This window comes from Furipterus horrens, unplaced genomic scaffold (genome assembly GCF_987537825.1).
Source record: "Furipterus horrens unplaced genomic scaffold, mFurHor1.1.pri manual_scaffold_10, whole genome shotgun sequence".
In the NCBI taxonomy this organism is placed as follows: Eukaryota; Metazoa; Chordata; class Mammalia; order Chiroptera; family Furipteridae; genus Furipterus; species Furipterus horrens.
The window spans coordinates 14137424-14202201 of NW_028327180.1; the positions used below are offsets into that span (position 1 = coordinate 14137424).

The 64778-nt window shown below is 41.9% G+C and overlaps 1 protein-coding gene across 5 annotated transcripts; it reads left to right on the forward strand.

Moving 5' to 3' along the window:
• The first annotated feature begins 3610 nt into the window (after positions 1-3610).
• Positions 3611-58597, forward strand: SMAD1 (SMAD family member 1). 5 transcript variants are annotated; one of them, XM_090287881.1, is made up of 8 exons: positions 3611-3936; positions 18433-18514; positions 30217-30800; positions 42453-42710; positions 45246-45362; positions 48904-49125; positions 54888-55144; positions 58288-58597. In XM_090287881.1, the coding sequence occupies exons 3-8, from the start codon at positions 30401-30403 to the stop codon at positions 58429-58431; spliced, it is 1398 nt and encodes a 465-aa protein (XP_090144007.1). In that variant the 5' UTR covers positions 3611-3936; positions 18433-18514; positions 30217-30400; the 3' UTR covers positions 58432-58597. The 5 variants fall into 5 exon arrangements, with proteins under 5 accessions (XP_090144007.1, XP_090144006.1, XP_090144009.1 ...); XM_090287880.1 differs by lacking the exon at positions 18433-18514; XM_090287883.1 differs by lacking the exons at positions 3611-3936; positions 18433-18514 and adding an exon at positions 4747-4764.
• Positions 58598-64778: the final 6181 nt, after the last annotated feature.

Below are 64778 nucleotides of genomic sequence, written 5' to 3' on the forward strand. Positions count from 1 at the left end.
TGCAAAACCCCAGCCCCGCTTAAACCCCGCTCTGCCCCCGATGGTTAAGGAGGCTGGAGAAAAACCCACAGCCATGCTGACTGGTCTTGCTCTAAATTCATGACCACTAACCTCAAACAGGCATGTGAAAGCGCTGCCAGGCAATCTGACCACATTCCAAAGTTCATTTGCTCTCCGCCTTTCTCAGAAGATGACCTCCTCCACCCTCACCACCCTCAGGCAGTATGGTCTGCGGCTATACCATCAAGAGAAGAGAAGCAGAGAAAAGGGAATGTCCCTGTGTTCCCAGCCCCGCAGCCTCCAGCCCATGTGCACCTGGGCCCACACACTCTGCCTTCCCTCCTGGGGCTGGCTCCCCGAGGCTCTTCTGTAAGTGGGTGAAGGAGAGTCAGCTCCAGGGTCCCTAGGCTTGCTCTTCCCTCTGCTTGGGAGTCTGGCCAACCTCCTCCCAGGTGAGAGAGCACTCTCCCTCTTCCTTCAGGACCTCTTGTCAGTGCTGTTTCCCCTGTCCTACAGACATTTCAACCTCCCCCATTCCCAGTCCCTCTAATCCTGCAGCGTCCATCCCGTGTACCACCACCATCTAGAGTACTTACGTACAGTCATGCACGGCTTAACGATGGGGATCCTTTCTGAGAAATGCATGCTCAGGCGATTTCATCATTGTGCAAATATCACAGAGCACAGGTACACAGATCTAGGTGCTGGAGCCTACTACACACCTAGGCTATGTGGTCTGGCCTACTGCTCCTAGGCTACAAGCCTGGATGGCACATTACTGCACAAAACCACATGACATTAAATCGAGCACAGGAGAAAAGGATGCAAGCAGGAGACTCAATAAACGTGAGATATACGAGGCTACTGCTGCAGCAAACTTTTTATTTCTTTATAAGTAGAAAGAGTACCCTCTAAGCAAATGATAGAAAGTATATCATAGTAAGTGCATAAAGCAGTAACATAGCTGTTTATTATCATTGTCAAGTATTATGGGCCGTACATGATTGTACGTGCTGCACTTGATATGACCAGCAGCGCAGCAGGTTTGTTTAAGCAGCGTCCCCCAAACCTGTGAGTAATACATTGCGCTATGACATCACAAGGCAATGGGAATTATTCGGCACCATTATAATCTTATGAGACCACCTGTTGTACTATATGCTGTCCTGTGGTGACTGAAATGGTCTTCTGGGGTACAGGTGGTACATGGTTTATTTATTCACTTTTTGTCTTCCTTGATGAAAGCAGGGATTTTTATCTGTTTGGTTTGCTTCCATATCCCCTGTGCCTTAGTGCTTGATTCATTCATTCAGCAGGTGTATGATGAGCTTCCATTATGTGCCAGACTGCTCTAGGCACTGAGAATAAGTATAGCAACGAAGAGAACAGACCCCAAATCCTGCTCTTTTTGGCTAAGGAGTTAGTGATAATTGAAACATCCATGCCCAGCACAGATATGAAATGTGTGTGTTCGGGAGGGGTATGCAGTGTGTGTGTGTGTGTGTGATAAATTTTAGACAGAGTGGCCAGGGGGGACCTCACGGAGAGACAAACATGGGAGTGAAGACCTGAGAGGGTAAGGCAGAGGGCCATGTGGACATCTGTGATAAGGGAAGAAACAGCTGGTGCAAAGGTCCTGAGGTAGCAGTGTGCCCAGGTTGTTCTGGGACTTGTGAGGAGGCCAGGGCGAGTGGAGGAAATGAGCAAGGGAGAGAGTTGGAGACCAGGGGAGAGGCATAACTAAAGGAGGGTGGGGAGAAAAGATCATGCAGGGTCTTGTACGCATTTTGAGAACTTATATTTTGAGTGAAATGGGGAGGCAAGGGAAGATTTTGTTGTTCTGATACAATGATGTTATTATACAACCCGCTTTCAAGTGTTCACAATTGTTCTAGTAACGTCCTTAAAAAAAATCTAATTTTTATTACTATTTAAAGAAATAACTAGCACAATGGAAAAAATCAAATTTCATAGCTGTGTAGTATTAATAATTATCATTTGGGGCTACAAGGATTGCACTAAGAAAGGCCATCTATTGGTTTAAAAAATTAATGGTTTTATAATGCCATTTTATAGCCTCCCCAATCCATGATCCAATAAAAGATCATATACTGCATTGAGATGTCATGCTTAAAAAAAAAGAAAAAGCTTTATTGAACTAAAATTCTCATACCACATAACTCACCCATTTAAAGCGTACAATTCAACGGCTTTTTAGTATACCCACTGAATTTTGCAACTACCATCACAAACTAATTTTACGATGTTTTCTTTACCCTCAGAAAGAAACCCCATAAACTTTAGCTATCACCACCTAACTTCCCCCATTTCCCCAAACATAGGCCACCACCATTCCTTCTGTCTCTATAGATTTGTCTAGTCTGGATATCGCATGTACAGTAAGTGGAAGCATACAATTTCTGGCGTCGTTCACTTAGTATAATGTTTTTAAGGTTTGTATAGGTAGCATGTGTCAGTATTTAATTCTTTTTTATGACTGAATAATGTTCCCTTGTATGGAGATACCACCTTCTATTTATCAAGGGAGGGTTTTGAGCAGAGCTGTGACCTGATCTGAGTGGCATTTAACAAGGCTCACTCCAGCTGTTGTTCCAAGGAGCAGAGAAGGCTGAACTATGTCAAAATGCTGCTTTTAGGAAAAATAAGACGAGGCCCAAGAATTGACCAGTAAGTGCTTGAATAGTTTTAACTAAGGAATTAGCAGAAATATTCTGATCTATAATTTATAAACGGTATTTTGTGTTACGGGATTTGTTGCATTTTCTTTGGATAATTAAACACAGAATGCAGAAATAATGAAGTAGTTAATAAGAATTTCAAATGAAATGTGAACAACGGGAGAGTACCATTAATTTACAGAGGTCTTTGATATTTTCTTTATTTGGGTGGGAGCGATTCTTGTGTTTCATATAAAATTTATTCCTCAGAATAATTCTTTGTCTCTAAACATATCTCATCATTATGGTAATTATCCAAGATTTCATGCCATCTTCCAGAGAGCTGGCCACGAGAAAAATTAATTCTTAACAAAAAGGTAATTTTCAGTGTCTATGCAGACCAGGTATTTGTTTTTTGGGGGGAGGGGTGTCATCTAGTAAGATTGTGGAAATTGGATCAAAAATTTAGAATGCTATTGTGGCATCTGTCATTGGTGCAACGAGGTTACCTGCTGGAATCATTAGATCCCGAATTGGCCCAGAACACATGTATTGATTCAGGATTTAGTATAAGCACATGCAATAGTTACTAGGCTAACCGATTCTGGGTCCGTGAAACTTCTGGGGCTTGCAAATCATTGCGGGGTAGGTGAGAGACAATGAAAACTAGACATAAATAGGCGACTCTGGAAAGGTAATTGTCATCATGCACTGCGTTTATAGTACGTTCTGGTGGGCGCGGTGGACGTGCGGATGAGCATTTCAAAAATAAACCCTGACAGAGAACTTCACTTGCAGATACTGCGCCAAGTCCGCTCACCAGGACTGGAGAAGGCAGGGGGAGGGAGGTCCCAGGGCGCGGAGCATTTTTTTCCCTTTGGAATCAGTAGGGCGGGCCTCGCCTGGGGCGGAGGGGACAGGATTTAAGATCGCTGGCCGCGCAGCAGCGGCGGAGACGGCGTGCGGGTGCGCGTGTGAGCAGCGAGCAGGCGGGCGGGTACGCCGGGTATTGGCAGCGGACGAGTGGAGGCTGGGCGGCTCCGACTCCCTGACGCCAGCGCGACCAGATCAATCCAGGCTCCGGGAGCGAGCAGGCAGGCGGGAGGAGGAAGGAGAGGCCGAGCGGCTCAGTCCGGGCCGAAGCGCGGGGAAGGAGCCTGCGAGCGCAGCGCAGCGCCCAGCCGCCCGGACCGCGGACCAGGCGCCCCACTTTCCCGGCCACTCGTGCGCCCGCGCGGACAGGCTTGCCGCCAACCGGGTAAAACGAAACAGACCCGAACCCAACTTTCTCCTCTGCCGGGTCCCCGCTGTCTCCCCTCAGCGCCCTGGATTTTCTAGCGCCGCCGCCGCTTGAGCCGGGGCGGGCGCGGGCCCGCAAGGCTGCCGCGGTCCCCGGGGTCGGGGTCGGGCTCGAGTCGCGGTGGGGAAGGGGGGCTCTTTCCCGCGTGGGGCGGATCGGGGACCCCCCCTCCTCCCCATGATGGCGCCTCCCGGCCGCTCGGAGGAACGAACCTGCCACCTTCTCCGCTCGCCCCAACCAGCTGGGCAGGGCTCGACCGGGATTCCCCTCGCGTCTTTGTTGGGTCTGCGGTGGGGAAGCCGCGTTCCTCCGCCTGCGGCTCGCCCCCAGCGCTACCCCAGCGGGACCTCCCCGGCCCTCTCCCTTTCTGCCTGCGCCCCGTTTCTCTTTCCCTTTCTGCAGCCTGGCCGAGGCCCGTCCGTGCGGCCCGCGGGCCCATTGTGTCCCGCGCTGGCCCGGGCCACCCTTGCGGGAGCCGGAGTGCCACCGGCCGTCGGCGCTGCCCTTTACGCGCTGGGAGCCGATCTCGCACTTGGGGGGACACCCGTTGCCCCGGGCCCCTCTGCCTCCCGGGCAGGTTTCCTTCTTTGCCCCAACGAGCCTCTTGGGTGGAGGTCAAGGAAAGTTCGTACCGAAATTCCCTCTTAATTTATTCAAAGATTTGGCGGCGGCGGCTGCGCGTATTTTTTTTTTTTTTTCTCTTCCGCCTACACCCCTCTGCGCCTCCAAGTGTCGTCTCATTCCTTTCCCTTGACCGGATTCGATTGCCTCACTGCAAGTGTATTTGTGAGTTCCCTGTTGAACAACTGCTCCTTTACTCCGCTCCCTGGCTTCGGTAGGGTTTCTCGGGGTTGTTTCTGTAGAAGTTGGGGGTGGTGGGTGTGAGACAGAGAAAGAGATGTGGGCTTGTTTTTCTAGTTGCTTAATAAATATGAAGGCTTAAAGGGAGTGCGCTTCCTTGATGTCCTTAGGAAGGGAGGAGGGACGGATGCCTGCCGGATCTCACAACGGCAGTAGCTGCGGCTTCTGTTTATTTGGAGGCGCGTACGATTTTTAAATACGCTACGCGGTGCGAGATAACCGGGAGGGCGCTTCCCTTCCGAAAACGAGGTGGGTCGGGGAACCATCTCCCGGGAAAGCATCGTTTTCTAGAGCGTTGTGACACCCGGCCTTTTTCGTCCTCCGGGGGGGTCTCTGCTTCCCACTGTATCGGAAGTTTCCAAGTAGGTGGAATGGTTCAGAAGTTGCACGGTTTCTGGATGTTTCCTGTTCTGACAAATGCCTTTATTTCGGAACGTTTCTTGCTCTTCCAGCCGGCCCGTCGTGGGTAACATGCCTGCATTCGAGAACACAATGAGAAAACTGTTTTCTGCCTATGTTGATTTTTCACCTTGTTGATGATAACCATTTTTACGTTTTATTGAAGGTAGAGGAGCTGTATTCGAACCACTATTGAAAAAGAACAGAGGCGGAAGCAGTGTTTACTGCCCCAGCATTTTCAATTAGTGTAAATATTGTGCATCAATGTTACTGTTATGTAGGTGCCGGGCTTCAATATGCTGTACTGATTTAAGTGTTTGCCCCCCCCCCCTTTCCCATTTGCAGTTATTTGATATTTCTGTGCAGGTGGTGTGCATTTGTGTGATGCTGCAATTCTTAGGAAACTGTAACCAGGGTCGCGAGAGATGATTTTCTAGAGGTGGGTGATGCCAGAGCCTCCGGGGATCCAGGCTGGATCGGGTTTCTTCTGAGGGTCGGGATATGTCCTTGCTTTAGTTTTGACCCCTCCAACCATAGGTATGTAACCAAATCCATTTTTCCTTTTTGCATTATCCTTTGGTTTTATACCCTTGAAGAGCTGATGACCTTTGCATTAGAGAAATGACCGTTTTAGGCAATTAAAAATGTGTTAACCTTTTACACCTATTGAAATTTAATGTTTTTTTTTTCTAAGTTCATTAAAGCAGCAAGCAGAAGTAAGTCTCATTTTCCCAAATACATGTATTCAGAACTAAATTTCAGATTGTAATTTTGATTTCTAGCAATTCTGGGTTAAAGATAAAACTTAGTAACTTGGTTTGATTGGAAAAAGAATGAACTTGAGTGTAATTAGACGGGTATATTTAAGCTGCAGTCGCCTACATAATCAGGGCCAAGTTGTGTGTGTATAAAAGATCTCATTTGTGTAGTCTTACAAGACTAATGGAGGCATCATTGAAGCTTTATAAATAATGTAAGTTGTGTATAATGTAGAGTCTCCAGAGGCAGCAGAGAAAGCATTATTACCAGCCTTTTCAACCTGCTTGAGATCTTAAATTGATTTACAGCACTGAACTGGCGCAAAATGATACATCAGGATGACATGGGGTCAGCCTGTAAAAGTCTATGATGTCAGCCTATTAGTTCAGTCATCATAATTAAACCATATTACAGGGGCAGCTAAGCAAGAGTCTGGCATTATTCCTCAGATATGGGTGGTACAGAGATTTTGTTTATAGTGGAAAGGCTGAACTGGCCAGGAATACTGCTGGTGTTTTTGAAGGCTTACAGAACTCTGAATTTTTGAAAAAAATTGAAGATAAATGCACGGGTGTTCAGTCTGCGTGTTAAAGTAGCTTTCCATTTGGTGGTGAAGAAACAGATGCTTTGGAAGTGCCGATTAGGACCTTTGCAGCTCTGAGCCCTGTACCGAATCATGCTTCGTGTGCACTTCAATTTAACTTGGCCTTTGGGACCTTCTAAAATATCAGAGGACCACATACTTCTTATCTCTGATCCTTTTATTAGCACTGAATTGCCCTGTATTGATATATCAGCTGACATGTTAGTGTTTTAACTAGTCATAGTAACCAGGTCTCCACTGAAAACAAAGATAATTGAATTGAACACAAGAGCAATTCAGGAAAAGACCCGAGTGTTTTACTGAGATTTCTGGCAACCCCTGTTCACTTCATGGGTTGTCTTGTCCAATAAGGGAGCCTTAGCCACAAGTGGGTATTTAAGTTAAAATTAATAAAAATTAAATGAAAATAAAAACCCCATCTTCTCACTAACACTGGTCACACCTCAAGTGCTCGGTGGCCACGTGTGGCCTGTGGCTGCCATGTTGGATAGCACTGTATAGCGTATCCCGGTAGCAGGCTCCATTAGACATGCTGTTCTGGGATTTTCTTTCTCTTCTTCCTCCTTTTCTGCTCATCTTGCAGCAACTTCTCTGCTTGATCCCTCTACTGATGGGTTTGTGAGGTCAAAAAGAGAGATTTCAGTTGTTGCTGCTTGTTGAGATGTGCTGGCTGAAGCTATGGGGTAAAATGAGGTTCTCATTTGATGTAGAGAAATAATTAGAGCTCATTTTTTCTGTTTCATTGTTTTGAATTTTTATTTATTTTTATCCTCACCTTTTTATTTTTTACTGATTTACAGAGGGGAAGGAGGGAGAGGGAGAGAAACATCGCTGTGGGAGACAGTGCTCCCCAACCTCACACTGGAGCTCCAAACTACTGAGCCACACAGGCCAGGGCTGTTGCCCTGTTTTTAATACTGTGGTCTTCATTTAAGCCTCAGAACTTTTCTAAGTGCTGCTGTTAAGTCACATTTTACAAGTAAAGAAACTGAGGTCAGAATGCTTCACTGTCTTGCCTTTGGCTACGTAGCTAGTGGTTAGGGTAAGAGTCTTACTTATAACTATATATGTATTTATATTTATGCATATACAAATATATATACTTGCATAGGATACTCAGTCGTTGTTCTGCTGGACTTTATTATTCCAGTATAGACATGACTTTGCTTTTATTTTGTAGGCCTTTAGACAAATTTTGTGCTGATGTGCTTTTCTTGGTGCTCTCCATTTAAGTGTTTGCAAGAAAGGACACAGAATATTAATTTGTATGGAAGCAGCACGTAATTGGAAGAATAAACTTGATGTAAAACTCATGCATTTCAAAGCCAAACTAGTTTTATCTCTGCCTTTCTGGATAATTCCTGCTATTTACCCCATGGCGTTTTTCTTATATAGCCACAAGCTGATGGTACTGAAGAAGAAAGTTCTAGGAGTTCAGTTTATCTCATCAAATTTTTCTTCTCTGAGCTGGTAAACACTGCACCTTGAGATAAGAACAGTTCATTGCAAATTCCTTCAATTTTTTTTTTCCCCCCTGCGGGTGGGGCTCAGTGGACTGAATGCTGGCCTGGGAACCAGAGGGTTGCTGTTCGATTCCCAACCAAGGCACATGCCTGGGGTGCGGGCTGCGTCCCCAGTTGGGGGCGCGCAAGAGGCAACCGATCTGTTTCTCTAGCATGTCGATGTTTCTCTCCCTCGTTTTCTCACTTCCTTTCCCTCTCCTTAAAAATAAATAATGAAAAATATGTATATATATATTTTTACATTTAATGTCTACTTTCGTATGGCCTTACAGTTCAGTTGTTCATAATTATTTTTTTTTAATACGGGCTGTTTAAGAATCTTAACGAAATCAGGGGTCCTATACCTTCTTACTCCCGCCCTCCAATCCAAAAATGCTTCTGTGCCCTGGTAAGGTTGTGTGTACACTGAAGTACACACTTTGCGTGATATTTCAGGTGAAGGACCTCATCGGTCTGCCTTGCCAAGTCCGTTCATAAGCATTCAGGTTTGTAATTTCCTTTACAGAGATTAGAGCTATTTAGTGTTAAAAACGGCTTTGAGGATTTTCTAATCCAGTCGGTTTCTATCAAGTGGAGCAATCTGAGGCCCAGAGAAGATAGCTGGATCTCCTGAAAGTCCCCCATGTTGCGATCACCATAGGGAAAGCCAGAAACTGGTCGCTCTTCTGGTACTTAAGTTCTCATTTGTTTGTTTGTTCTTTCTTGCCACGCTGCTGAAGCTTGGTTCTGAGCACATCCAGTGTACTGTAATTTGGGGAGGGGAGAAATGAAGAACTTTTGGGGGTATGATACTGACTTTTTGTGCCTAACATTGTTTATACTGGGTAGGAATCAAATCTGACAACCTCAACGTTATGTTTGATTTTTTTTTTCATTTTAGATATGGAAAAGTTCTATGTCCACTTTAGTCAGTGGGACCTTACCAGAAGATAAATGGGTGATTCAAGATTGTACGAAGTTCAAATAAAGTCAGACAGTTCTATATGACTCTCCTGTCCTGACTTTCAGAAACAAATCATATCTTTAACCAAAAGCTTAAGTTTCGGGGTATTTAGGGAAAGGGCTGTGGAGTACTAGGGAGAGAATTGGAAAGGTCTGAGGAAAAAAAGGATAATTTAAATATAAAAAGGTAGAAAGTTTGATACTAAAGTATAAAACGCATTGAGGCTGCTTAAGTGTTCTCTGTAATATAGAAGTATATGTGGTTTTTCTTTTTCTGTTTGTTTTTAATTATTACTGGCTTACTGTAAAGGATGCAACTTGGGAACAGTCAGATGGAAGAGAGGCGCAGGGCAAGGTCTGGAGCAGGGCTGCAAGCTTCCCCGCCCTCTCCCAGCACGTCTGTTACCACACCTGCGTGTCTTCAATGACCTGGGCGCCCTGCTTTTACTTTCTGCTACCCACGTCCACAGGGTGTGCTTTGATAACAGATGGAGGCATCTCCTTTATTGCCCACCCTGAAAGCGCATACAGTCCTACGTCATGTTTGGGAAGAGGAAGAGAGAGTAGTTTAGCTTTTGATTCAAAAGTATATTTATATACATTATTTTAATGTTTTAGTTGTAGTATCCCCTTAATTTTAGGGCAGCGGTACTATATATTTTTTTTCCTATAATCTCAGATAGTGTATAGTTACTCAAACTATTCATTCATTTACCTCCCTTGTCTGTCTTGCGGTTTCTTATGCAAAGTGGAAGTATTTCAGAATTCGGTTGCTTTTTTCTTTCAAGAAAAAAGGAAACTAATTATTTTAAGTATTATATTTAGGCACAAAGTTAAATTATTTAGTTAGCTAAATGCATGATCTTTTGTTTAGATTGGAAGGAAATGTGTCATTTTAATGGAAAAGAAATTTTAAAAGTGCTCTTCATAATTTTGATGCAGTATTCCATAAGGATATGCTTCATTACTCATTGATTATTTGTTAGTTCGGAGCAACTCAGTCCTTGGTGAGAAGACACAAAAATGAAAAATTAAACGCACCATGGCCGGGTAGCTCAGTTGGTTGGACCATCGTCCTCTACACCAGCAGGCTGCTGTTTGATCCTGTCCGGGCACATTCCGGAGGCAGCCATCCCTGTTTTCCTCTCACATCAATGTTTCTCTCTGTCTCTTTCTCTCTCCCTCCCTCCCTCCGTTCCTCCCTCCCTTCCTTTTCCTCTTTCTCTCTCTCTCTCCCTCTCCCTTCCTTTCTAAAATCAGTTTAAAAAACATATTCTCAGGTGAGGATTTTAAAAAGTAGATAAATTAAAAATAAATGTAGCAACATTGCCAGAGCCGTTGCAAGGTGACCTAGGAGTAAGTTGCACAGACAGCTCACGTGAGGACCGCTGTGGCGCGGGAGGACACGCTAGGGCATGGCAGACGCTGGAGGTAACGTCAGAGTTGGGGCTCGGAGCCGCTCTGTCCGGCGGAACTGTCTGCAGTGGTGGCACTGTTCTGTGTTTGCGCTGTCCAACACTACGGCCATGGCCACACGTGGGTGGGTACTGAGCGCTGAAAATGTGGCTAGTGCCACCGAGAACTACGTGTTACATTTCGGTTCGTTTATGTTTCAATAGCCACGTGTGGCTAGCATAGATGACAATAGAGGCTGCTGAGCAGCCCTACCTTACCACAGGAGGCATTCCTGATGGGGCCCAGGGTGGTGAGGTGGGAGAGAGATTCAGAAACATTAAATCGGGGTGACCGTTTTGGGGGTCTTAAGAGTGCCAGAATAAGGATGCGGTGAAAGTCCCTGAAGGTGTTGGAACATGCAGTTTGGATTGGATGGGGTAGAGTCCATATGTCGGGAAATGATAAGAAAGCTATTTGATTTATCTGTCTTACGAGGTGGGTTTTGTGAGTAAAAATACACTTGCTGGTTGTTTGGCTATAGAGTAATGGGAGAGAGAGGAGGCAGAGGCTATTCTTAAGTTTCCAACCTGAGTGGCTGGAAAAGTAATCAAGCTTTTACTTAAGAATAGGGAAGAACACCTTGTAGAAGGAAGAAAGTCTATGTGAATGATGAATTAGAATTGATGGGTTAAATTTTAGGTGGGGTATCTAGGCGGTCTTCTACAGGCAGGTTGGAGATGCAAACCTAACAGGAGCTTAGAGAAGGGCTCAGAGCTTTAAGTAGATTCCCAGCCATGATTGACTTTGGAAATGATGGTTGAACTTCTAAGAATGGTGGGTATTTTGAGAGAATCCTGAACAGAGGAACAAAGAACTGGCAGGCTGATTCTTCCATTGAAATCCACGATGAGGAATTAGGAGAAGGGAGTGGTATGTTTGAAGTGGACAAAAGAAGGAACTGGAAGAAAGGTGTGCGGTCACAGGAGCGGCTACCCCAGGAAGCCAAGAGAACAGAGGTGCCAGGACTAGTGCAGAAGGGCCGTCCCTGTATGGTTCATGGTGAGGGAGCACAGGCGGGGTCGTCAAGTGACTGCTATTGAGGCAGAGAGACTTGGTGTACTAAGGAGTAAGAACTAGATTCTTCAGATTCCCTCATAACTTAGCTTAAAATAGATGAGACCTCTTGCTAAAATATGAAGGTCAAAGGAAAGAAGTTAATGGACAGAAAACAGATTGGTGGAGTTGGTGATCCTGAGCACCGATGATGAACTATTAGCCATGCAGAGCGGGAGAGTTGGTCCTGACCACTGATGATGAACTATTAGCCACGCAGAGTGGGAGAGTTGCCTGAAAAAGAAGCAGGATACGGGGCTCAGAGAGGAAAGCAGGTGGCAGAGCCCATGCCAGCGTGTGCTGGTTTTCCCGGTAGGGTAGGGGCAGGTCCCTTCATTGGGATGGGGAGGTGGGGGAGTCAGCACATGGTATTGGGAGATTAGAATAATGGAGAAGTTTTGGAAGGAGCATTGGAGAATTCAAAGTCTAAACAGTAGGGGGAAACCTGGGATGAAGTTTGATGTGGGTGCAGAGAAGACTAGGGCGTTGTTGCTTCCAGTATAACTTGGTGACTTGATAATAAGATTGGAGGGAAATGTTGGTAGAGATTATTCTGGCCTAGGGATAGCTAATCGGTTAAGAAATGAGGCTCTAGAATCTGGATGTTTGGGTTTGAGTCCAAGCCCCCAACATTTAACTTGCTTTTTATAACTCTGGGAAAGCTACCGACCATTAATATTTGTATTTCAGTTTTCCTTATCTGAAAAAAAGAAAGGTAACAGTACTAGCCTCACGATTGATGGCAAATGAAATGAGTTATACTTTAATATTTCACCTAATCTAAGAGGCTGCCAATCGTGAGACATTATTTCATGCACTACTGGCAATTAGACATGCCATGCCATTGATTATAAGTTTCCTGGTTTCGGAGGTGAAAATGGGAGGTGCACCTTCCAGTCACTGAAATACCAGTGACCCAGAGGACGTAGCCTGGGAGCTGGCCTGCAAGAAGCACTCAGAAAACGTTAGCTATTTATAAAAATCAATGGGATTGTAGAGTCTAGAATGTTAATGAGAGAGTATCGAAGCCAGTCTAGATAAGGGGTCACAGGTTACAAGAAGTCTAATGGACTAAATGAATTGGGAAGAGTTAAGCAATGGGGATGCCGGTAATGACATTGTGAAATACCAACTTTGGGAATTTGTAGATGGAGCATTTCCCTGACATTGTGGATGAAGGTTTTTAAGAAAAGCATGGAAATGGAACTAAGAGAAGAATGCCTGTTAATGCTTAAAACTTATCGAAACTGCCCAGAGAAGTGATTTGCAACCTTTTTCATTTCGTGGCATGCACAAGCTAATTACTAAAATTTTGATCTGACAGAAAATAGGTATAATTTTGATAGACACTGGTTGGGTATTGTTGCATTGGCTGTTGTAATTTTTTATTTGGCAATAGAGGGAAAGGAAGTCGGTGCCCCTGACTAATTTAGTCAGATATTGCATGTTTTAAAAATGATTGTGGCACACTGGTTGAAAATCACTGGCCTAGAGCTTTCAAAATAAGTATTCTGAATTTATCAATGACTTCTTATAGCATTCATTAGTGTTAAACTTGTTTTTTTTTTTCATTAGAGTAATATATATTCACAGAGATTCTGGCATGGAATTTTGTCATAGTATCAGAAGGAAAGGGGGGTTGATTTGTGCCATTCCAGGGGGTGGGGAGGTATTCACAGCCAGCCCCTTCTAAACAGGGCTCCCGACGCAGAACCCAGAAAGGAAAAACTTGTAGATTTGACAGCATTTATGTGGCCGCAAATGACCAAGTACCACTCACACCATCTTTCAGGTAACAAATTTGCAGCAAGTTACTATTCTTGGTAAGAAGTTTTTAAAGTGAATAGGGAACACTGTTGCTCTAGAAAAATTGGTCAAGGACAGGCATGCGCAGTTTCACAAACAGACCAGATGCAAACTACGAATGACCCTAAAAATGTCCTGCCATGTCCTGGATCAGACTCTTCAGTGGAATGGGGATGAGTTCTTCTCCTTTCCTTTCTTGTGTTCCTTTTTGTGGACTCGAATCAGTCTGAGAAAACTGGGCCTTTCTCATGGGAGGAAAGGAAACCAAAATTTCCCTGCCTCCTAAGAGAAGCTGGCGTTCCTGGGAGGTTCACTTCAGGGGCCATCAGTTCTATGCAGCTTCTTGGTTAACTGGCACAAATGAGGAGTCTCGAAGGCTCCAGTGGTCAGGGGAGCAGATGGAAACGGGCCTTGTCTTCTCCTTCCTGAGTCGCAGTGTTGGAGTTTCTTTATCGTGACATTTTCTTATTCACATGAGACACAGTGATGGTCTTGGAATATGAATTTGATGATTCAGTTGGACTACTTTATAAGGTGTTAAAGCGAGAAAAGTTCTCCCATGTAGTAAAACCTCTTATAAAGTGAGAAAAATTTAAAGAGGCACCAACCTTTAATTTGCTAGGTTTTCTCTTATGAATAATGGTTAGGGTTCTGTGTGTATAAAAGGCTTTATAGCCCTGGCTGGTGTGGCTCAGTTGGTTGGAGCATCGTCCTTGTAAACCTGAAGGTCGTAGGTTCAATTTCTGGTCAGGGCATGTGCCTAGGTTGTGGGTTCGTCCTGCCCAGTTGGGGCACATCCAAGAGGCAACCAACTGATGTCTCTCTCTCCCGCCCCCCGTCCCCCTCTACCCCCCCCCGTCCCCCCCCCCCCCCCGTCTCTCTCTCTCCCCTCCCTCCCTTCCTTGTCCTCTTAAAATCAATAAGCATGTCCTCAGGTGAGGATAAAAAAATAAAAAGGCTTTACATGTGCTGCCATTAAACAATCTGCTGGTTATTGGTGGCATCCTTACCTACGTACACTCAGTGTTTCCTCAGCAGTAAGTGAAGTCTTGCCTAGCCACTAGACAGAATCAAGTTTGTCAGCATCGTCTGCCTCACCATCTTACTTCTTTTAAATGATCTGTAAATATTTCAGAGTTGAGGGGGGAGGGCTTTTCCGTCTCCCCTACAGGCTCAGCACCTGGCCTGTGACTACCACCCCCCATTCTTAAGTTCTTTCTCAGTGACTCACTGGAGTAGGGACCCTGTACCGGGATGCCTTGGTCAGCCCTGCCCCGCAGGCTCTTTAAGTTGAGCTGGAGAGAGAAGGTGAACATTGGAACATTGTATCAGAGAGAGTAGCTTTTCCTGAAAGGTATAGGATGATGCAGGGAGTGTTGCTTTAGAAGTTACACATTTTAGCCTATGAAAGCCCAGGACAGGGGCTCCTGGGGGCTTGCCTCCCCCAGCACAGCTTCCTGTTTTGCTTGTTGCCTGTCCGCTGGCTTTGCTGTCTGGCATAATTAATAACAACCTCTTTATTTTCCCTGTGCTCATGTTTGTGTGCTCAGGACTTCTTTTTGGTTTGTTCAAGCTTGAGGGAATGTTTGAGTGGTTTAAAATGTTCTTCTGTTAACTGGGAACGAAATTAACTTATTTAAATGATTGGCACCCAAGCTCCATTTGCAACATGGGTTTGCTTTTTATTTATTTATTTATCCCGATTTTTTAACCCTCACCCAAGGATATGTTTATTGATTTTTAGAGAGAGAAGATGGAGGTAGGGAAGGGTGAGGGGAGAGAAACATCATCCCCAGGGTGGCCCTGACAAGCTCCTTAACCTTTCTGCACTTCAGTTCCATCATCTCTGAACCAGCCTTTACCATATAGGGTTGTTGGAAGGATGAAGAGAGCTCCTAGGTGTAAATGGCCCAGAAGGGAGCCTGGTGCTTCGTGGTGGTGGTGCTGGTGGTGATATTTGATGCTTAGCCCTTGAGTTGCATTGAAAACTGATGGAGACACCAAGAGTTGTGTGATGTCTTCCGTAGAAACACCTGCATGGCTACTCTGCCTTTGAAGTTGGGGGTGATGGTGATGTGGGAGTTTATTGAGTTCTTAAACCCGAGTGTTTCAGGCGTTCTGTAAAGGCTTTTTGCTTGTGAACTTTGAGAGGAAGATGGGGTGATTTATATGATAAGATGTGTTTGCAAGTTTTATACTATAATAAAACCACTGTAGTTAACTGTCATCCACGTATAGATTTTCTACAGAAATATTTGAGTCTTGAACAAGTATTTTTTTAGAATTTACTGTGTCCTTGGAGTATATCATAGTTTTATGATCAGTGTAAGCAAAACTGTGGTAAGGAATCCAGAAAAAGCTTTCTCTGATAAAGCAAAATATATACCGAAAGCAATGGCTAATTTTATGAAGGCTGCTTTGGGTTATCCATCCCATCATTCACGCCCATGGGTTCCACTGGCTGGTAGTGGAACTCATTTGGATTTCCACTGCACAGTGGGTATCACAACACAAAGCCCGGGACAGTGGGAGGTGTAGTTGTGGCAAGAAAGTGGCACGGGGTGTTGGCCGCTCTCCCTTGCACGTATGTTTCTTCTGAAGTGGCCTGAACACGGCATGTGGCTCTTAATCACTGTCAGCCTCATACTGGGGTTCTTCTGTCCCTCCCCACACCCTTTTTATACCTGTGATCTGGGCAGTGCTGGGGGGTGGATCTTACTCACTCTCTTTCCACTGCACCTTTATGTTGGTGGTAGGCACTTAAAGAATTGTTGAATTAAATAGCGAATTAGTGGAGACTAAAGCTGTCTTAGGAGCTGAACTGTGTGTAAGGAGGACCTGGGCTCTGAAGCCTGCTAAGAGCGCCCTGTTAGGGTTTTCCATTCTGATTGATCTCCTAAGTTGCTGTGGGGCGGGTGAACGGAAAGGCGGATGGAACTGCCCTGCACGCGTGATCAGAAGCAGCGAAGGCAGGATTTATGGGGCAGGTCTCACCTGATGATGGAGGTGATGCTCGCTTGTACCCAACATTATTTTTCTCACCCGGTGAAAGATGTGGCCTTTGCTGCTTCTCGCTCTTGCTGGAGAGGGTGCTCAGAGTTCTGGAAGAGGGCTTCTGCGCTTCGGCCAAGTGAACGTGTGGAGTCCAGCCCCATGTTTGGCAGATTGAAAACAGGATGTCATTGATTGTCATGTGGAGGAGAGTGAAATCTGGCTGATCTCCATGTTTGTTTCAGTGATTGTGTAAACTTTGGGTTTTAGAAGTTATTTTATATTTCTAAGTAACGGATTTATGTACTGGGAAAGGGACAGGACCAAACTGCTCTCGAGTTACTTGAATAGAACAAGACACCTTTTGGGTACGATTCACGCACTGAAAAATTGGAAGGAAATTTAAATTGTTAATGGAAAGGGGCCTAGAGGACTAGAATGGGAAGGAAACTTACCTTTTGTTACATTATGGCATTTTGTAAAATTGAATTTTATTCATTGTTTAATAAAAAAGTATATTCCCACCCATATCATATTCACCCAGAATTAGGTCATGTATTCCAACCCTGTATACGGAAATAAATTTTTCTGAAAGTTCAGGTTCAGTGATATTCCATTCTGTACAGAAACACTTTCAATTATTATATTTTTTATAAAAAGATAAGTCTTGCTATCTCTTAGTCATAATACTGTCTTCCAAGGCCATGTAGACGAAATCTCTTTATTTTTGTTATTGGGGTTTAAAATCGAAAACAGTAATTGATTATTTTTAAAAAATGGGTCTGCTGTCTTGCACTCCCCTCCGGCTGGCTCACTCTTAACAGTAACCACTACCTCCGTTTTATTTCCTTCCAGGCCTTTAAAAGATGCACATGTATTTATTGTACACGTACAGGTTTTGTTTCTGTTTGTGTTTTAGAAATGCGATTGCAGTCTATATATTCTGCAATTTAAAGAAACTGAACAATTATGGCATGGTTTTCTTTCTGTGTTAGACATGAAAGTCTATTTTTTCTTTTGTAACAGTTACATCACTGTCGGATGTACCGTAATTTATTTAATCATTCCCTTATTGTTAGACATCTGGGTTATCTGGCACGTGAATAATCGTGAGCATAGATGAAGCTGATCTGAGGGCGCTGCTTCCCTGGAGCTCTCTGAGGTCCTGGCTGCTTTCTCTTCTAACCCACCCTAGGGCTGGAGGTGTGGGCATCCTCTTCATTGTCATGTCAACCCTGGTAACCTCCATGAAGACACCCAGCTTTGAATATTGGTCAGCTGTACCAGTCACTTCCCTTCACTTCCTGCCTCGCTCTCCCTCATTCCCACAAGATTTTAGCTTCTGGTCTCTGTTCTCTCCATGCTGCTCCTGTGATTGTTCTTGACCTTTGATCCCCCTGCTAACATACTCCGTCTCCTAGTTCCCATAATATGGGGTTTTTCATTTTTGAAAATTGAACAGATTTCTCCAGGATTATGGTTAGGTATCTTCTTTATTGACATAGGCAGGGAAGTATTTGTTCATGGCTCTGCCTTCAGAATGTATCATCCAGAATCTGACCCCTTCTGCCACACTGATCCAAACCTTTATCTTCTCCAACGGGAACAATTGCTGTAGCTTCCTGACTGGTCTTCCTAGTGCTTCTTCCTTCCATCCTTTCCATCTGTTCTCAACCCAGCAAGCCCTTGTAGTCCTGCTCACTCCCAGCTCCTGGTGGTTCCTATTTCAATAGAGCGAGAGCGAACAAGTCCCTTCGGGCTCCTCTGTCCGCTCCCCTCCCCTCCTGGACCTGGTCTCCTGCTACTCAGTCCTCACTCCATTCCGGCCCCATTGGACTCCTTGCTGTGTGAGCATGTCAGCCACCCTGCTGCCCCAGGACGGTGCCTTGCCCTCTGCAATGCGCTTCCCCAGGCGGCTGCTTGGCTCAGTCCCTCACCTGTTCAGGCCTGGATTCGGATACACTATATCACCTTCTCAGCGAGGCCTTCCATAAGCACTGGAATGGAGGTGTCAGGAAAGCATAGACTTTGTAAAAATTACTTTTTTTCTTTCTTTTTTAGAGGGCAAGGGAGGGAGAAAGAGAGAGAAACATCGCTGGTTGCTTCTCACTGCATCCTGACCGGGACAGAACCTGCAACCCAGGCATGTGCCCTGATCGAGAATCAAACCAGTGACCTTTCACTTTGCGGGATGACATCCAACCCACTGAGCTACACTGGTCAGAGCTAAAAATTACTGTTTTTGCCTCTTGTTCAGTGCTGTGTCCCGTGCTTAGAAGAGGGTCTGGCGCAATACACGTGTTGGTCAGATGAATTGAATGTGGTGCTTATGGGCTTTTCTTTTTATCATTAAAAAAATAATAATAAAGTTAGAAATTTACTGAACAGATAAAAACTAGGACAAAATTTGTGGCAATTTTTTTGTATAAAATACTAGTTAGCTTTCTTAGTTGTGAAATTACTCTTTCAGTAAAATGTTTTTTAGTATGTTAGAATCTTCAGATCAGTTTTACATATTTATATTTAATCTTCATAACAGCCCAGTAGGATAGGTATTAGAATCAGAATTTTGCAGAGAAGCAAACTGAGGTTCAGAGAAGTGTTTGTTCACGGTACAGCTACTAAGTGGAAAGTTGCCAATCAAACCTACCTCTTCTTCCAAGAGAAGGGCTCTTGTTTTCTCATTTAGAAACATCTTCACGGGGCCGAAACCTTGTAGGGATTTTATTTTGAAAGTCTTCAGAATGTGCCCTGATTTCTTATTCCAGATTTAGTCTGCCTTTTGTTCCCATTTTGAAAGTACATAAAATAAATGGTTAACTTTAAAATTCCTGACAATGACAGAGCAACAAGTTTTATTTCTCTCACCTGTGGAGGAAGTGGCCTCCACCCAGTTTTACTGAATTAGGAGGGAAGTGATTTTTTCAAGTGATAAAAAGAAATAAAATTCCATGCTCTTCCCAGAGGAGGAGTTCAACAATTGGGGGAATGGTGTGAGACCATATGTTGGTTTGTAAAAGGATATAACTTGTAAAGATGTTTCCTTTGATGCCTGTGATGAATATGGATGTGTTTCCCTTCTAGAGGGTCCAGATTAAATTATTCAATTAGGCTCTGAGCTGAAGGATCTAAATATAGGGAGAGGGTTCAGGCTGTCCTGCTTTGTGCCTGTCAGCTCAGCCCTACAGATGTGCATTTTTGTTGTCATAAACAGCACCTGTGAGATCAATGGAGCAAGAGAAAAATGTTCCAAAAATGAAATAGAGCAGGATTTTTTTTTTTTTTTTAAATAAAAGGGGCAGGTTTTTCCTCCTCTAGCTTCTTCCATTTTCATGTGTGAAATTGACATTTGGATTTTTTTTTTTTAAACCTGACTAAATAGACTTTACTATCTGTTCTGGTTTAAAATGTAGACCTACCACTTGCTAGACTATGGTCTCGAGAAAGTTAGTTAACCTCTGGTCCTCAGATTTATTAATAAAATTGAGATAATGATACATACCTTGAACTCTCCTGTAAGGAGTCAGTAAGATGTTTGTGAAAATAAACATTAGAATCCTTGCATAGTAATAGCTCAAATTAATTTCATTCATTTGTTAATGATGAATCATTCATAACTGGCCACTTAGGAAATTTACCACACTTTGCAATCTGTCAAATTACTATTCCACGTAAAGGTGAAGCAAAGAAAGTTGTTTTTTCTAAGACAACTACTGTAGACTTTCCCCCTCTTATAATCAATAAAATTAACATTTTAAATGCCTCTAGTCTTCGGTATCCTGTGTTTGAGGAATGCACTTACAGGTCAATGGCTCAGTATGATTTTTGAGTTGAAGTGACTCAAAACTTTTATCAGGGTAGGTAATGAGGACCAGGCTGTCTCACAAGGCTCCCATGTGCTGAAGGACAGTTTTTCATGCCAAGCATGAATTTTAAGAACTGGGGAATCGAGGGATTAGGGAATGTTGTACAACTTTGAGAAGAAGTGGCAAGGAGATGTAGAAAGAAGCCAAGTTTGTTTGTTGAAGTTGTTGAGGACAGGAAGAAAACCTTTAAGTGCCTTCAGTCTGCCTAACTGAACAAATAGTTTTCTAATGAAGCGAAACAGAACTGACACTTGCTGTTCTATATGCAATCTCTGTGATTAAGAAAAATTTACCAGGTGCCCTCCAAGCAGCCCAGGTGTGTCAGGATGGAGGGATGGACTTGTGTACGCAGAGCTGGACCTGAAGGAACGTTTGTCTTAAACAATTTTCTGACACAATGAAGCTATATTCAACAGCACGTTCGGCACAACTGAATCTGTGAACTGCATACAGTTCTGTCCTTGGGGACACATGTATTTGTGGCATCTGTCCATTTCTCGCTTCACTTTCATCCATCGGATGCTGTTTTTGAAATCATTGGACTGAAATATTAAAGCTTGTGGTGATTTTACAAGTGTTAAGCTTGAATGCAAAGTCTATGTGGTAGTCCTTTTTTTTTCAATCCCAAGATTCCCATTCACTTAACACTGTTGAGAGACCACATGGCAACTCTTGCTAGCATGTCACTTAAATCACACCTGAGACACTGCCAGGAAGATGTGTTTCAAAGGCAGTAGTACCTGCCTAATTACCTTACTAAACAAGATTTCAAGAGCTTGTCCTCTCTTCCACCTTCAACCCCTGATTTCTCCAGATTTGGGAAATTAATCTCTGAAAATAATTTTAATGAGAAAATGGCAAACTACTCTGTTATCAATCACATATTTAGAAAGTTGGTAAGAGGCTCAGGAAAGTGAAATCTGACTTCTAGGTGCTGGTGATAGCAGGACTTGGCTGGTACTTTGGTTTGAGAATTCTTCTCTGACTTCCAGTAGCTCTTCATTCCTGTTGCTTTCTTGCCTAGGAATTTTGTTTATGTACATTTTCTTTTTCTGAGGACTCTGGTGAAGTAGAGCTCCTTTTAGCCCACCTCCCAAGCAGTGAAGTAGGTTATTTCAAAAGTGCCTTCGAGTCTGTAAAAGAATTGGAGAGGGGTTTTATCTGTTATCACTGTCCTCTTGTTCTAAGCGCCCCCCCCCAACCTCTCCTTCTGGTTGGTGGTGGGGTACATCTGGTTATTCTGGACCCATTCGAAATTGAGAAAGGTTGAGAGTCAAGGGCTTAATTGCTCTTTTAAAAGAGGAAAAAGAAGTGCAGAGACCCTTTACCTGTTACCTCTGACAATACAAATATTTCAAAACCAAGTTCCTTGAATTACTAGGGAATTACTGGGGAAAAGAAACATTTGAATAGATTATTTGTTGAAACCAAATCACAGAGCATTGTTAACTTTTGGGGTGTTTCCTGAGACTCAAATACCTTGTAGCTAGAGAAAGCCCATCTCTTTATATCCATTGTAATGCCATTGATACTTGTGTAGCAAGTTTTAACTTTTTCCTGTTTTCCTTAAGAGTAGATAAATATGCATCATTTTCCTGAAGGATCTGTACAGTGTATAATCTTTTATGCTGTATTAGGAACTGTTTAGACTTGGCAGCACTTAGAGTTGTATTCTACTTGTTCCAGAGTATTGTCTCCATCTGCCTTCATTGTATAGTAGTTTTGTTCCCCCTTATATAAGGGGGATACATTCTAAGACCCGCCCCCACGGTGGATGTCTGAAACCTTAGGACCAAGCCCTACACATAGATGTTTTTGCCTGTACATACATGCCTGAGATAAAGTTTAATGTATAAATTAGGCACAGTAAGAGATTAACAATAATAAAACGATTATAGCAGTATGCTGTAATAGAAGTTAGTGAATGTGGTCTGTGTCTCCGAATATCCCAACTGTACTCACCTTTTCACTTAAAAGAAGTGGGTGGGGCAGGCTACTGTACAGTTTTTCACGGGAACTGCTCATAGGGTGGTTTCTCCGTCTGGAAATGTGTATGTATATGCACAGCTTCTGCTTTAGCCATCCTGCTGTAAGCCAGTGTGTGGATTGCCTGCTGCTCACTTTTAAGTAATAGGTATTTTAGATTTATTAGTTTACCAAAAGTTTGGAAGTTCCCAGTTCTTCAGGCCTTTGGATTAATTCTGTAGTCTAATTTTATTTAGGCCTAACAGATATGGTTATGATACCCACCCTCCCATTTTACTCTTAAGAATAAAGTTCATTGCCATTTTTGGTTTAAGGATGGATTGTTCTTTACGTTTTCAAATGTTTACTGGCATTGGCTATCTGGAATGTTTCTCTTTGAGGCCTTCACCTTTTGAAGCATTTTTTAAACCTTAATCTATAGTGTCTAGTCTTCTGTGATTTTATGTATTTTTATGTGTCAGGAATTTTTAGGGTGCCTTTGTTTAATACAGGAAGGGAGGAAGTTCGGAGGGGCAGTTTTGAGCAGAAGTTTATTGGGAGAGAACGAGAGTTTGGGCTTCTGGCGGCTTCTCATTGGCTGAGTTGTTGCCGGGCAAGGAGAAACTCTTCTTGCTGGAATGTTTAAAGTAAGCTTTTTCTTGCTGGGATATGTAAGTAAGTGAGAATGAGTGGTATGTGCACAAGAGCCCCACTCTTGCGCGGCTTCGCTTCCCAGCTCCATTTTCACTGAGCATTTATTTGCTTTGTTCATTTTTCACAGTAAAAGTACATACAGTTTGCTCATGATTTCTCTGAAACACCTCTGTAGCTCTCTCTGGAAGCTCAAGTCTAACTTTTTCTTTACCAAGATCATTTGTTTAAGAAGAAAGCTAGTGGGCTAGTGGCGTAAGTCAGGAAATATGCACACAGTTTATTTACTGACTGAGAATCGAACCTGTGACCTTTCAGTTTATAGGAGGACACTTCAACCAACTGAGTCACACCAGCCAGGGCAGACTCAAACATTTTTAAAGAGCGATAATCTTTATAAAGTTGTCTTTTTTTTTTTTTTTTTCTTAAATAACTCAACCAACTGTTAACCAGTTCCAAAGTGAAACCTGTGATTTTAGTTCCTTAATTCTTTTGATCTTTACGCTTTGATGTTTTAGCATTCGAGTTAAGATAGAGTAATGAACCAAAGAACAAGAAGTGAATTTTAAAAAGTGAGTTGCTTGCTTCATTGAAAATAGATCATTTATCTTCTGTCAGTTACTTTTTTTAAGGTAGTAGGAGTCTAATTTTTTTCCCCAGGCACTTTTTAGAGCCTATACTTTATGTTTATTTTTATTGAATAACTTAATTAATCTCAATATTTAATGGGATCATTTATTTTGTCTAGCTCACTGAATTCCATGCCAGTGCAAGAATCGTAAATGGCGCTATTCTGAAGCTACAGAGGGCATTTGGTCATTATCTGTCTCCTCTCCTCATCCCTTTATTAAAGGGCCTTGGATTGTAACACTTGGTGGCTACCCTCCCCTGCCTTCTTAAAAAATGTATCTTCAGATACAAATTAGAATAATTTCCTTTTAAAACTTTCTGTGAAAAATTGGAATCTGAAGGACAGTGAAGGGCAGAGTATATTTTGTTGATATTCTCACAGTTGGATAATTACATGCTGCTTTATAGGTGATGCCAAGAAGAAGAAAAGGCCCATCGTTGTGCAGTTGGCTAAATAGGCTTCCTTTAAATAGAAAGCGAGTTACACAGCAGTTCAAGGTAGTTTTAATTTTTTTTTTTTTTTTTTTTTTTTTTTTGCTTTCTTTTAACCTGAAGGAATACCACATGAGTTAAAAAATTAAATCTCCAAGTGCCAAAGCATATTTTTCTCACTTGGCTTCTGGTGGTGCTTGTAGAAATCCTCCCCAGCCAGGGACAAATCCAACCTGATGTCTGCGTAGAGTTTGTGTGTGGCTTCAGCTCATGGAATTGAGTTGTATTGTTTTGTAATTAGAAAATTACATATAGAGGCTTTTGTTAAAAAAAAAGAAAATTAAAGATTTTTATTAAAGAGGGTTTGGAAAGTTTAGAAAAGTAGGAGAGATATTACTAACCTTCCAAACACACACACACGCGCGCGTGCACACACAAACACACACACCGCTTAAGGTGTTTTCCAAGTTATTATGTAGTTTTTATAAACATAATTTTTAACATTTATGTAACAGTCTGTTGAGTGAATTGTACTATAACTTACATAACTATTTTCCAATTATTAGATATTTTTTCCCTGTAATAAATAATGCTCCGATAAAAACCTTTGTACAAAAACTTTTTACCAGCCCTGGCTGGTGTGGCTCAGTGGATTGAGCATTGGCCTGCAAACCAAAAACCAACGGGTCGCTGGTTCGATTCCCAGTCACATGCTTGGGTTGCCTGCCAGGTCCCCACTGGGGGGCGCACGAGAGGCAACCACAGGTTGATGTTTCTCTCTCTTTCTCCCTTCCCTTCTCTCTACAAATAAATAAACAAAATCTTAAAAAACAAAAAACAAAAAAAATCTTTTACCTCTTCTAGTTTGGAATATTTCCTTAGAGTAAGTTTCTAGAAGTCAAGTTACTGGAACAAAGATCTCCATAGTTTTAAGGCTTCTTGACTAGATGAAGCTCTTTTTTTTGTCAGTGTGAAATGTTTGTGTTTGGAGAAGAGGGAAGGAAATCTCTGTTTGCTGACTCATGTTTTTATTTTGCACTTTAAACTGATAAGGCCACTTAACTTTTGACATAAACTAAAGCAGGAAGTACAAAAAGGGGCAGAAAAAATGAGTTGTCTTGCCAAGGCCATAGTATCATGGACTCATTTGAATTCCTAATGGAAGGTAGAGGACTTATTTGACTGTATATTTTTTTTAAAAAAAGCTTAACTCGGTAAGGCAAAAAATAGCAGTCATCCTGCATTTTGCTTCATCTCTGCATCTTTGTATGCCAAGGTTTGTGATCTTGTCACTTTAATTTTTGTGAGTGGCATCAAGACATTCACGCCCCAGCTGGCCTCTGCAGTATTTGGAGGCAGTATCTTTTGTTTTTGTTTTTTGTTCTCTGTGTGGGGAAGGCTTCCTGTATTGAGGATATCACCTTAGCTGCTTTCTAAAACAGATCTAATCATCTCCATGTTCTGATTTAAAGCCGGCCCCTTGTCTACAGGACAAGATGTATCACAGGCCCTTCCCAGCCTTGCCCCTGCCCTTCTCAATCAGCCTCGTATTGACTCCCACCACTTTGAACCTGTCTGTCAAAACTAGCAATTTGGAAAAGTGGTTTAAAAACTTGAGGCTCTAGCTCCAGACAACATGGGTTCAAACCCTGGCTCTGCCCCAGCTGTGGACATAAACTTCGGGCAAGTTATTCAACTTTTGTACATTTCACTTTCCCTACCTGTAAATTAAAGAGAATATGGAAGGTTTTATTGTGGAGATTAAGTTAGTCAATAGATGGGAAGTGCTGGGAACAGTCTCTTCGGCATCGCTCACTTGAAATGTTCGCTCTGTTGTTTCACAAAATTCTGCGCATCCTTGCAGGCCTTCCTGATGAGCTGGCACCCGGTCCAGTGTTGTTCAGTGAATGTCCGTTTGAGTAGTTAAAACACAGGTCTGAAATTCTGGCTCTTAACCTCTCCCTGCCCCTCAGCGCACTTACTTGTTAGTATAACACACCCGTCAGTGATAGGGCTTGAAGTAGCCCCAAGTGATTTTGGTGTACGCTCATCCCCCCTGTTGGAAAATCGTTGGCTAAAATATGTTTTAAAAAGCAGTTTCTGGAATAGAAGGAATAACATGTAGAATAAAAAGAAATATATTCCCTTCATCAATTGTGACTAGAGAGAGGACTAGATAGAAGTTGTCTTCTTCTTTTGCAAAACTAACCTTTAGTAAATGATCATTTCAGTAGATACACGCTGACCAAGCATGACTTGATGATAGCATAATTTTGTTTCCTGTTCTCTTTTCTGTTAAGTGAAAATAATACCAGCTTGAAAAGAACTGGTAAATTTGGGTAAAACTCTGTACTTTAAAAAAAAGGGAACAACTGACTCCCTGTGTAGCCTATTGAGTAATATTTATATTTAATAATATTCATACTTAACATTGAGTAAAGTTGAAGCCCCACACTTGGCTTCCTCATTTCCTCAGGGAGCTAAATCATTTATTAAACATTTACTGAGAATCTGCTCTGTGCCAGGTACAGTGCTGAACTCCAATGATAGGAAGACAGAAGATTGAATTCCTTATTTTCTTATCATGAAAGATGATCAATGACCATGAAGCAGGAGTAGACATGTCCAGTTTGCTGTGACAGCTGTTCATTATCATTATCCTTTTTAATTTCTGAGGATCAATAATTCCCTTCTGTTTGTTATTGGTAGTCTGTGCCTTCTCTTTCATTGACCAGTTTTCCTAGAGGTTTACCCAGTTTTAGTAGTGTTTTCAAAGACCAACTTTGATTTTCATAGGTTTTCATAGATTTTCATAGTATTTTCAAAGAAACAATTGTCATAGGTTTTCTACTATGCTTTCTAAAAATAAAAAAAATATTCTCTCATTTTCTTCTACTTCCTTTGGAATTTTTTTTTTCTTGTGGATATGTAGAACATTAGTTTTCAGCTCTTTTCCCTTTTCTAATATATGCATTTAAGAGTTTACACTTCCCTTTAAGTGTGAATTGAGCCACATCCTACAGACTTTGATTTGTCATATTTTTATAATCAGTACGTTAAAAAAGTTTTCTAATTTTCACTGTAGTTTCTTCTTTAACCCATGGGTTATTTAAAAGTATCATTTTTAATAACAAAATGTTTGTTATTGATTTCTTAGTGATCCTGTGATCAAAGGACATATTCTGTATGGTTTTGCTATGTATAGAGATTTGTTTTATGGCTCCTTCTATTCATTTGGGGTAGCTGTTCCATGTGTATTTGAAAGTATGCATTCTACAGTTCTGGGTACAGGGGTACATGTACAGGAATTGGATCAAGTTTTTCAATCAGTTGTTAATCTTCTACATCTATTGATTTTTGTTTGCTTGTGTTATCAGTTTTCATGTTAATCTTCCACTGGGTTGTGGATTTGCCTCTTTGTTATTTTAATTCTGTTTCCATTTTACATAGTTTGAGACTCATTACTGTGTGCATAAAAATTTGATATGATGGGGATTGTGATATATTCATGGTGGATCAACTCTTTTAAAGTTATGAGATGTTTCTTTTTACCTCTGATGATGCTTCTTATTTTAAAGTCTGTTGTGTCAGATTGGATAGCTTTGCCAGCTATTTGGAGAATATGATAGGTATCTTTCTCCATCCTTTTTCTATCAGCCTTTCTCTGTCCTTATATTTGATCTGTGTCTCTGATAGGTACACTGCAGTTAAGTGGTGCTCCCCGTCATTACCCTGTCTTTTACTTACATATTTAATCTGTTTATATCTAAGTAATTGCTGATGCTTTGGGGATTTAGATCTAAATCGTATTGTTTTTACTTTTCCCCATCCATTACTTGCTCCTTTTTTCCCCTTATATTCTTTGTATTAGTACTATTTAAAAAAAATAATCACATATCTTTAAACCCCTATTTTCTTTTAATTGTTTTTAAATTATTCTTTCAGTGGTTGCTTTATTATGACATGACTTCCAAACATATCAATAATATTAATTTAATTCTTACAATGGCCTGGGTAACACAAGAAGCTTAGAACACCAGCTTCATACAGCCTTTTGTGCTTTTTCACTCATGCATTTTAATTGTATTTTTAAACACCAAAAGAATTTCATATTATTGTTTTGTAAAGTCAGTGTTCATTTAGACTTAATTACGCTTCTGGAGCTTTTCATTCCTCATTCTTTGCTGCAATTCCTTACTTCTTTCTCGGATCGTTCCCTTCTGCCTGATGAATTCCTGCTGAAAGCCAATTTTCTCAGGTTTTGTTTGTTGGAAAGCATATTTGCTTCACAATCACTTCTTTGCATGATTTTTCCGCTAAGTATAGACTTCTAAGTTACCAGCTATTTATTTCCATTTGGCATGCTAACACATTATTTCATTGTCTTCTTGTTTCCATTGTTTCTGTCAAAATGTCATCTGTGAGCCTTATTGGACTTATTTGAGAATAATGTCTTTGAAGACCTCGTAGATTTCTTTATATTTATCCTTCTTGGCCTTTAGAGGGCTTTGTGAATCTGTGGCTAGGTATCTATTGTCAGTTTTGGAAAAGCCTTGGCCAGATCTACAAATATTGTCTCTGTCAGTTTTTCTCCTCTTCTCCCATCCCCTTGATCCAGTTCAAGATTATCCTAGGCTGAGATTCAGTATAAAAACTGGTCCATGTCATTATTACCCTGTGGGTCAGAACTAAAAGCCTAGTGTATTTAGCAGGGCCTTTTTCTCAGCAGGCCCTCAACCCCCCCCCCCCCCCTTTTTTTTATGAGATGGTGAAATCTCTGCTTGGTTCTTTGGCCTCTTTCAGCATGACCACTAGGCTCTTGCTACTCATAGCCTAGGCTTTACAAATGCCTTGAGAAGAAGAAAAGCAGTGGATAATGTTCCGGTCGCTTCATTGCGTTTTCCTTTTTCTCTAGTATCTTGGCCCCTCTAGTCCTGAGCACCTTGGCTGCTCTTTGATGCCTTTAAGAAGCTAGGCTTCCCTGCCCCCACCCCTGGGTTGTTTGTGTTTTATTCAGCCTTTATAGTTATTTTTAGGAGGAGGTTGACTTGGTACACGCTCCTACATCTTAGCTGGAGTTTATGTAATATTATCCTCTTTTAATCTTTCTCGCCTTTCGTTTTTGCATCTGATGAAGGGTAACTGGGAGGTTTAAGTGAGACAACGTGACAAAAAAATTGAGTCACGTATGTGTTCACGTGCATCATTTCATTCATGTTTGTGAAAAGCACATTTGGAAAAGTACAAAATGAATTTCTTACCTTCCTTGCAAGCTTGTTCCCCAAATAAATACCCTAAAATGTTGCTACGTTTATGCGGCAGAAATATAACTCCCTCTGCTTGCAGCATAAGAAATACCAAAGGAACAAACTAAAAACATTTTGATATTTTTCCTGTTGCTCTCAGTTTTTGTTGATTGAGGTGTGTCTTAAAATAAAATTTTAGTGCTATAAATGGATCTAAATAGAAAACATAATATCTGGTGAGAACTTGAACATTTTTTGTACTAAGGTGTCTATTGCTTCCGTCTCAGAATTCATGTAAACAGTGTCGTACTTTTTAAACCATGTCTCAGTTTATTCGCCTATAAAAACGACAGTACTTTTATTACCTGGCTGAAAGGATTGTGTAAAGGATTGAATACTCTATTAGGCTGCTTGGGCTGCCATAACATTATGCAGCGGGTTCTTGAATAATGTCGTTTTGTTCAGTGTTTTCTTATGACTGATGAGATGCCCTAGGAACCCTTGTTTATATCAGTTAGCCTGTGGTAAAATTGGGTTCCTTATATGTCCTCGTGCTTAAAGTTGCAGAACGTATTGAAAATGTTAGGTGAGGACTCACTGTACCGTAGATTGTTGGGTTTAAACAACAGAAATTTATTTGTCACAGTTCTGGAAGCTAGGAAGTCCAAGATCAAGGTATCGGACAGTTTGGTTTCTGGTTCTCTCTTCTGGGCTTGCAGATGGCTACCTTCTCTCTGTCCTTGCATGGCTTTTCCTCAGCGTGTGGAGAGAGAAAAGGGGAGATCTCTCCCTTCTTCCTATAAAGCCACCCTTCCTATCAGATCATGGCTCCACTCTCATGACCCCATTTAACCTTAATTTCTTCCTTTAGAGGCTCCATCTCCAAATATATTGGGTTTCAACATGAATTTTACGGGGTACATAGTTGAGTCCCTATGATACTATAATACATAAAAGCACTGAAAATTGTACCTGGCCCCTATTAATTCTTGAATAAATTGTAGTTTTGTGGTAGAGATAATTTTAAACATTTTCCTTCTTTTTTCTTTTCTTAGGTGCTGACTTGTGGTTACGTTTTGAAATCCTAGGAACAGTCATTTCTACTTTTAGCACCTCGAGATTAAAGCTACCGAGAATCCTATCTAAATAAAGGGAAATCTCTTCTGTTGTCCTGTTGCGTTTGGAGACACCTTTATTTTACCACAAGCCAGGCGTGTGTAACCAGCTAGTGCCATCATCATGAATGTGACAAGTCTATTTTCCTTCACAAGCCCAGCTGTGAAGAGGCTTCTTGGGTGGAAACAGGGCGATGAAGAAGAAAAATGGGCAGAGAAAGCCGTCGACGCTTTGGTGAAGAAACTGAAGAAGAAGAAAGGGGCCATGGAGGAGCTGGAAAAGGCCTTGAGCTGCCCAGGGCAGCCCAGCAACTGCGTGACCATCCCCCGCTCTCTGGACGGCCGGCTGCAGGTTTCCCACCGGAAGGGGCTGCCTCATGTCATCTACTGCCGCGTGTGGCGCTGGCCCGACCTTCAGAGCCACCACGAGCTCAAACCACTGGAGTGCTGCGAGTTCCCCTTCGGCTCCAAGCAGAAGGAGGTGTGCATCAACCCGTACCACTACAAGCGCGTGGAGAGCCCTGGTGAGTGAGTCTCCTCACCCTGATGCCTTGAGCAGATGCATGTTGTTTAAAATAGCCGAAGAATTCCTTTTCTTAGTTTTTAGTTGTGACTTTTAAATACAAGGGGGAAGACATACATTTGTCAGCCCATGACTGTTTCATTCATTCTAACAAGTTTGTCCTCCTCTGTTAACTTTTATTTCTCTAGGAGCAGGGGGATGGAGTTATCATAGTGGCACTAATACGTGGAACTGCTAATAACTTGGTTCTTCGTAAATTTATTTTTTGTTTCCCGTTGGTTCTGTACATCTCTAAACAAATTTAGCTGTGATTTTATTACAAGGAAAGAAAATTAGGAAAGGAAGGAAACGTGATTTCGGTGGCTACCCACTTGAGGGAAATACATCTTGAGGGCAGTTGTCAGTGACATGGATCACTTTGTCCTTAAGAATCATACCTTCCATCACCTTCAGTGGAATTTCGCTGTGGCGTATTCTATGCAGAGGATGGTGAACGGATTATATCGTGCTGTGGAATCACTTGGTACTATTACTTAGACATTTCTAGTTTTTACACGGCTGACCTCCCCTGTTCTTTACAGTGATGTGATGTGTAGGCTTACAGCAGTGTGTTAGAGCACATAGCCCAGGAGTGTATCAGGCTACAGCCTCTTGGTCTGTGGATGTTCACTCTGTGTTCACATGACAACAATGTCACATAATGATGCATTTCTCACAACGTATCCCTGTCGTTAAGTGAGGCATGAAATTACTTACGGACATGATGTTAGGAATTTCTCCTTCTGCAAGTGCGTGGACAGTTACAGGAAAGAGAAAGCTTGTGCAGCTTCTGAAGACTCTGACCCTGCTGATGATGCAACAGGTGACTATTTACTTGGACTTTTAGTAGCCTTTAGAATCAAGGCCACTTATTAGTCGTTGGGTTAAATGTTGGTTTTCTTCTCTTTACCAGAGGAAATGCTGACAGCGGTCATGTCAGTCATGTGACTGTGGTCTGGAGATGACCCTTCAGTTGCTCTCTGATGCTATTAAAACGCCTTCATGGAGACTTCCTGTCATTTGGGCTTTTTTTTAAGTTTTTTTTTTTTTTTTTTTTATATTTTTCACATGGGTCTTGGAAGTTATCTTCTGTACTTTGAACTTAATCAAAATGAAAGGCCATATTGAACCTGAGCTTGAAATTCTGAGATTTCAGTTTGATCTTTAACACCCTGCATTAGCTTCCAGGTGCTTGCTTTCATTTTCAGCGTAATGGCTCCCAGCTGTTCAAAAATAAAATACACCTAAAATCCTTTTCACCTGTTGACTGAATTCAAGGTTCTGACTCCGGCTGCCTCAGTCACCATGCAATTCATCACTTGGTAAATTTTACCTTAAAATGAAGGTCTTCAAATCATAGAAATGGAGAAGGAATTGGTGGCTGCCTGGGGCTGAGGCGGGGAGTAGGTGTGGCTATAAGGCAACAAGAGGGATCCTTGGGCTGATGGAAATGTTGTGTCCTGACTGCAGTCAGTGTCACGATTCTGGTCTTGATGTTGTTCTATAGTTTTGCAAGATGTTACCATTGGAAGAAACTGGGGAAGGCAAGGTGGGCTTACGTGGTGGTCGTGGGCTGATTTACCTCGGTTTTACTTCCTGCCTTCTTGGTCCAGGAAAGGCTCCCCCAGAAGACGAGAGATTTCTTCCCCTGAAATGGATGTCCACCCTTTGTCTTTTTCCATTTCAAATACGTATGTTCTCTTGAGAGACTCGGCATCATGCCTGACAGTCATGAATGAGCCGCATCATCAGACCTCTGCCCTGATAATTGGGAAAATCAGATTAGTTTGGGAAGGAGATAGAGAAGAGATGATATTTATTTTAAAGAGGGGGGCGTGTTAATGACCTCAAAGGGCCTGAAGAATGGGAGAGCTAAAAAGCCCACATTTTGTTAATTTGCCAGTTTGGCTGGGGATTAGCGCAGTTCCTAGAAACTCGTTTGAGGATTAGTGTGAAAAGCTGCGGACTTCTGTTTCCACTGCATTGAGTCAGTCCGGGCTTCCACTGTGTCCATGCGGCCCTTCCCCTGCGTGTGAGGTGGGAGGTGAGCACTGTCCTTGCCTCTCACCCTTTCCGCGGTGATCAGGGCCCTGGGCAGGACTTCTCCATCCCCGTGACCTTCAGCACTGAAGCCTGCCTGTGCCACTTGGGTGCAGACCTGCTTCTCATAAAACTCCTGGAGCTGATGTGGGTTGTGCAACCAGAAGTCAGTCACTTCCCTGACTGAAGATCTAGAGTCTGGAAAGAGACATGGACTATATTTAAAGAAAAAGATCTAGGTCAGCAAAGGACTGTCTGGCAGTATTCCCTGCCGACCCCCCCCACCCCCCCAGTTCTTTGAATCATCATTTTGATGCTCTGGAATCTTAGCGGACCTTCCGATGGAAGGGTGGGTGGACGTGCCCCTACGTTACTGCCTCAGTTCTGAAGCAGCTGTCCAGGCGGTGCTGCTGTTCTTAGTTCTCCACTTTTCACAGGAAAAAGCCATTTCTTGTCTAGCCAGTGGTCTGGCGTATATGTGGTCATATCACCGTCACCTGACCACCTGCCTGCTTGCCTGTCTGGAGTCTTCAATCACAATTAGGAGGAGAGTCTATGATTTTTATAAGTGATATTCGGGCAGCTTCTTGTAAACGAAAAGTAATCATGTACGTGACAACAAAGTGGAATTGCTTTGTATAGTTTTTTCCTTTGTTTCCCTGTAATTTTCCTAAATTATATCTAACTAGCTCTGTAGCAGATTCAGCAGTTTGTTTGTTTTTCCCTGTGACTGTATCTTTCTTTGAGCATCTAAATAAATAAATTGATTCAGAGTACCGTAGTGTACTAGACAAGTATTTAATTTAAAGATCAAGTTAAGAAGCAGTTGGGTAAAGGCTTTTGAAATAGGTAAGCTGTAACTTTTAAATAGGAAAAAAGAACAACTAATTTTAAAATAAGTTTTTTTTTAAGAAAATTGATGGGAGCAGGTTGTAAGGACACAGGGATCAGCTTGAAGGGGCTGCCCTGGCTAAATCAGACAAACGTGATCAGCAAGATAAGAACAGAAATGAATTATAAACCATTGGGGGTTACCAGCAACAGGAATGCACGCTGGTAGTAAATACTTGGGGTTGGGGGGTACCCTTGCTCACAGGAGAATGCTGGTTGACAACTGGAAAATCTGGAGATTTTAGGAAATTCAGGACAAATAAAACCATTTAAAGGAGAGAAATATTTCTCTTTAGTTGTAAGGTTAAAATATGGTCAAGGAGACTCTCAGGGCAGAAGGCCTGGGTTAAAATGTTGGCCCTTGATATCTTTGACCTTGGGCCAATTTCTTGTCCTCCTTGAGCTTGTGTTTGCTAACCTGTGACATGGGAGTAAACATATCTACTCTCCAGAGCTGTGGGAAGGATTCAATTAGATAATGCACGTGAAAAGACTTGATGCATTCTTGAAACATAAAGTGGCCCAAACGGTGAAATAAGAATGTAACGTGCATACAAATCTTATTTAGAATAAAAACAAAATTTATAATGTTAAGTTTTCACTCTACAAATCTTCAGAAAACTAAGGGTAATAGTGACAATAAAAATAATAATAATGATGAAAATTGAAATAGCAAATTTTTATACTTACTATGTGCCAGGCAGGCACTGTGCTGGTCACTTTCCATGTATTCTCATTTAATCCCGACCACACTGGAAGAGGTAGAAGAACTCATAGGACCACTGAGATGCAGCTAAGTTGTTACACAACTTAAAACTGGAGCGCTAGGGTTCAAATTCAAGTCCAACTTCAAAATCCATGCTCCTAACCAGCACACTGGGCCCCTTTCCAAAAAAGGCAGCTCCCCCTACCCCTTAATCAGTTTTTTCTCTTTCAAATAGGGGGAAGGGTATCCCTAGTTTTTAGTAGAAAAAATACTGCAGAATTGCTATCTTTAGGCAAAACTAGCTTAACTCTAAAAAAGAAGCTTCTCGCCTCACCCCCCCCCAAAAAAAAAAAAATGAAAAAGAACTTTCAAAACCAGTTTGCACAGTCTTTTCCAGCTTTGTAGTACTGAGTAATGGAGTCTGGTTGTTATGACCTGATTCAAACCCTGGCCCACAGTTCAGCAGCTGTGTAACCTTGGACGTGTTACTGAGCTGGGCTGAGTCCGCGTGTCCTCATCTGTGGAGAGCCATCTGCTGTGAGCTGCCTGCGGGTCGGGACAGGGACTGCCCCGTTGGCTTCTGCAGCACCGGGCCCTGCCCAGAGCCTCGCCCGCAGCCAGTGTTCCATGGGTGGATATGGAGTGCTCTGTGAACATTAGCTAATATTTTTTCAGCTCCTCCCTGCCATCACCTTATCACCAGTAAGCTACCAAAAAGACAGAGTGACACCACTCACGGATTTTTGGTTATGTAGCTATAACATTTTTAATTTAACCTCTCTTAAAGGTCCTGAGAATCTTACAGTGTAAAGTTTTTCTGACGGGTCCTGAGATAGAAATTTTATTTCATTAATGCTTGTACTATTAATTTTTAAGTGGTCTTTTCCTCGCCACCACTCTCTACTTAAAATATCTCTCTGTGGGTCACTAGACACACACAATCTAGGGCCGTCTGTCTAGGAGAGAGACCGTACTGGGCGCAGCTGCTTTGGCAGTTTGACTGCCCCTCCCCGCTCCATCCTGCCTTCAGAGGAGAATTGCTGCAGCTGGACTGGCTTTCGGGCCATTCTTGATTAGCCTGGGCCACCTTCCCATTCCTAGGTGACCTCAGTGACGTGTCCTGAGACGCAGCTGAGGGAAGTCTGGCACCGGGTGTGCAGTGAAGCTGCAGGTATACATAAGGCAGCCTTATTGTGGCTCAGGCGACTTGTACAGTGGAGAGCAGGAGGGCCCCCTGGAGTTCAAGTCCCTTGTTCTTCTGTGTGTGGAAATTGAGCCTCTGAGAGGCTGTGATTTGCTCACGGTCACAAAAGTAGTTATTATCCTAGCCAGGGCCAGAACTCGGGGGTTTTGATGCCTTCCTTTCTTACATGCCTTTTCCAAGTCTTCAGAGCTAAAAAGCATTCGCCTACCACTAGCTATTTTCCGTGTTGTCTGTGTCGACGAATACAAGCAGGAAGGAGCCTGGCAACTTGGCCGTAGAAGTCTCTTCTGTGTTTGGGGGAAAAATAAAAGCTTGTCCACAAACGCTGGGTGGGTCACTACCCAGGAGAGGACTTGTGAGCCTTGGTTTTGTTAGAGATGACTTGACCGCTGACAACCTGGTGATCGAATTTCAAATCTCGACCAAGTGCCCTGATCTGGAGGCCGCACAGACGCTTTCCAGAGGTCAGCCCTACTTTCCAGTTTTAGCCGTTTCTGTTTCATTCCGTGTCCTTGTGCCTTGGCAATGCAGAAAAGCTGGGTCCAAGTGCAGAATCACAGGCATCTCCCGAACCTCGCTTCCTGAAACGAAAGTATCTCCTGAAACTTTTTTTTTTCCCTAACCAAAAAGGGATTTTATTTCTTTTAACTGAAAGACATGCATAAATACTTTGAAAGGCAGAAGTGCATGACTGAGAAAGGGCAGAAATCTGACTTATTCGCCTCCCGAGAGGTCAGAAAAGGAAGGGAGGAACACTTTTCCTCCTTTTAAAGACATACAGCAGTTAGAGATTTTCAAGTGACTGAAGGGAGGTGCAGTGAAATCCCCCGAAGACCCTTTTATTCGCCCCCCACCCCCCCCCCCCAGAATATGTCTGAGGAGGGGGTGTGAAACGAGCTTAGGGTTTTTATCAGGGTTAGAACTCCTAGACTATAGGAATGACACACACAGTCAGATTTTTAAGTGATTCACATCCGAAAGAAATGTCTGGGTGTCAAGAAAGTGTTTTACCACTGGCCTCCTCTTTCAAAGGAGATGCTTTTAAACATTCACATTGGCCAGTAGGAGCAGCCCTCAAAGGGAAGCCACACACTGCTGTCCTTCTCTGACACTGCTGAGTTAGGAGTAACCTCACTCAGGGTCCTGAAGGAACCGGGCCCCAGGAGACTGGGTGCCCATATTTCTGTTCCTATAAAATAGAAATAGCCTGAAACATGGAAAGAAAAGATTAAGAGGAGAAACATCCCTCACCCGGCCTTCCTTCCTATTTCTGACTTGAGTCATGCCTAGAGCTTGCAGATCTTCATTCTTTTTCTTATAGTTATTACAATATTATTAACTGTATTCCCTGTGCTGTACAGTGCCAGTCCCTTGCCTGTGTTTGGTGACACAGATGGAGAACCACTAGCTGCTATGCCGTGGTCCCTAAATCCTCATTCTGTCAGCTGGGCAATCACCCGCCCCTCCACACCCTCCCCAAGAAATAAGAATCGCATGTAGATGTGTTTAAACATGGACAATTGATCTGGGTGTTGGTTCTTTCCTTGTCTGCCAATAGAAAACAGATATCTTATTTATTTCTTACCTGAAATATTGCTGATGTGAAAGGAGTGAGAACTGGGGGTGGGAAGGAATGCCGTAGAGAGCAGCAGTGTGGTCACCCTCTAGGGTCCCACACAGGTGAGCAGAGCCTGGGCCATGTCGTTAATATTCTAGAGCAACGCGCGTGAGTGTGGGCTTAGCCCTGCCTGACTAGCTTCCGTGCGGCACTTCACGTGAATGCTGCTTTCTAGGGCTGGCAGCTACCCCAGACCCATCTCTGTCCTCTTCTGAAATCAACTACTTGTAGTTGACACAGCCATATAATTTATTGTTCAAACCAGGACACTTTTGAGTGTGACAAGGGCCACCTATTAATAATTCCATCATACAACAGGTACCCCTTGGGACTCTCTCAGGCAAGCTAGAACATATACACACCCTGCTTACAAGTTGTCAAATGACACAAATCAGGTTTAATCATGATTCATTTATTTTGCATCATCAGGGAGTTAGATGCCTCTTATAACTGAACTTATTAAGAGTTTTCTCATTTAACCTGAGTGACCTTAATGGTAAGTTGTCCGGAGATGTTCTGGGATTTGTTCTATTCATCCATCCCTTCAGCAAGCCCTAAAGAATATAATGTAACATTGCTAGAGACTTCAAGTCTTTGAGGCAGTAGAACATCATGCTTGAGAGTGCACATTGCCTTCCCTGCTCTGGATTCTCTCTGTGAATGGGGGGAAGTCACCCCACAGCACTCTCATTGCAAAGTGATATAATGTGTTAAGCGTGGTGCCAGGCTCATAGCAAGTATTTGTGCTGGTGGTGGTGTTGATGGGAATTTTGTGGAGAACAGTGATCACCTAAAATGAGCTTGATACGTGTTCCCTCGCTTCCACATAAATCCCCTAGTTCTAGAGTCTAGTTTGATATCTATGTCCCTCCTTGCTGTTACCAGCCACTTTTTTACTGAGAAATTAATGACTCGTTAGAATTGTGACACTGAGTAGATAATCCACACATTCACACTAGAGTAGTACCACCCACCCCAACACGCAGGCTGCGTGCTGTGTACCCCAAGCCAAGGTAACATGGACCGTTTTCCTGGGGCATCACTTTCACTTGATTGTAAGTTATTTAAAATATTTTTTGCATTTGAGTCTCATCCCTAGGCAACTGCTGATCTGCTTTCTGTCACTGTACGTTGGCCTGCGTGTGCATGAAATCATAGCTGCACTCTTTGCCAGGCTTCTCTTGGCGTATTACTTTGCGCTTCATTTGTGTTGTGTGAATCGATATTTCATCCCTGTTTGTGACTGAGCAGAGACAACATTACAAGTGGATACTTACACCACACACACACACACACACACACACACACACACAATCTCTGTGTGTGTATATATATATATGTGTATGTGTGTGTATATATATATGTGTGTATGTATATATATATATATCTCAGTCTTAAAGTCAGCTTTTCAGTTCAGGCAACAGTAGAGGCCTTCCCACCAAGGTTAAGGGTAAAGTCAGGGAAGTTAACTATCTTGACTGCCTTTTAACATTATATTGGCACTATTAGCCAGTGCAATTAGACCAGAGAAAACAATTGAAAGGGGAAATTAAAACTATATGTTTGTTGGTGACATGATCATGTACCTGGAGAACTCTTAATGAGTCAGTTATAAAACTAAGACAACAAAAGAAGTCAGCTGGGTTGTAGGATATAAAAACATATCAGTGACTATTTATATATATATATATATATTAAAAATATATCATTGTCAGTTAGAAGATATAATGGAAGAGAAAATTCCATTTAAAATAGCAACAGAAAAGATAAAATACTTAAGAATAAATTTAACAAGAAATTTTAAACCTCTAGGCAGAGTTATAAATTGAATTGACACCCCCCCAAAAAAAATTATTTATTGAAGCCCCAATCATAAGTATGGGACTGTATTTGGAGAGAGGGCCTATAAAAAGTTACAGTGAGGCCACTGGAGTGAGCCCTAACTCAGTCTGGCTAGTGTCCCTATAAAAAGAAGAGATGAGGACATACGGGGAGACATTAGGGGGAAAAGCTATGTGAGGACAGCCAGAAAGTGGTCATCTGTGAGCCAAGAGGAAAGGCCTCAGGAGAAACCTTGATCTTGGAACTCCAGCTGCCGGAGCTTCCAGTAGATGCATCTCTTGCTGAAGCCCCCAGACTGGGGTGTATTGTGAGGGCAGCCCTGTCAAAGCCATACCGCCCAGAACTATGGCACACTTCTGAAATACACAAAAGCAGACTCTAGCAGACCTTCCTAGTTCTTGAGTGAGACACCTGAACATAATTACGATGTTCATTCTAAGTTCGTGTGTGAATACAGTGTGGTTCCAATTAGAGTACAAATAATACTTTTTTCCTGGAGGTAGGCAGGGTGATAAGTGACGCTGATGTGGAAAAATAAGCGTGTAGCATTGGGAAGGAGGACTGAGAGGGGACCAGCACTATCTGTCTATATTAAAACATACTATAAAGCCTCTGTAATTAAAACAGAGTGGTGCTGGGCACAGACTAGAATAGAATGGAATGGAATGTCTAAAAATAGACCCTAACATGTATGGAACTTTATGAGAAAGGTGGCATCTCCAGTCACTGGGACAGAGATGGGCTTTTTAATGGTGTTGGGGCAACTGTCTGACCATTTGGAAGAAGATGAAATTAGATCTGTGTCTCCTACTATAAATAAAACTGAAGTCCAAATGGATCAGAGATCAAAATAAAATAAGAAACTTTATATGCACTCCAAGAATAATAACTTGGATGGATTCCTCCTTACAACCTGGAGGTAGGAGAAAGCTTTCTATGAATCAGAATCCCTTTACAATAAAAGAAAATATTGATAAATTTGACAACCAAAAAATAAACTTCTGCACATAAGCAAACTCAAGACAGATTGTTATAAAATATTTGTAACATATAAATATCTCATGGGTTAACATCTCTATATTTACAAATGAAAAAATGGAAAAACCAAATGGGGGCAAAAGACACAAGCAGACACTTCACTCACACAAAACAAAGATATTAAAACGTCCTCCAAAATGCATTGAAAAAATGATCCGCTTTCACCATATTAAGATAAATGTAAATTAAAATTGTACCAAAATACCATTTCTTACCATCAGAATGTCCAAAAAAAAAAAAAAAAAAAAATCAAAAGCTCAACAGAATAGAATAGCCTGTTCTAGAAGTTGTGGGGAAATCGCTCTAATGATGCTGGTGGTGAAGCAAAATGGTACAGTCCCAGGGAGGGAGGGGGGATTGATTTAAATTGCTGTATGGTGCTGCCTTTGGGGGGAGGGTTTCAGGGGCCAATATTTACTCCCCTTTAAAGGTACCCATCAGAATTGAGGCTATAACTGGATGACCAAAAAAAGACAAGTTGGAAAGTAACCTAAGCTGCAGCAGCTAAAAGAAAAAGAGAATGTTTGATTGCAGAAGTAATTTAAAGGCATTTCATAGCACGAGTTTATTTTGGAGTATAGATTTCTATTGGCCTTGGGGGAGGCTTTATGAGTATTGGGAATTTTTTGTTCAGCAAACAAAATTTACTTTTTGGGTGGTCGTTAAAAGGTAGAAGGAACAATTATTCTCTTGATGGGCAGATTCCGTCACTGTGCTACAAAGACAATACATTTATTTGTTATATTAAAAAGATTTGTTTCTACAGAGTCAGATAGGAATTGCTACAGGATTATGTAAAATTACAGTCATAGTGTATGAGAAATCTTAATTATCTTCAAAAACCTATTTTCACTTATTTTTCAGCTCATGAATAAGTGATAATCCAAGTGGTAAGAGCACTTTTTCCTATAGAAATGTTAGAAACTATGGATAAATTCCCTGGAAAGCCCTCAAAAACCTACTTAATTCCTAAGGCCACTAAATATTGTTTCATTGGGAAAATAAATTCTGAATCTTAACTCCCAGCAACAATAACTGATTTTAAATCTCTTCCTCTCTCCTCCCATGCAGTTGACCAAATGGGTTGTTTGAGGCTTTCTGGCCAAGGCCACAGGAGCCTTAGGATTTCCAAGGGCCCTTGTTCTTGAAGAGAGCCACCTGGGGACCCTGGTTAGGGCTTCCTAAGCCAGCCCTTCTCTTTGAGTCTCGTTACCTTTGTAATGGCTTTGCCTCTGGAGATTTCTGACTCTACTAATTATTAACTTCTTAGGGTCCTAACACATGGCGCTTGTAGGAATGACCTGAGTTGTTTTCTTTCCTTCTATACTGATATAAACAAACATGTTTGGCTCTAAGTATTCACTTAGTGAAATGTGGATCGTATGACCTATTCCTTTTTTTTTCTTAAACCTATTCAGGCAGTGATAAGGATTACTGAAAAGTGGGTGAACACATTAAGATCCTTAGAAAAAAGATGTTCCTCAGATGCACTCATGCACCACCTACCAACTTATTGGTCAAGGTCCTGTAAGATTACAATGGAGATAAAAAAAGTTCCTATCACCTAGTAATGTCATCGCAGTTGTAACGTAGAGTGACGCATTACTCACGTGTTTGTACTGACGCTGGTCTGAACACATCTGCTGGGCTGCCAGCCGTAGAAAGCACAACACGCACAATACAGTAGCGGGCTGGACCGCGTACGCCTGTGTAGGTGCGTTCTGATGTTAGCACAGCTGCAAAGTTGCCCAACAATGCGTTTCTCAGAATTGTCCCTGTCCTTAAGCATGTGTGGCTGTATGAAGTCTGTCCCATGAAACATCATATTTTGTCTGTCTTCATTGGCATTTGGGTTTTCTGCTGTTCACTGGATCTACCCTTTCAACTTTATTTACTATGCTTCCTTTGGTTTACAGTGAGTTGTGTCAATTTAAAACACTGGTGAAAAATTCTTACCATTCAATAAAGATTATTAACTCTGAAATGTAAAATCTTGTGAGCCAGGGAGGTAACGTGGACTTGTCAATGATGCTACATGTTCTTAATTGTGTGTTGGTTTTTAGTAAATGAAAAAATTAAGGACAGGGGAGCCGTAACATTTTAATGAAAGGGAATGTATTTTGCAGGTGTAGGTGCCACTGCTTTGGGGTGTAAGCAGGGCAGGGTTCCGATCGTTTGTTCCTTACTGATTATGTTTTAACTTCATTGCAACGTTATTAGAGATTTTCATCGTTCTCATTTTGTCTTTTTTTTCCCCCCCGTTTCTGCTTTTCAGTTCTTCCTCCAGTGCTGGTTCCAAGACACAGCGAATACAATCCTCAGCACAGCCTCTTGGCTCAGTTCCGCAACTTGGGACAAAATGAGCCTCACATGCCACTGAACGCCACTTTCCCGGATTCCTTCCAGCAGCCCAGCAGCCATGCGTTCCCTCATTCTCCCAACAGCAGCTACCCAAACTCCCCCGGGAGCAGCACCAGCACCTACCCGCACTCTCCGACCAGCTCAGACCCAGGGAGCCCTTTCCAGATGCCAGGTTGGTGAGGGTGCTGGGGGCTGTTCTGCGGGCGGATCACGCAGTGTTCTTGCAGTGCCCGGGCCAAGCCAGCGCGCCGGGCGAGAGCTTTTCCGCGCTAGCGCAGGGTGCCATGCACCAGAACTCCGGACTCTATAGTGGGGGGAAACGGCACCTCCTAGTTAAGTCATAGGCACGGATCTTGTTTTACTCATCAGGCACAGAGGCTCGAATAAGTTTTGTGTTTTATTTTGAAGAGTTTCGAAACAGCTGCATCCTTCAGGGAGTGGCATCATCAGTACAGTCTTTGCTTTTGATAAAAGAGAAAGAGAAAAAGAGTGTGCTGCACACATTTGCTTTAGGAGAAACACAGGCTCCATCAACATCATTTCATACATGGAGAAAAAAACCTGCTATAAGTGCAACCTCAGAAAAGATATTTCCTGAGGGATCACAGTCCCCTACTTAATTAAATTCGTGTAAGTGGTGATGTAATCCCAAGAAACATATACTTTTAACAACAAAGGGATTGCAACAGAAGTGCTGGAAACCATCTGCTTGTTTAACTCGGCAAAGACAGAAAACAATTATCTTCCTTTTTTAGACTAACTGATGGTGTAATATTTATCAGAATAAATGATTAATTAGGACATTTTGTTTTTCAAATTAATAGGTTAATAAGCAAACACCTCAGAGAAAAGAAAAGATTAGTACCAAATGTCTTGCCAGTATACCTCAATAAACATACTCTGAATAAAGATGTACTTGACATCTCTGTACTTGACCTCTATAAGTAAGTGGCCAAGCATGTTTGTTAGGCCACTGAAATGTTTTAAGTAAACTTGAATTCTATAACAGTGCTGGTATCTCCTCAAAAATTGAAAAATGGGCCACATTTGACATTGCTATCTACAGTTTTTATATCCATTGTTTCCTTTAATTTTAATCCTGGTTACTTCGCATTGTTTTGTTTGTTTTTCAGTCCAAAACTGTTGAGGATGAGGGTAGGAGATTGATTCGTTTAAAAATCAAACTAATACCATCTGCTGATTTTCTGTCCACCCCTGTCCGCCCCCTCCAGACCCACTGGGTGTGCACAGGCTGGTGGGGAGGAGATCACTTCAGAAGGCTTTTGAACGGTGGCAAACCAGGGTGGACCCAACAGGGAATAATGGAAGATTTTTGCTTGATTTTACACTTCCTCCCCGACTGTCAAGGATGAAGGCACAGGCCAAGCAGAGGAAATACAGAGAGGAGAAAGTGGCCGGAGTCGGAGGGGGTACTTCTGGGAATAGTGGCTCTTGCCCATGGTTACCTGGTCCCTCTCAGGGGCACTGATGCCACAGGTTGCCAACCCAGGACACCTTCACCAGCGTGTTTGCCAAAATGTATTGAATTTGGTTAGAGGATGCTCTGTGTCTTCATTCCTGGCTGGAAGTCAAGCCAAGTCATTGTTCCAGCTACAGGGAAGAAGCCAAATTAAAAGAAGCTGGAGAAAGGGTGAAAAAGGCATCCAGAGAAGGTCCCCACAGGCCTGTCTTTGTGCTCCGAGCCCTCGCTTGTGAGCAGCTGGACGGTGGGTCACTAGGCTGTGCGGTTCAGCTGGAGAGCCGGGCAGTCTCGGGAAGCGCTGAGAAACTCTGTGGAGCGGCGTTAGCGATTTGCATTTGGTGGTTGCCCTCAGCGGTCCAGAGGGCTTCCCGGAGTTATTCGAGTTCTTCCCCAAGGCAAAGCTTGGCTCCGTGCGCTGTCCCACGTGCCACATGGGCTCACGCTGACCAGTGAGGAGCTTGTTTTCAGCAAGCTCATGCCCTTTATTTTAAGAAAACGGAAGACCTGTGTTATGTTCTTTGTTTCAGAAATCAGAATTATTTGCCTCTTTATTTGCCACATGGCCGTGGCCTCCCAGGAGAAACATATATGTGAATTCTGAAATTTAGAAGCTAGCTGTGGTAAACTGATTTGTTTCCCCTTAGTCTGCTACCTGGGATTTTAAAACTAGTGGTTATTTAAGTGGCTAGGGAGAAGGTAGAGAAGGTAGTCCTAACAGATCGCCTGACGTAGTCTTGGGAAATGAACAGTTTAAGGTGGTAAGTGGACTGTAATGAAACGCTGTGGTGATTCCTAAGAGCCCACAGGGCTAAGGTAAGACACCCTGAAGCCCCTTCTGTTAAGAAGTCCTGTGTGGCTTTCAAAGGAACCTGGGGAAAGCGGAGGGCCTGTCCTGTCCCCGGGGCTGTAGGGAAGATTGTTTGGATGCTGGTCTGATTGTTTTAGTGGCATGACCCTGGGTAGGCAGTGAGCTTCTGGAACTGGCAGTTGGTGCCTTTCCTCTCAGTGAATTTTTACTAAAATTGTATACATTCGCAAGACGGTATAGTCATTTTCAGAAAGCGCACAGCAAGTCCAGTATCTGTAGCGCCCAGTGTTCAGACGCGGAGGTTGAAATGGCAGCTTTTAACCTCCAGAGTTTCAGCAGGAATTCTCAGGAGAGAATATATGTTTTAAGTGTTTGTGTTTATTAAGGATAAAAGAATCCTTTTTTAAACTTTGCAGCTGATACCCCTCCACCTGCTTACCTGCCTCCTGAAGACCCCATGTCCCAGGACGTGTCTCAGCCGATGGACACAAACATGATGGCCCCTTCGCTGCCCTCAGAAATCAGCAGAGGAGGTAAAATGCACTGCTCCTCATTCCCCTTTCGAAAGTCTCAAGTTGATCTGTCCAAATGTTACTTTCTCTCACAAAATTTTACCTGTCCTTAAAAAGATAGCACAATGGGAACAAGTAGAAAGAACCTAGGGATGTGAACAACCGGTGGGGATCGGCTTGGGGGGGGCGGGGCAGGGGAGAACAACAGGGTGGGGGGAATGGGACAACCGCAATCGAACAACAATAAAATTTTAAAACATGAAAAAAAAGCACAGTAAGAGAAGTTCTATAGAAACACTTCTCTGAATTACAAGTAAGTCTTTTATATGAAGAACAACCTTAACTGATTTAACTAATAGAGGCCGAAGTGTAGTTGCGCTTCCATACCCAGTCATTTTGAATTGGTGACAAAAGAATATTTTCAGCCAAGGGTAGAAGGGTATTGAGAAACAATGAGCATAACAATACTGAAGAGGAGTTTCCACTGGTGATTTCCCAAATTAGGAGTTCACATAACAAGGCTTCCCAGAAGGTTCTTTTGTCGTTCGGGTAGATACTCATAAACCACATCTATTGCCTAGCCCTCGTGTGTGCAGAGCTGCAACTGGGACAAACGAACAGCATATGTTTCTTTCTCGCTGTTTTTATGTGTTTCTAACCTTGCTGCAAAAATGAATTGAGTCACATGTTTTTCCTGTTTCTACCCGAAATAACTTGAAGGAGACCCGAGCACTTCTGTCCCTCCCTATAGCGGAGAGCGGGTCTGTGTGTCCATGCTCCTCGGCAGTCACCGGGGAGGATGCCCTTGATGGTCCCTCCCCGGCTGCACTGCCAAGTTCAGGGGCCCGAAGCGTGCAGGGAGCTCAGGGTAGTGCAAGAGCAGCCATCGGTAACATGTAATGAATGAACACAGTGTGTTCCAATAAAGCTTTATTTATAGAAAGAGGCAACAGTCTGTCTCTGCACATCGGTACAAAGTCATGAATAAAATGCTCCCAGTTAACCTCTCATGGAGGACAGTGCTCCCAGGTGGGCGCTCAGCCCATGACCTGGATCATTGAATTTGTGTAAATGTTATGGAACTTGAGGTGAAAGTGCAATTAGATCACTAGGTTTGGCTTATTAGTTCATCCTCATCAGCTTTTTAATTAAGATCGGGGATACCTTAGACTTGGTCAGACTTGCCTGTGTTTTGTACGTTAAAAATTGATGATTAACTCAAAGAGCCTTTCGTAGGTGGGCAGTGTGATGAACTGCAGTCCACACCTTTTTAATCGATAAAGCATTTTCATGTCTCTCTCGTTGGCCCTGAAGATCTCTAGCACATCTTCTCAAACATCTAATTATGAGCCAACCAAGTCTGGTGGGAAAAAATAGCCCCCGTCTCACACATCTTAGGGATTTTTACTTGGGGAGCGGGGGAGCAGGAAAGAACAGGCACAGCATATACACAAGAGCACATAGGCCCCTGTAGCTGGTGGTGTTCGGCCTAGGATGTCTGATTTCAGGAAACTGACCTTTAAATTGTTTTAAAACTTTTCCTTTGAATAGCTTTAAGTTTTTCCCTCATTAGAATAAATTTATCGTTAATGCTTTCCTGAGGAAGGAATAGCTGACCTTTTTGTTGCTGTTTCATATTTGGTGGTTTTCCTGGAGCAGGGGTCAGCAAACCACAGACTACAGGTCCATCCCGACCGCTGCCTGTTTTTATAAATAAAGCTTTATTGGAGCACACCGTGGTCATTGTTACATCTTACCTGTGGCTGCTCTTGCACTACCTGGGTACAGTTGAATAGTTGCAGGAGAAACAAGTCTCAGACCTAGAGGAATAGTGTTTTGAACAACCCCGATAGCTGATAAAAGCCTTCTGTTAATGATGTTGCTGCCTTCTTTCAGAGTTGGCACTTATAAATCACATTCTGCTCTTTGATAAACAGCAAATTGCCAAGGGATAATCGCTTCGCAATAGGGAAGACAGTGTATACATTGGCTCACCTGCTTAAGTGTATAAAGCAAGCTAATGTTTGTGTGGTTGTCTTTCTTATTTTTTTATTAAATTTCTTGGGGTGACACTGGTTAATAAAATTATCTAGGTTTCAAGTGTACCTTCCTGTGATACATGGTCTGGAGAGTGCCTTGTGTGCTCAAAGCCACATCTTCTGTCACCGTAGACTGACCCCTTTTGCGCTTTACTGCCTCCTGCCCGGCTTCCCTCTGGTGACCGCCACACTGTTGTCTGTGTCTGTGAATTGTTTGTTCGTTTGTTTGTCTTGTTGTTCATTTGTTGCTTTCAGTCTTAGATCCCACATAGGAGTGAACTCATAGGGTTCTTGGCTTTTTCTGTCTGGCTTCTTTCACTTAGCAGGATATTCTCAAGGTCCATTCAAGTTGTCGCAAATGGCAGTATGTCATCTTTTCTTAGGGCTGGGTGGTTTCTTAATGACCGTTATCCTCGTTTCCTGTACCAAATTCTAAAGTAAAGTGCATTTTAATATTTATGGAGGTTGGTGTTAAGAATATAGAAGTACTTTTCTCTTAAAAATTATAGTTTGTGCCACCAGTATGGATTTTCTTTCTGTTTTTCTGTTTTGTATTTTTACGATTATACACTCAAGACTTCATAAACCTCAGATCATTACCGTATTGGCATACTGGCTATATGGTTTGCATTCCTGGAATCTCTTAACAGTATAAGAGGTTTCACTACAGAAGGAACTTATCTTTAGAACCTTTTAGTTGCAAATATTTAGAAGCGTGTTCTGTTTGGAGATTTGTTAGTCTTAAGAGATTTGACTTAACAAGCTGCATCCTGTCAGTAAAGTTGGGTAATTTCCATTGTTGGCCCATTCTGGGAATGGAGAGACAAAACACACCTGCTCTGCATGACTTCAAGCAAATATAAGGAAGTTAGCATGAAATCTGGATGAGAGAGATATGATTCATTCCGTAGGAACCGGCCAGCTGGCAGGATTTCTTCCTGAGTTTGAGGGCTGGAGCTGAACTGGAGCTCTGATAGTTAGTTATTGGCAACTTAATGTGAAGCAAAGTCACTGCTTATCAATAATTAGAAACTGATTTTCGTTGCTTTGAAGAAGCATAGGCAAACGAAGGCTCTGTGGAAAGTCATTCCTTTTCATGCCAGCACCTTTGGCATATTTCCTGTCCTCCATTGTTCTCTTCCCGCCTTGTTTTTTCATTCCACTTACCGCTGGTTGCATTTCTTCAGATGGTGAGCCAGGGTCTGTAATGGGGGTAATTTCCATTTTGGCATGTTGCAGAGCGTATTGTGAGTGTTCAGCCAGTGCGGTGGGTATGCGCGCGTAGCCGGCATTTCGGGTATCTGACGGTGAGTAGAGAAAACTTACTTTCCAACGAGAGGAGAATGTCACACTCGGTGAGGAGTACCTGCTTTAGACATCACAGGTGAACTGTACACAGTAAACCAGCAAATGCTTTTCCATAGCTTCCATCCGTGACCGGGAACCAACCTGACGACACACTTTCAGTCCTTGAGAGCCCAGGGCCCTCACCGCGGCTGCCTCTAAGCTGTTCTTTCTTACAGATGTTCAGGCGGTTGCTTATGAGGAACCAAAGCACTGGTGCTCTATTGTCTACTATGAGCTCAATAACCGCGTGGGGGAGGCATTCCACGCCTCCTCCACAAGTGTGTTGGTGGATGGTTTCACCGATCCGTCCAACAACAAGAACCGCTTCTGCCTTGGGCTGCTGTCCAATGTTAACCGGAATTCCACTATTGAAAACACGAGGCGGCATATTGGAAAAGGTGAGTTTTTACCTGACCCTCTTCTCAATGTCTGTCTGGTGTCCCTGTTCCCCCAGAACTGCTTAGTCTTTTCCTGTAGCAAACTAGCGTAGCAACGCCAGGTGATAGGTACTTGGTGACGGTGTATAAATATGTTTCCAATTTGTATTATCAGGAGGTTCACCTTCCAATCAGTGATTTTTTTTTGTGGGCTACCAACATAAAATAATCCGTAGTAATTAGCAGAAATGGTGGTTTGCTATATGGGAACACTTGGCCTATCTTATCTTTTGCTACAGAATGGGATTCCTGTTAAAAGTTACTTGCAACCTAAAAGTAAAGGCAAATGAAAATAAGTAAACCTAATGTATTTCAAATGAATACTATAACTCACAGAAGGGAAAAGAAAAAGAATGAACTAATCCAAAACAATTTATGAATATAGTATTTAGCTATATATCCTCAGTCTGGGTAGAGTAGAATGATTATAAATAAACCCTGGACTGTTTTGAGTGGCTTAATTATTTAGTAGCTGTATGAATTAAACAGTTCTCAAACTTTTAGATTATATTATAAAATTAATATTGAATGTGATTTTTTTGGAAGCCTAGGTTTTTCACTATGAAATAAGAGACCTACAAGTGTGGAAGAGGGCAAAGAAACCCTGTGGAAGTATCAGTGTGAAATCATGATTTTAATATGCATATATGATCTCATGTATATGTGTGTGTGTGTGTGTGTGTGTGTGTGTGTGTGCATAGATAGGCGTGTTTATACATGCAGTAGTTTCTGATGTGTCTGCTGAAAGGGCCAAGAGGCAAAGATATTCAGAAGCAGTAAACACATCTAGTGCTCAGATCAACATCCCCACCACTATTTCCCACCAAGAGGCACCAGGGTTCCCTGGAGAAAGGGCTCACTCCAAGGTTGTGACAGGCAGGCACAAGATGAGCCTGGAATATTCTGTCAGAAAGTACCAAAATGCTCAGGAAAATGATGGGGGCACATCACAGGAGCCAAATTGGAGGGACTTTCACTAGACAACAGTAAGATAATTTGAGTACCAAACTAATCAAGTACAGTGATGAATTTTAAACCCCTGAAAAGCAATAGTAATTCAGAAGTCCACGTAATGAGCAGGGAAGTAAATGGATGGGAAAGGCTGGTTGGCTAATTAATGTAGGGTGAGTGCTGGAGTTGGAAAGTCATCGTTTTGCAGCCATCAGGCAGCAGTCACCAATGGATGCTAAATATGGGAAGAATTTTTTAAATGAGAATCAGGATATGTGTATGTATGGTCTTAAAGTGTTTCTTCACAGACAGCTTATTAGTTTCAAGGGAGAATAAAGATCCGCAGTTACACAGGGGAGGAATTGAACTACATCTTGACTGGGAGGTCAAAATTATCACCACCAGGGACAGATGGATGGATACCATGTACCTCCAGATGTGATGGTGGGAGAAGGAAATAACATCACCTGTGGAAAATTCCAGCTGCGAATGCAAATCTGCATCTAATAATCAGGAAACCTCAGAGAGATCCAAAATAAGGAGTGTTTTATTAGAAAAGGGGAGGAGAGACTCTGTTCTCCCAAAATATCAATGTCAAAAGACAAAGGTGTGGGAACGTTCCAGATTAAAAGAGATTCAAGAGCTATGACAGCTCTCTGTTATCATCTGACCCTGGATGTAACCCTCTGTTAGATGGGGAAGAGTGCTATAAAGGACATTATGGGGCCAACACGCAAAATGAGAATATGAGTGGTAGGTTAAAGTATTATACCAACGTTAAATGTCCTGGCGTCGCTAAGCACACTCTGCCTGTGAGCGAGAATGTCCCTATTCTTAGTTAGAAATAAATGCTTAAGCATTTGGGGATAAAGGGCCGTGATGAAATAAATGTTTCAGGAAGAAATTATATATATATATATATATATATATATATATATATACACACACACACACACATATGCATACATACATACATACAGAGTGTGGCATAATTTATAGTTGTAATACAAATAAATGATACAATAATTAAGAAGAGAAGAATAAACTGTTTCACCTAAAACTGTAAGCCTGCTTTTACCCCACCCTGTGTGTGTGTGTGTATGTGTATATGTATGAGTGTATGTGTGTGTATATATGTAAACAATCCTGTGTTAGAATATATATTTGTGTATATATGCATCTGCACGTGTGTGTGTATGGGTGTGCGTAAAAGAACAGGGGAGGGAGGTGTAAATGATAAAACATGTGGAGTAAATTGTCATAATTGATGAATCTGGATGCTGGTTATATGGGTGTTCTTTGATGTGTTTTTCTCATTCTATAAGTTTGAAATTATTTACAGAGTAACAGGTTTTTTTTAAATGACCTATGGCCCTGACTGGTGTGGCTTGGTTGGGCATCGTCCTGCAGAGCAAGAGGTCGCCAGTTTGATTCCCGGTCCAGGCACATGCCTAGGTTGCAGGTTTGGTTCCCAGTCTGGGCACTTGTAAGAAGCAACTGACTGATGTTTCTCTCCCTCTCTTTCTCCCTCCCTTACCCTCTCTCTAAAATATAAATAAAATATATTTTTAAAGAATGACCTATGAAATTTAGAACAGTGGATCAAATTAAAAGGTTATTTAATGGATGCTTAAAACACATTTGAGATAAAGTTTAACATTTAATCCTGAAACAGACAGACAACTCTTAAAGCAGGAATTGATAGTTAGTTCCTTAATATGATTAAGAGAGAAGAAAAACCTAAGCTACACGTTTAATGATGAAATGCTAGAACTTAGGTTCATAACATACAATATCTCCTTCTGGACTGTAAACCCCTGAAATTGTGGATAAACACAATTTTGCATACATTCGGGATGGAGGGACATATTTTTCATTAAGTTCTAAAGTTGGCCATTACTCCAAAGTAGTAAAAAGCCATTCTGCTCTGGGACATACCTATTGAAAATTGGGAAGAAGATAAGAATTCTGGGAATGCTATTATTTAAAATTGTTCCAGATGCATTGACTATTGTAGAATTACAGATAATGGAAATAAGCCAAAATAATCATTATTTGCAGATGATATGGTTCATTAATTGGTTGCTAATATACTTGGGATAGATTTTTTGGGAGAGGGAGATAGATTCTTGAAGTGAAATCAGTGGGTCATAAACTCTTGATCTGTTTTGCTAAATTACTTTTCCAGGAAGCTTTTATTAATTTCCACGTGTACCAGAAGTTTATAAGTGCCTTCCCTCCTTCACCCATATCAGTATTATTTATGGTCATTGTTTTCATTCAGATGATATGCTTGTTTATCTAGAAATCTCCAATGTTCTGTTTTTAGAAGTTATATGTCAGTTTCCTTTAATCTAGCAATAACCACTTAGAAAATATAGTATAGGAGAAAATTACATTCCAAATAGCAAAAGAAAACATAAAATTTTTGGAAATATTCTGAACTAGCAATATATGAGATTTATGTAAAGAAAACCAAATTTTACTGCAAGAGAAAGAAAATTTGAATGAATAAATAGGCAGTCTGTGTTCCTTAAAGAGAAGGCCTAATATTGTAAGAGAATTTTGAGGGTATTCATTCTTCCTAATTTAATTTATAGTTTAAAACAATCCATGTCAGAATCAAAGCATAATGTTTTTTGAAAGTCGAAAAATGTATCTGAATATTATAAACAAGTGAAAATAGCTAAATTTTTTAAATGTAAGAGTAAAGAAAATGTACTTGATGTTAGGGTTAATAAGGCATTATGCAGCTACAATTAAATCAGTGTGTAGACAAAACAGTAGACTAAATTAAAGTCAGACTATACTGTATTTTAAATTTTAATGTATGTTAAGTGAAGCATAACAGACCAGTAGAGTGTTCTTCTAATGGTCCTGCAGTAACGAAGCCAGCTTTGGGGTGAGGCTGCAGAGAGAAACCTTGACCTCACTCCATATAGGGAAATAGATTAATGAGTTGAAAAAAAAATTTTAAGGCAAGCTATTAAAAATCTAGAAGAAAACATATTTGATCAGAGAGGTAGAAACCTTTTCTAAGCGTATAAAGCAACAGGAAAGATCACAAGAGATTTGACTACTTAATGACTTCAAACTTCAGTAGGTTAAAAAAAATCAAACAAGAAAGACAAAGGACTAATGGGGAAACAAATAAATTATATGTGCAACTCATAAAAAATAAAAATACTAGAACCCTGGTGGGATAAATAGGTAAGAAATATGAACAGTGAATTCATAAGAGAAACAAGATGACTAATAAACATATGAAATCATCATACCAGCCGCACGTGCAAATTAAAACAATATTGTTTCTCAGCTCTTAATTAGGAAAGTTCTGTTTTTGTTTTAAACTCAGACTCAATACTGGCATGGGTGGTACGAGAACTGTACCATGGACTACTGGCGTGGAGGGTGTAAATTGATATAAGCATTCTGGAAAGTCATTTGGCAAAGTGAATCAAAAGGGTTCGATCCAGTGACTTAACTTCCAGGAATCTCTCCTAAGGAAATCATGAAAAATGATCCAGAGACATTTATCATGGCATTGTCATAGTAGCTGAAAATTAATGTGGACACAATGGTCCAGAAATGGGAGAATTGTTAAATAAATGGTTCTATCCATACAGTCATGGAAATATTTTATATGTTTGCAAAGAAAGTGTAATGATACTCAAAACCTAATACAGTATGTCAAACTGTAAACAAATCTTGTTGCCTCTAGGTCCCCAAAGAAATGCAAATATTTTCTGCTTTATAGTTTGTTCTACTTTCTAAATTTTCTAAAATGAAAATTTCTCATTTTTATAATCAAGGAGAAAAGTAAAAAACAAACACAGCATGTACTTTTCAGTTGTTTTTTTCTGTATCAGGCAGAAGGAACTTTTGCTCCAGCAGCTATTTAATTGTTACAGAAGTCTTAGCCATTGTGTGTACATGTAAACACAACCCGCAATATTTTGTATGAGACAGTAGTTTTAGCATTGAATAAACCACATGAGTTACCTGCAAGGCAGATAGATCGTTTAAAGCGAAATGGGATGGGATTTTGTTTGCTGGGTGACCTATAACAAAGTAATCTCCCTCAATGGTATGGGGCTTTGTCAGGATGGTTTTCCTCCCCTTTCCTTTTTAGAAAGGCTGGGGTAAGATCAATTTCCTACACCCCTGGCAGTCTGGACCTCACAGGAAAAAGTTCGGAGCAGATGGTAGTTCAGTGAGATCAGATTCCACACAGCATGAATTATTTTTCTAGTGTTTTTTCTCCTGGACCTTACATCTTGGAGCTCTTAGCAATACTTCCTCCACCTGTGGCTTTCTGGTTCTTCCACGTGTCTCAATCCTCCCTGCTCCTACCCTGAAAGTTTTCAAACAACTTAACTGCAAAATAAATGCAAACGAGCTCTGTGATAAAGGTGTGCAGGAGCCATCCCATAATAAAGTCCAGCTCTATTGTGCTGTATTTTAAAATGGGAATCTACTTGGCCAAATCAGGCATTAAACACTTAGCAGAATGAAATTGCTACACCTGGTTACTGATTTTTAAGAGACTCTGTTGTATTATTTCCTAGAAGCCTAGACATGCATGTTGACATATGGACCCTATATTAACTAATGGAATTAACTAAGATTCCGTCAGTCATGCAAGACTTGGAGAATAGCTACCAGTCTAATTAGCCAAAGTTTAAATCCATGTAAATGTCTATATTGAAGCTACGTGTGCTTTCCAGCTATAAACCACGGTAAGGACTAAGTCTGTGCTTCATTGCCTGCAGGAGTCCATCTGTACTATGTCGGAGGGGAGGTTTATGCCGAGTGCCTCAGCGACAGCAGCATCTTCGTGCAGAGCCGAAACTGCAACTACCACCACGGCTTTCATCCCACTACTGTTTGCAAGATCCCGAGTGGGTGCAGTCTGAAGATTTTTAATAACCAGGAGTTTGCCCAGTTACTGGCCCAGTCTGTGAACCACGGTTTCGAGACCGTCTATGAGCTCACAAAAATGTGTACTATACGCATGAGCTTTGTGAAGGTGAGTGCGCGCTCGGTCCTCTGGCTGGGCTTTACCACACCTGTGCTGTGCTGTCTCCCGATATTGAAATCTGCATCTTCTTGACGTGTGTCCACAGAAGCACACGTAGACTTATCATCTAGGCATTTTTAAGCTTAAACAAGGATGTCAGTTATTAGGAGAATACAGCAGGTCCTTGAAAAATGTCATTCATTTCATTCCATGTCATTTTCTTATGACATTGACAAGATACCATAGAAACTTCACTCTTGTTTATATTACCCTGTGATAAAATTGATTTTGCATATGCGTCATTGCACTTAAAGTCACAGACCATTAAGGGAGGACTTACTGTGTCACTGAAATACACAAGTGTGTGTTAACTGTCAATAGTAGCAGGCTTTAATCACTTTTCCTTATTTGGATAGCACTATTTTAGCTATTACGATATCATTGCAATACATTACATACTTAATATATGCAGTTTAAATGCATGGTTGTCTTATGAGATTAATTCAAAGAACACTCCCCCCTCCCTTTTTTTCCATTCTGTGTTTTAAGATGATGACAGCTCTTGCTTTAGTTTCAGCAATAAGCAAGTAATCTTTTTGTAAAAATAAAACGTCATCACAACTTCATTGCAATTTTTTCAGTGGTTCTAGTAAACCCTATGATTTTCTTATAATTCAGAAAGTAATAAGGCCTTTACCCAAAGATAAAGAGGTGCCTTAGCTCTAAGACCATCTTGTAAGGTTTGAGGAGGGGGCAGGTTGAAGACATTGCTTACAATGATTGATCTCTTTGCTGCCGCCTCTTTTACCTCAGAGAAATAAAAATATTTAAGGTGCATTGAAATATTTAAAAATTTAAACATCTGATTAAATTTCATGAGTCAATAACTTATTCTAGTCACTGGCTGACTTGTCACTGAATTCTCAAAAATAACTTTTTATCCTCTGTTACCTTGAGAAACAAAATTAATTATATATTTGGGTGAGGCAACCACCTTTCATGTCCTCTCTTCAGAAGCTCACCTAACTTGTTGTTAAACCTGTTTTGTAATGTATTTATTGCAGAGGGCAATTTGGGAACCTGACTTGGTTAATCATCCTTGAGATCAGATATCCTTCCTGGAATATCCTTTTTTTTTTTTTCCCCCCCTACTTCTTTGCATTTTAGTAACAGATTTTCAGTGTTTTCTCTTCACGTTGTTTTTCTCAAAGCTTAATTCTACAGCTCTTCATTGCTGAGTCTAGTATCTTTTTAGTATTAAAGGAGGCTTTTTCACCTTTTGAAGAAGTTTACCTATATGCTTTGTACGTGTGAAACTACAAAGACCTTTCTCATTCATTATTAACACTTAACATTTAGTTTCTGATTTAGCATTTTTGCTAAAATGAACTGTCACATGAAGACAGTGACTTGCCCAGCAGAGTTTTGTGTTCGCTGTTTTTATTGCTATGCAGGAAAGAATCTCTCTTGAGAGGGAGAGAATCAGGTTCTAGTTCAGTCTGCTATTGTAACCATGTGGTAAAGTCCCAGGGGTATTTTTTTTCTGATCCTTGTGTTCCTCATCTTTAAAATGGGTGGATGGAGTCAAGAATTGTGGCGGTCATTGCTAAGGTCCCTTGACGAGTTCATTATTACTGAGGGACCACGCTAGAAGAATTTATGACTCCTGCTCAATTGGCTTTTTTCTCAAACTCATTTCATATTGATTACCCAATCAATTTTAATTATTTTACTTTTACACATTTTTAATTTACTTCCATACACATAAAAACAACCTTTACACAAATAAAAAGTGCTTATAACGCAAGGATATGCATTAAGAATATATTAGACTTCATTCAGCAAAATATTTGGGTGCTACTTCAGAGAATTAATACACAGATGAAAAAGCACCTGAAGTTTCTAGCTTCAAGAGGCTTATGGCCTGGTAAATGTTGAATTATAATGTGATACGTGCTGGAGTGGAGAGTTATACAAGATATAATGGAAATAGCTGAGAAACTGGGTTTGGAGAGTTAAGGATGAGCAAATCTTCTTTTAAAGCTCCTGCTGACATGATAAAGGGCAGCTGCTTATTATACAGTAGCAACAAAACATTCAGACAGCATTGTTTATTACCAGAACGGCTGCATACTTCGCCCTCACACTTAGCACCTTGAGGAAATGATTCAGAACATTTTACTAATATTAATAGCCAGTCCCGTACTATTTTTAAGATGATCATTTTTGGACTTTAACATAAAATATATCTTTTGTAAGCTATTTGCATGATAAACTCCCCATAACTGAAAAATCCAAGTCAGTTCAGATGAACAGGTGTTTCTCTAGAGCTTCTGTTCTGTCCCAGTCTCTGCGTTGGGTGTTTGAGATTGAAGATGAATGAGACCTGGTCCCGTCTTCAGAGAAGTAGAGCCCAGTCGTCTCTGCTGTTCCTCATGAAACGAAGGTTTACCAGAACTCCACGTTCCGTGGCCCGCCACACCAATGAGTGTTTCACCTTGGCAGTGGCAAAATTACTGATCTGCATAGCAGCTTTCTTCTTTGCAACCTAGTGTTCCAATTCAGTGATCCTGACGCTGTCTGCCGAGCTATGTTCTCGTATAAAAGAATCATGGAATCTGTAGATTCAAGGCCATGATTTAGGGGGTAAATAACAGCTTTTGGGTACGCACATGCTTCTGCTGGTTGTGTTTAGAGAGTAACAGCTCAAGAGCTCTGTGTGAATAGGATGGCCCTCAGTGGCTGAATAGGAGAGAAACAGAATGTTCGTTTGTCTCACGTACCTTTTCCCTTATTTTCTTGATGACAAAATGAGAATTTAATAATATCTATCCCAATACTATAAGTAACATAATGGGCAGTGAAAGTGAGAGTTAAAAACTGGCCTTATTAAAACAACCTTGTCATGTATTTTTAAAACTTTCATTCCCCAAGACCAAGACTTAACTAATCCGGAGTCCATGGCTGGGCTTCAGGGAGCCCTGAACACACCCAGTTCCCTGAAAGTGCCTGCCAGACTGCGTGTGCGTGTGTGTGCCCCAGCACGTCTCATGGAAAGCATCCACATCTTCATGTCTGATGACGTGAACTTTTTACTTAATAAGTTGAACCACTGAGTTAAGCAAGTTCAATGACCAACATGTTGTTTCTAGGGTTGGGGAGCAGAGTACCACCGCCAGGATGTTACTAGCACCCCCTGCTGGATTGAGATCCACCTGCATGGCCCCCTCCAGTGGCTGGATAAAGTCCTCACTCAGATGGGTTCTCCTCATAACCCCATTTCATCTGTGTCTTAAGCGGCCTCGGGCGTCTGCCTCTGGAAAACTATTGAGCCTTGCATGTACTTGAAGGATGGATGAGTCAGACACAACTGAGAAACTGACAAAGGAGCCTCAACAAATACTTGACTTCTGTGACCAACTGTTGGATTCAGAAATTAAAAAAAAAAAAAAAAAAAAACAACCTTGGTAACATACTGTTGATATCAAGCATCTGTTTAGTTTACATTGTAACATTCTGTTGTAAAAATCACCTAAAATGCATACTTTTAGCAGGAGTTTGTGTGTAGTTAAAGGAGAGATGGCCAAGCCAGGGACACGTTATCTGTTGGAAAAACGGTCCTAAGAGATTCTTTTGTGTTTGGCACTTTAAGGTCATCGTTCAGCAGAAGTTTAGCATCAGTAGTCTTTCTTAAGTGTGTTTTTATCAGGGTTAGAGCCCACAGGGAGTCTTCTTTTCATGGGTTTTCATAGTATTTTAAAACTATTTGTTTAGTAAGGTGTTTGTTTTTTAAGTAAAGGTTAATCTTGGTGATATGCATAGTAATCTTTCTAAAGTTGTATGCTGACCATTACTGCTGTCAGAATAAAGTTAGGCATATGCTCTTTGCTAAATATATATGTACAGTATATTTGGGGGTTAAGAGGTGTTTAGGCTATAGTGGATTTAGGATACTGGAGGGGGTGGGGGTGCGGGAAAAGCAAACTACCGATATAGAATATACTGTAAAAACTCAGTTTGTTTGTTGCTTCAAAGAAACAAACTGTTGTCTTCATTTTGCTGTGTTTCAGTTTTTCGGAGATTTTTATCCTCCTTTTTGAGTTTTGGCATCTTCTGTTTCATTCGTTCCAAAAAGCAGTTATGCACAGCTGGTTAATACGTATAACTGTGAGAGCAAATGGATAATTCCAGCTATTCTGACATTGGCTGCAGAAACGTTTCAGTACCAATTGTATGGAGTGCTTGAATTTAATAAGCAGTTTTTATGGAGTTTACAGTACAGAAATAGGCTTTAATTTTCAAGTGAATTGTTTGCCAAACCTAGTCACGCTGTTAAATATTTGGAGGATTTAAAGAACATCCCGGTTTAAATCCATTTCAGACTTTTTAAATTTTTTGTACTATGTTTGGTTTTATTTTTGTCCTGCTAAACTTTTATATTCACTTATGCTCTCGTACATTGAGTACTTTATTCCAAAACTAGTGGGTTTTCTCTACTGGAAGTTTTAAATAAACGTCATTATTGCTTACTTTGATTAAAAATGTGTTGTTTCCTTTCTTTGCGCACTAGGTTTTATGACCCATAAGATTCACTACTCTTTTGAGGGATTTTTGTCAAATATTTGCCAAACATAACAAACTAAATTACTAACACAGACAGGGATACTGAATCATGATGAGAGCAGGGGCCCTTTGAATCAGAAAAGAAAGGACACGTGGGACTTTAAAAATTAAGATATATAAGCTTAACAAAATCTAGAATTCCTGATCTAAATGTATGGACATTTTTAGGTGGGGAATTATAGCAGCAGCAATTGTTGGTGGGTACCATTCAGTCAACCAAAAGTACCTCCGATTCCTAAACTTCAGATTAAATGCAAAGGTGATTGTGAAAGGCTGGAATATTAGGGGAGGAATGGGAACTAAAACTGCAGTAAGACAAGATGATTACAGCAGGTCCTCAAATTGTCACAGAGCGAAAGGGGGTTCTTCCCCGTGGCCCCTTGGTGTAAAACCCAACAACTAGTGTCGAGGAAAACAGGTCTTTATTTACAATATTCCAACCTGGGGAGGGCAGTGAGCACTTCAGCTCAGAGCCCTGTTCTCCCGCAGGACCCAGCACTTCCCTTGCTCCTCAAAAGACTAGAAGCTAAAAATGTGCCCAGAAGTTCCCCATCCCTTATCTGTCAGCTGTCTCCTTCAGGATCTGGGGTACGATGTCATCAGCCTCCGTATAACAGTCCAGGAAAACGTGCCATGTTGCACTGGATCACACGTGGTCCTCTCTCACTTTCAAAGCCGCAAGGAGTTCCTTCTCCGCCCTCCTTGCAAACCAAATGGATTTCCTCTCCTCTAAAATGATTGCACACTATTTTAAAACCCCTGACTGAATCCTGTGATGAAGTGGGGTGTGGTAACCAGTTCTGACCTTTCACAGACCCTTGTGCAGGCCCTGTATGCACTTTCTGCATCATTCCTTGGTCAAAATCCCTCCCATCTCCTTGGGGTCTTGGAAGAACCAAACCATCTGCATAACTAAGACACTAACCACCAGCCATAGTCATGCAAAGGCATCTTAAAGGCTGTTCCCTTTTCCCCATCCCCCAACCCACAGGCTCTGGGGATTTTTGGAGAACCTCACTCCCTAACAAAATGACATCTTGTTCAGAGTCAGTTTGTTACAATGTTGATGCAATGCCATAGGAACTCAACTCTTGTTTATATCAATTAACCTGATAAAATTAATCTGGCAAAATGGGTTTTCTTATATACCATTTCGCTTGACGTCACAGGACTTACTGACGTTAAGTGAGGACTTATTATACTTTTGCAATCTACCAGCCTGGGATCTTCTGCCACCCCCCACCCTGGCCCTCTAAACAAAGTTTGCCCCCCAAGGATGCAGATTTGAGGAGACAGATTTTTCTTTGGCCAAGGAGATGCCACTCTTTTTCCTTTACATTTTTATGCCTCTTTCCCAGAGTTATTGTCATCCCCTCTTAGTCCCCAAACTATGACTCAGTAGAAATGTCCACTGCCTCTTGCTGTCTCCAGAAACATCTTCGTGCAAATGGAGAAAATCAATGACTAGAAGACCTAATGTTGGAACATAAATTCATGTGTGTCTTTGTTGGGTCACTCAGCTACTGTGAGCCTCTGTTTGTGCATCTGTAAAATGGAGGTGATGCTGTGTTCTTACCTCAAAGTTGAGGTGAAGGTCTATTGGAAGAGAAATGTGTGTGAAAATACCTTGGAGACATAACTGCCCTAAGTATAGAGGCCTGTTTTCTTGAACCCTCCCCTATACTCCTGTTTTCCCACATACTTGCTAAGTCTTTCCTGGTACGGGTGATCTGGTTCAATGACAGGGATTTTTGAGCTACAATAAAAGAAGATCAATAAATTAAAACAATTGGACTTCAACAATGAGGTGTCACTGGAAATCATCTAAAAATAGAGCTCAGGTTAAGAATTCTCACCTTTTTCCTAGTGAACGGCTACTTTTTGCCTGACAGGACAGTTCTGCCAGTTGTTAATTGCATGTAGGAATGCCAGTAGCTTGGGAGAGCTACCAGATAAAACCCCAAGATCATCCAGTAGATTGACACCTATTGAAACCTTGGGAACTTGCAGCATGGTGCATAATTTCAGCCCCTTATGCTCAAATGCAATTATTTGTATAATTGGTAAAAGCTTACCGAAGACCATTGCCATCAGCCATGGGAGGCTATTAAGTCTCTTGGAAGTTGGTAACTAAAAGGAATGGAAAAGTCAAAGCAACTACATGTTTGGATTACTAGGAAAACAAGCTAGCTCAAAACAAAGCAATATGAGCTATTTCATAGTAGACGTATTATCAGCTACTAAGGAATAACAGGATGATTAGAAGTGGAAGGTTCTGAAGCCATTACGGACTCACTTCGTCAGTATTATTTGACCTACAGCGAGTTTCATAACATTTCTGCACCTGTTTCTTCATCTATAAAAACAGGCAATAAATCATATCATGGGGTAACCCTGTAGATCATTTTTATAGATAATTTTCTTTAATCAAAATAATACTTGCTTACTAAAGACCCTTCAAGTCCAGGAAAAACAAAAAGAAGAAATTAAAAGTCACCTGTACTAACCCTTGTTGATTAAATTAGTTTATCCTTGAACTAGGTGATTATGACCACTAACATAGAGATATCCAGCGTGCTGTAGGAAATTCGGGTCTAAAGGTTAGTCTTATGAGCTCCATTTGTTACACAGTTGTTGGCATCAATCTTGTACCAGCCACTGTGCGAGGTGACAAAAATGACGAGATCCTCAGACCCGCCCTAAAGAGGCTGAACTCTAGTGAGGACAGATGATTACATGCTGCTGAGTCAGTGAGGACAAAGGGACCGTGAACTGGAGCGGAGGAGTTGGAAGACTTCTCAGAGAAGACGGTGCCTCAGAACTCAGTGCCAGTGTGCTAACTGGGAATTTTATAGGCAAAGGGTGGAAGGGGAATGTGTACCAGGCAGAATGGGGGTGAGCCTGGCATATTTGGGGACAGTAATGCCCATGTACCTGACATGTAAGGCAACTAGTAATGTTGGTAAATGAAAGGAAGGACAGGTAGGAAGGGACCAGATCATTAAAGATTTTGTGTATATTATACTAAGGAATGGAATTTTTTTCCCCTCTAGAATTTTGAGTCCTAAATATCCCAAAGAAATGGTTGCAGTCACCCAGGGATGGAACACTCCAGGGTCCAGGAGAACTGACAGGGAAGCACATGTATAGAAGCAAAGGGCAGCTAACAAAGTAGGAAAGGATCAGAAGCCAAAGGGAGATTTTCAACAAGAAGGGCTTGATTCAAGAAGTGACAAGTACAGGATTGGAAAGGAAGAGAACTTAAAGGTTTACACTTGGTCCTTAGGACGTTTTTCGTGGCCTTAGAATTTTTAGGGGGTGGTGCATAGTGCTGTATTGTGAAGGCTAGAGAGTCTGGACTGACAAAGTAGAGGCAATGAGCAGTTGATTCTAGAAAAGTTTGTTGGTGAGGAGAAGGGGACTGGTCGCTGGAGAGAGGAGTGGATGGAAGGGAGGCTGTGTGAGAACCAAGAGCTGTAACAACCTGTAAGGGGATGTGTGCCTCCGTGGTGAGGTCGTCCTCTAAAGAGGGACTGAGGCTGGGCCGAAGGGCAATGGAAAGGTCAAAGCCATTGCTGTGAAGACACAAGTCAGCCAGCGATAAGCTCAGGCATTGCGGAGAGCATCGATCACACAGCTGTGGTTGGGTGATGTGGCCTCAAAGTAGATCCAATCTACATGGCTTGATAAAAGTTCTGGAATTTGGGGACAGGATCAGGGAAAAGGGATATGAAATTCCTGGAGTTGAGGATTGACGACACAGCCCTGGGGAAATTCTGAGGGGCCCATGGCCATCACTGGAATGAAGGTCTATGCGGTCCAGGCTAAGATGTGAACTAGGGGCAAGAAGCCAGACGGGAGTTGCAGGGGAGCTGAGAGGAGAGCGAAGAGTGCATTCGGGGTGAATGAGCGCAGCCTTCTCTCGTGCCTCCACTCCGAGAGATTTTGGGTTCTCGAAGACAAGAAATCCTGAACCAAGGCCCTCCGTGAAGGGTGCTGACATGTTGCAGAGGTGCGAAGGGCATTCGCTGGAGGAGAGAGCATGAAGGAACCAAGAAGTAGGCTAAGAGTTGTGGTTTGCTCATCATTACATCATCAGATCGTGCTTAACCCGCAGTAGGCACTCAGCAGGGAAGGGAAGGGCAGGGGAAGAAGGAAAGAAAGAAAGGAAGGGAGGCAGGGAGGCAGGGAGGCAGGAAGATGTGGTCTAGCAGCATGGGCACTGGTGTCACAGGGCACTGGTGTCACAGGGCGCTGCAGGAGGCACTGAGAGGCTGCAGTGGCAGGGGAGGACCAGAGGCACAGTGGGGAAGGGGCAAACCATCAAGAACCCAGAACTGATCATGCTCTGAAGAGGAAGACACAGGGAAGAGAAAGCCAGAGAGAGAACCGCCTCTCAATCCATCCTGCAATCAGGAAAGGAGCAATTTGAAAGGCGAGGAGCTTCCTTCTCCCGGCGCTTGGCAGAGGCTGGTATCATGCTTTTCATAGATGTTAATCTTACATCATCTGTGTCTTTTAAAGATTCTCCAAGCCTGGGGTTTGGGGAGGATTTCTGAAGACTTTCTAGCTCAGCACATAGCATTTGTGATGCAGTTAAATAGAATAGGAACTCAGGAAAGAGGACCCGGGTTCAGCAAGAGAAGATGAGATTGGTGAGCAACCTGGACGAGAATCTCGCCTAGGCTCCCAAGAGTTTTCGTCCTCGTATTTCTAAGATCCCACCATGTCAATAATAACGTCCATACTGACAGTTGTAAAATAGCAACAGGAATATAAAGTACAGCATAGGGAATATAGTCAAATATTATAACTATGTATGGTGCCAGGTGGGTACTAGACTTCCATGTGGATCAGTTTGTATATTAAATAAATGCCTGATTACTATGTTGTACACCTGAAACTAATATTATATTGACTGTCAACTGTAATTGAAAAAAAAAAGTGTCCATGTTCGGTACACACCCAGCAAGCACAATGAATGACACACTGAGACAGCCCCAGAGAGACTAGCAGGACA

Bases quoted from the DNA above. Each gene is read 5' to 3' on its own strand.
- SMAD1 (XM_090287881.1), top strand. From the start codon at position 30,401: ATGAATGTGACAAGTCTATTTTCCTTCACAAGCCCAGCTGTGAAGAGG. The intron at 30,801-42,452 runs GTGAGTGAGTCT...TCTGCTTTTCAG, and splicing joins CAAGCGCGTGGAGAGCCCTG to TTCTTCCTCCAGTGCTGGTT. The intron at 42,711-45,245 runs GTTGGTGAGGGT...TAAACTTTGCAG, and splicing joins GAGCCCTTTCCAGATGCCAG to CTGATACCCCTCCACCTGCT.